This window comes from Leiobunum rupestre, chromosome 5 (genome assembly GCF_980474605.1).
Source record: "Leiobunum rupestre chromosome 5, qqLeiRupe1.1.hap1, whole genome shotgun sequence".
Lineage (NCBI taxonomy): Eukaryota > Metazoa > Arthropoda > Arachnida > Opiliones > Sclerosomatidae > Leiobunum > Leiobunum rupestre.
In genome coordinates this window covers 38,142,161-38,214,249 of record NC_143388.1, presented here as the reverse complement: position 1 = coordinate 38,214,249, position 72,089 = coordinate 38,142,161, and the positions used below count along the sequence as shown (strand labels likewise).

The window sequence follows — 72,089 nt, the reverse complement described above, 5'->3', positions numbered from 1 at the left end:
ATGACACTTTATTATTATTACATCCTCGATCTGGACATTTAACTTTAGTGATTGATTGAGGATCAAATTTATAAATTTGTTGGGGATTATATTATTGCCTTTAAAACATAAAAGGGGCCCCATAATTGACAAAAATTATTAACCTACCCCTAAAAACGTCCTGGCCCCACCACTTATTAAAGTTTTTTTAAACTTTATGTTTCAGATATATATATATATATATTGAATTTACAGACTTAATTTAAAACTTATTAAGACTTCATTGAAACAGAATTTTAACTGGAAAAATTAAACAAATATAAGAGTTCAGTTAGTGTTATTTGAGCCGCAAATTTAGTTATGAAAACTTTGTATTGTCAATACTATTTTAAAACTATTTTATATTTAAAATGATAATATTATACCCAGTATTTATTTTCTTTTTTAGTTTTTAATTGAAGAGTCTTCATGTTTTTAATTTTAAAGCTGTATTTATCCTTAAAATTACGTTTATTGTAGTCTTAAATCAACCATTTTTTTTCAATTTCCTCTGAACGAAATTGATGCTGTCAAATAAGTCTTATTTGAGTGTGAAATTTACTCCCATAAACATTAAATTTATAAGGTTAACATAAGTCTTGATTAAGTTATATTTAAATGTAACAAATAAAATTTGGTTACGATATTTTTTGCCGACTTATTTATTTGTTAAATAAGACGTAATCCAAATGCATCCTTGTTTCATTCTTAAACAAGACTCCTATTTTAGTATGGGTACAGCTGATGTTTTATCTTTATTAACATAACGTACACGATAATTGAATGGATGACAATTCTATCAATGCCAATGTAATAAGATTCCTCAATTTTCACTTATCATTTTTAACAGAGACGCACCTGGAGGATTTATTCGTAATGCGCGGGCACTAGTGCAGGACGCCATCTGTAAAATGTTTAGCACTGTTTAGTAAGATTAGGAATTTATACAACAAGGCACTTGCAGCATCGGAATTAGGTTTCTTATGTTCCTGGAACGTTTCCTTTCAGCCTCTAGCTTTTGAAAATTTTCGTTAGAAATTTCACTTAACCACAGCTTTTTTGTTATTTCATATGTATGGCTTTAGTTAAAATTCTATACTTAAGGTTTGTTTCACAGTGATATTGTCAAAACTGCACATCGTGATGATCTAAGCCATATGATATCATAGCGGACTCTTTAAAACGTACCAGTTTTATCGTTTTGAAAAATAAACGAAACTGGCGTGGTTTCGTTTAGCTTTAAAATGAAAGGTGATGTAGACGTTGTTGTTTCGGAATCAATAATTAATGAAACTTTCGGAGATTCTGACAAGAAAATTTCAATAAAAATCTATATTTGTGAAGCAGCTTTTACTTACGGCAACAGTTTTTTAGTAACTAGACTCTCTGGTTCAAATTTACTTAAGGCTAAGCGTAACTCTTCCAGGCTTGGTATGGGTTATAATAGGGATGCTGTAATTACCATCTGAAATGTTTTAGATTTATATTTTTCGATAAACCTAAGTGTTGGACTACGGTCCTCGGTTCAGTAATTTTCTTATGTATTCATTATCAGATTCTTATCATTCTTTAAAGCGCTTTATTTAATAGACAGTGAACTGACTACAATTGGGACTTTCTATCATTGTGTTCAGAAATACGAGTGGATGCGTTTCCAATCATTAAAGATGGTTGAACTGAATACAATAACCACTCACGGTTAACCGATTCCCCGTTTCGTTATCACCGGTTTTGTTATAAACTCGTACAGACTTGCTATAGTCACAGTCCTTATTTTGACAAGTTGCAGCCCATTTGGCAATCCAGTAAGAGCGCAACCTATTAGTAATGGGTTCCCAAAAAGCAAGATCCGTTGAAAAACATTTGGCATTGGCATTCGTTGTTGATAACGTTTGTGTATTTTAAATTTCGGTTGGTATATTTTCTTAACATCCAAACGCAACTTATTGAGCTGTGTTAAATTCTTCTTCGTTTGTGACTTTGGTCTAAGAGTTCTTTGAGAAGCTTGAGAATTCTCACCTTTCTTTATTGGTAGTGGGCCCGGATTGCACAGTACAAAAAGACGACGCTTTTGGTAACTTTTTTTACTGCCTTTCATGCGCCGCTTTCTGTCTCTTATCATTTTAGTTAGTTCAAAATAGTATTGCCAGGTTGACGTGTTTGTTGTTTTAAACAACCGCTTCTCCGATCGTCTGAAATTGTTTCATTTTGTGGTAAAGCGGGAAACCAGATTAAAACTATGTTCGTTTAATACTACTCTTGTACAGAGAAGTATTATCCGAACATAATTGTTTTCGTGTTTCCGGCTTAACTACAAAATACAGAGAATTCAGACGATTGAAAATGCGGTTGTTAAAATAAACGTAGACCGCTTCTCCGATCTATTAGTCCGTGGGTCAACCAAAATATCGGTACCAAAAGAGTCACAAAGCTTTGACTATATATTCAAATAGACCTACCCCCGAGGATCATTGGAAATACTGGTGGACATTCCAGTCGCACAGCCCCCCCCCCCCCCCAAAAAAAAGCGGGGTGGAAGTCTGAAAATAATCTAAAAAGGGGGTTTATATCGGCCGTATCTCTGGACGTACTTTCCGTTGAGTAATAACTAATACATCAATGGATTGGTATTTATTCGCACTATAAACAATATACAGAATCAAATTGTCGTATTGTAACATGATTAGAAGTTATTTGGGTTGGAGTACCGCATCGTATAAATACGTTTCCTATATTTTCAGTAAACGCTATGCTCAGTATTAGTACACTGGTAGCTTCAGATACAATGATTATTGAGTTATAATGAGGGGATGCCTCTTTTGAATGAAGGAGTAAACGGGTGTCCGCTTCTTCATGGTTTGAACTTAATTTATCAAACGTTGCACTTAAATTTTTGGTCAATTTTAAACATTGCTCTACGCAACTTACACACATTTCTTTGTTTCCAAGTTTAGCGAGATAAATAGGTCGTCTCCACTGATCAGTGAGTAATTTGATAAGAGCTGTTTCACTTCCGGAACATGCTAGAAGTCGTTTCTAGTTTTTAATTTTGTGACCAGGAAGTATATTTTTGTATAAGACACCGCTATCGGTGCTCCTTTTTCATCTGCTTTTGCGTAAATTGCTTGATCAAATTCAATAACGACATCCTTCAAATTGAGACTGTGACAAGTTTTCAACGACTGATGTAGAATTTCGTTAACTGTTGACAAATCTATAGCCGGAGCGTTTATCGTTGGAAGGTAGCCAATGTTTTTTGGATATACGAGAATTTGATTCCGACATAAGATATTAAACCCAGTCCTCGAGCTTACGACTTGAGTATTGGTCTCCAATTGCCTTGTCATTATTCACAAAATGTTTTTATTGCGAGCAGTTTCCTTTATACTTAAACATAATCAAGTTCTATTAGTTCCATTTCGGGGGGTCCTACTCTGCTTCTTGCATTCTATGGAGGAAGACTCGTTAATGAAGCGCTTACGCTATGTTTTTATCATTCTTCCTGTTCAAAACCAAGGGTGGTAGTTCAGACGTTGCAGTTTTTGGCTGTAAGATAACTCCATTTACACTATGAGACGTACCTGCAAAAATTTAGTAAATACCATTATTTTCAGTTTGTTTTAAAAAATTATATTACATAAGTAATATTAAAAATAATGAACTTAGTCGGGATTTTCTTTGTGGGAAAAAAATCCAAATTTTGGTCGTTTTTTTAAAATTTCCAACCCATATAACTTCTAATCATTTTACAATACGATCATTTGATACATTTGGTTGCTTATAGTGCTAATAAATACCAATCCATTGATGTATTAATTATTACCCTACGGAAAGTACGTCCAGAGATACGCCCGATATAAAACCGCCTATTTAGATTAGTTTTAGACTTCCACCCCTTTTTTTTGGGGGGGGGGGGAGGGGGGAGCTGTGTGACCGGAATGTCCACAAATTTTACCATGACCCTCAGGCGTAGGTCTATTCAAAAATAAGGTCAAAGCTTTGTGCCCTCGTATGGTACCGACAATCCCATTTTTGGCTCTTGGCTCACGGACTATACGTCGTTGACCCTTTTTTATAGAAGGAGACGTACACCAGGGACTTTGAAAGTAACATTATTTCGCAAAACGTACCCCTGGTAACGCCACAACGTTATCTTAAGGCATGATATATTTCTGTACGTGATGCAAACTTTTGATATAGCGTTGGAAAAACATTTAATTTATTCCTATTAAAGTAATAGCTTTGGGGGCCCTCTTTTGGTTGGGGGCCTGGGGACTGGGCCCTGTAGGACCATGCCTAAAGACGGCACTGCAAATCGACATGTTTTTTCAATTAAATTGCGTACGGTGGAAACCGTGGAAGTGGTCTTTTATGAGGCCGCACATCGCTAAGTCCGAGGATCTAAGAGGCCAAATAACGGGTCCATTCCTTCCCATTCATCTATTTGGGAATTCATTGTTTAGGTACTCCACGACATCAAGGTGCTGATGAGCTGTCGCTCTGTCGTGCCGAAAACAAAAGACTCCTTAAATCGTGCAGGAAAAGATCATACAATGTGTCCGCTACTTCGTTATGAAGAAATGCCAAGAAATTCTGTCCATTAAAACGAGCCGGTAGAAACAATTGGCCAATAAGCTTATCTTCTACCATACCAGCCCACTAAATGACGCGAAACGGCGGCTGATGGTGAGGATTCTCTTCGCCCCAAATTGATTAATCCGATGGTTTAATGGGACATTCTTCGAGTAAGCGTACTCATCGCACATTAGCAAAAGACGCTGCAAATCCCTGTTTTCGTCAGCCAGTGGCAGAATTCTTGTCGACGCTGTCTGGCTCCATGGTGTAGTGCCTGATGGAGTGTCCCTCGGTAAGGATGATAATGATGGTGAATGTTAACTACGCTAGAGCCGTAGATATTTGCTGGTAACTCTGACGCTTAATCAAAGGTATGCAACGAACCTCGGATTGATTTTGCCGAAATTGTTGAAGTCCGTTTTGACTCTGAGAACAGTTGTGTAACTAGGGCTTAAACTGGGAAAACGATTTCTAAATAATTGGCTTACTATACGGGCGCTCCGATTACTTACACCGAGAAATAGCTTAAGCATTATGGTGCACTGCTCCAAATTATAACGAGGCATACTTACATCCGGATAATTATTGTATTTTTTAGTGGTTCCACTTTAAATACGAAATGGGAATTTTTAAGAGAGTTAACGCAAGTTAACCAACTGACTTTCGGTCAACGCTTCTTCTTTATTTTATTTAAAAATATCATGTGTGTCTTATTCCAATATAAAAACATGTTGCCAATTTTTGATTAAAATAAATGGAATACAAAGCTATTTCCTCCTATGATTTTCATGACCTCATATTTCCGTGAAAAATAGGCGAATTTTAACCGAATCAAGTTTGTTCTTACCATAAGAGTCTGCTCTTTCACTTTCTCATTGAAATTATTTTTTCCAAAAGCATTCAAAATGCCCCAACTACTCGTCGAATAATGCCTGAAAATTTCGTGTTTCTAAAATACAAACGCTTGTGTCGATCAATTTCTAAATCCCTGTAAACTCCACTCAAATAGGTATTTATCAAAATAAAAGTCATTAATTCGATCTTGGTAAGGAAAATAATCTATTTAAATTTATTTAAAAGCTTGAAACAAACTAGCTTATGTGGGTATTTCGTATCCAGTACTTTGCCTGTTGAATATTGAAGGCTTCTGGTCTGCGCGTAATATGGCCCTTGGGCATAGTATCGTATACACTACAAATAAAAATTTCAACTGTAGATCACTATCATTTACAATTGGAGCATAAAAAATGCTACATGTATGCTATGTTAGTGAACTTCCAGTGAGCTTTTGCGTAATATATGTGTTCTCTCTATTATTACACAAGCTCATTAAATGATCTCTTAAACTTTCACTTCCTAAAATAACATGGATATATCACGGTTTTGCCTTTTTAAGAAAATAAAAAAATTGAAATTTAGGCAAAACTATATTGTTTAAAATTGATTAAATTTGGATAAAAATGGGTAAAACCAATAAAATTTCGGTACAATCGTAATGGTTTACAAGTCGTGATTTTCCTATGCTATTTTACACAGAGAAAGTTTAAATTTGAGTTGTGAAAAACATTTTTGGTTGCCATGGCAAAACAAATGGCCGTTGAAACTTTTCCCTTAGGAGCTTTCAAGATACATGAAGGTCTTTCTAACCACCGAGTTTGAAAAATATCGGTGAGAAACACCTTAGGAGGTCTCCTTGTTAGTGGTTCTTATTAATAGATGGAATAATGTTGATTGGTGGAGTGATAATCACTTTCATCTCGCAGATCCTACCTTTCGGCACTGGGTGATAATTCGAAACCACTCCATCCGTGTTGAGTTTGCAATTTCTCTCACCACTGGTTAAAGGGATTTTCCCACGAGTTCTTCAAATTCCATTTCCAGAATAACATGATTAGGTTAACGGTACGCATTAACCCAGTCTCCGGATTTAAGGGCATAGGAAGTCGCTATCGGACTTGGGCCTGAAGTGGTGCATTGGGTATAGGCCTAGCTCATTATTATATCTGCACCTGAAACACTACATTAATTAAAATGTTTTCCAATAAAGAGAATATACATATTAATGACCAAAATACATTTTTTGAAGATCTAAAAAATTATAATTTCTAATCAGAAAATTATAAATTTAAATTTAAACCAGAATTGTATTCAACGATGTATTGAAGAGAACTACATGAAACTTTGCAACTGCCTGATATATTTGTTGGTGATCCCCGAATGGAAATTTGATTCAAAATGCGTCTTCTACAATAACGTCCAATATAATTCCGGTATTATTGAGTTAATTATAACAAACTATTGTATGCATATTGAAAAACATGTTGATTTTTCTAGATTGCCGTATTTACGCTATTGAGAAATCTCAATTTATTGAAGGTTGCGTCAATTCTTGTCCTTTAAATTGCAGGTATGCCTTTTCTGGTCCTGATATTTATTTAGTTCACAAATTTTTAAAAAGCGTCAGTTACGACAGACTAATCTAGGCCAAAATTTAACATGTTTTATTTTCTCGTTTAAGTATTAGAATTAAATTTTTTTACTACAATTCCTGCATTAAATCACGGAAAGTAAAAATAGTAAAAGATACGTAAATCGGTAAGCATTAGTATGCCACAGTTATTGCGTCATCCGTACCCTACGACGCCATCGAATCTCAAATGCCGATTATAGTTTTACACAATTAGCTCTACGTCTGATAAACCGACGGCCATTATTTTGCTAAAAAAACTAGTTTGAAAAACAAAAGCTTAGGAGCTGAAATGAAGTACAATATACTGTCAAGTGCTGTAAATGCAATTAATATGCAAAAACATGAAGTTTTCGGAGACAAAGTTTCTAAAATGAATTGCATTGTCAAATAAAAGAAGCAGGTTGGAACTTGGATTAATAATAGTCCTATTATTAATCAAGGTTGCAGATTATTTTGAGCCTAGGCCTAAAACTTGGTATGGGTTTTAATAACGCTGGTGGAATACATCACTTCGACGACTGGCTCTATTTTCGGAAAGCTATCACTGAACCAAACCATATTTGTCATTTTCCCCAACCTTTTATTTTTCTAAATTACTTATTATTTAACTTCATCCACACAAACCGAGCGATTTTATAAATATCCGTAAAACTTCATTGGGATGACTAAAATTCCGACACAAAAAATGCCTCCTCAATTTAGAGGTTTTCCATTGGGTTAAATACATATGTCAGTAGCCAATAGTGTGACTCCCAAAATTACTAAGAATAATAAAATGGTTAAAATCTAAGTTAGTCCACCTTTTTACTGGTTCGTGGTGAAACAAAACGTTAGTGAAGATTTTTTTTAAAGGAATAAAGGAACAGTGGCATTCTTAAGAGATATTTTGTTATATATGAAAATAGAATTAATAGAGTTTGTAGCTGTTATATTTTTGGCAACTGTTTCATTCAACGAATATGATGTTTATCTAGCTTTTTACTGTTTATAATTTAAGTTAAATAATTCTATGCGCCAAATATGATCGATCGGCATTATCATTTGATCTATAGTTGGGTTTATGGAATAGGGTCTCTGGGAGAGGTTATTGTATCTGTAGTTTACGAAATGAACCTTTTGGTCAATACCTTTAAATCGTATCGATACAACGGTGTAAGTTGTCAAAGCAATGGGCTCCCTGTTAATTAGTCGTTGACTTAAATTCTGCATGAGCAAGTATACTAAATTGAAATTTATGGTTTAGAGCTAAAATGTGGAATTTGGTGCTCTCTCTAACGTATCGTTTTGTCACCCGTTTAAGATTAAGGTGGTACATTGTTCCACACTGTTGTAACAGCTCTGATTTAGTGAGCGCTTTTAAGACTAATTAAGACTAGTTCAACAGATTCCCTATTTCATTTGATGAACACAATGGGATCTGGTCAATACAAGGGATTTGAAATCTAATACAATGAGCTGCCAGTTCATTACCACTTTATCTTTAAATAATGAATTCGGGTCTCTGTGGACAACCAAGATTAGAGTTCAATACATGGGTCTTTCTGGAAAAACCAGGGTTTTTTCGCAAATACAAAGAAACCCATGTGCGTGAAGCCCTTCATGACGCAGCCTATAGCGATTTGAAAACGCATACTCTTCCTGAAGTAAATAAAATTTTCTGATCCGTACACTAGTTTTTACCGACAAGGTCATTTGTTTAAATATACTCTTAGCCGTGCCATGTCTTATAACGATTCCTTCATTGGTCACTTAACGTTAAATGAAATTATTCCATCTTAATAAACCTTTTAATCGTCAACGCTCGTAATAGCGGCAGTTTTTCTAAAGTCTAAATCCTTAATCTCAACGGATTTTTTTTGTCGACGTTTGGCGATTTTGCATTTGGAATAATTTAAATTTGCCTTAAAGGGTCACATAAATGTTAAAAAATTTGGTAAGAACATGTTTTCGGTAATTGGAAATCTCATTCATAAACGGTATTCCCAGCGCAACTGACCGATAGAGTTATAATTTTTGAAAAGAGAGAATCACCTTAAAATAGAGTGAAAAGACTGCAGCGAAAATTTTGAGCAGAAAAGCGAGAAGAGAGAATCTAAAATTGCCCCGCTCAAAAATGAGGGAAAAAAGAGGAGAACATATTTTACCGGGAAAAAAATCAAAAAGAGAGGAGTGAAAATATCGTGAGCTGAGCAGTTCTTAAGCGAAAATGCCCATCACTGCCGTAAAATATTGAACCAAAGTTATTAAAACCAGGATAACCAAGACAACTTAAACCTTGGTCCATCGGTTAGAATTCATTCCGCGAAAGTCGTTTGATAGTCCAAACGTCAGTTGAAATACTTATCTTAGGTAATACTGCCGTTATTCGTAACCGATTTCCAAGAGCCGCCATGACTACTGACAGTCGTTGCGGTTCACACGAGTCATCGTGTCAAAAAGGTCGCGTAGATGAGCTGCAGTTTTAGATTCACTAATTGTCAGATAGACTAAACACCGATACCTCGTGTTCAACACTTTTAAAGGTACAGACTTAAAAGAGAACGCGTACTCTCAGTAGTACAGTCAATGGCACAAGTGTGTCCACTGATTAAGTGGAGTGACTAGCCCCTTGCATAAACAAATACGCTGATTAGGCTTAAGGGTTGGGGTCAGAGGCTCGCCAAAAGGTAAGGGGCCCCTGAAACGAGGTAAGAGGGAGTAAGGTCGTAGGGTCTCTTTTAGTCCTTCGCTGAGTAGTTGAATTTGGCAGAAATATTGGATTGCGTTCATTAAACTGTTACAATATTGAAATATAAACAACTTTTTATAAAAATACAATGACTATTGAATTTGTGAAACGTAAATATTATAAATAATACGGCACAGACTGGAAAATTAATCCACTATAAAATTTGGGCAAATCTTATTTAACTTTCATTTAATATTTAAACAGGTTTCAATGATCAACAATTAGTCGTGTCTATAATCTTTAAACGTGTCTAACAAGTATTTTTTTGAGCCGCCATAAGTAGATTTTGTTAAAAATTGAAACGAATACGAATTTTGCATACTGGAATCGATTCAAACTATAATAAATATGCGCATCAGAATCGTTGAAAAAACTAAAGGGCACATATGAGTTAATGTTTATCAAATTTCAGAGAAGACACATTTCCTTTTACTGTCATCAAGAAGAAATTGGTCAGGTGGCTAAAGTTGAACGGAACCAAAGTGTAAGAATCCACGTTTGGTAACTCTGTCAACGCATGGAAATGTTTTATATCGATATTTTCGATCGTTATTTCCACTAAATAAAGTTAATTAAATTTAAAAAAGAACGTAGCTATAACTTAGCAATAATATAGCCACACGACATTTTATGATTAAAAATATATTAAAAACAATACGTAAAATCTGTATTTTATTACAGTTTTTTTTAAAAACACAGAAATCCTTACCATCTTATTATGTATGGTAGGAAATTTATTGCCCCAAACCATGGACGGATAATAAGAGGACTCTTCTCGGGCAGCCTTCTACAACGCTATCTCTAAAGTTTTATTCCTGTACCGAGGTAATTTTCAAACGCGCGCCGGAGAAGGGGGGGGGGGGGGGCAAGATCTACCTAACATTTCAGGGGCAACACGTGATCTTATACGTCACTCACAAATCGGTGCTGCGCTCTATCGCCGATAAGTAACAAAGCAAAAAATCCCGTGTTCCCGCCACAGCGCCGATATCACCAATTATTCATGAAATTATAATTGGTATGTTGACATTTTTAACTGTACTTATACTTAAATAGAACGTTAGCGTGAAGTGAAAAGCGGCCTGAGAAGAGTCCTCTTATAATTCGTCCATGCCCAAACTATCATCCTTAAATTTTAAAATTAACACTGTAGTATGTAAACCAAACTAACCATTTCATTAAAGTATATTCCACTTCATAAAGTTATTTAAAAATAAACGAGATAACATTTTTTAAATTCCGCCTTTTCTGACATTTGTTTTATAGTCAATTATATACAGGTATTATGCATGAACCTACGAAAAAAGATACGAGTTAGGTTGTATCAGATGTTAAATCACGCCCCCTTTTCAGATTTTAATGTATTAAAAGCCAGGTTTTATTTACCGGAATAACGATATATTTCCTTCTAAATATATTCTTAGGATTTTATATTTTTGATTTGAAATATTTTTTTCAATCTTCCGAAAAGGTTTCCAGAACAGCTTCATCGCAGCCATGTCTCATTTTCGTTTGCGAAAAATGAACACACAACTTACGAACACCAACCCAAAATATCAGTAAATTCATAGATTTCACTAAAAATAATATCGGTTTATGTTTAATTATAGTTAAATGTAAAAAAACCTTTTTATCAAATTTTGAATCAATTCAGGATATCGAAATATTTAGTTACATTGGTGGCTACGTTGGAGTGTGGCTGGGCATTTCTCTGTTTTCGGTGTTTTTGCAACTGAAAGGCCTGATGATCAACTGCCTGACTCGCTTCACGAAACGAAAGAGTTCTTTTTGGAAAGAAAAGTCGTCACCCGTCATCTCGTTACAAACTTCGAAGGAAACTGCGCAATATTAAACTCTTTTATGAGAAGTAAAAAGAACTCGAGTATAACATTTTTTTTAACAATTATTGGTCGACTGAGCAAGGCTTTCTGTACCGGCCGAAAACGTTTAACATCTGCGTACCGCGCTTCGTGATGAAGTTTTCAAAATAATTTTAGAACAAGACGTAGACGAGACGTTTTAAATTTCGTATCAATTCGAAGTTTCTCCAGGGAAATTTTTCTGTCATTGCTGGTCGTAATAACCCGAGTAGTTTTCAACTAAATACCTCCCACTGACTTCGCTCGGCCATTTAGTTTCAATGTCGAATCAATTACATCCTAGTAAATAGGTATTTCATATTTTCAGTACAATTATCATAATATGAAGAGTCTGCCGTCAAATCATTTATTAATATTATTAATTCTTATTTCAAATGCATACTTTTGGAAAACATTTTAAACCTGTTAGTTGGTTTCAATATATTTGTATACTTACTTTTTGTCTAACTAATTAAAAATGTAATTGTTTATGCTTTTTGCCAATTTCATATTTGTATTATATTTTTATTTTTATCTTACTTTAAGACAAATTGTTTTAAGTGAGCCCTAATCTTTTTTGATTCTTCCACAAATAAAAATGGTTAAATTTTCCTGATTTTATTGTACATTATCTTTTAAAGTAAACTCCCATACATTTCTTACCTCTGTCAATCATAAAGCATGTTGGTTGAATATCTGGTTGGTATTGTTGTCAAATTTCTTGATAATTTCATGCTTCTCTATCAGATCTGAAAGGCCGATTCGAAATATAATCATAGTCTGAAAATAATTTATCGGAAATTATAAGAAAATTATTGACTTAATTTGTCCTAAACCTGTTTTGAAATTAACTGGTTCATTGGAGATTTTACCTCTACAAGTGAAATTGTTCGCGGAGGAGTAAGTTAATAAGAACCGCTTTCGGACAGCATTACAAAGAGGGGAAAAAAACAAAACCCTAAAAAAATAGATCTGTTGAATCCGAGATTCCCGTTATTTGGAAGTTTTTTCAATTTTAATTTCTTAATATTTTGCTTTTCTGTCCTTTTTCATTAAGGAATATTCTACTTTTTCACAAATTTTATCACAAAAATAAATTAAAATTTTCTAGATTATACTCAATTTCAGTTCAATTTCAATTTGTTTTTATTTTATTTATATCGAGGTAAATAGAGGTAAGAGGGCCAAGTCTTCAAGCAACTTATAGCCCTCCGTTACAAATATTTAATTACAATTTAAAATGACAGAATTTGGAAATTAAAACCTTATTAACCTTCAACAATGCGAGGTTAAATAACAAAGATTTACGTATTTGAGTTTATCTTAACTAATACTCAAATAAGGTTTTTTAAATTATCTCTGGCCGGTAGGCCCGAGTTATTTATGTGCCGAATAGGCTTTCCTATGGGAATCGACAGTACACTGGAAGGCAGGAAAAACTTTTTGTTCACTTTTAGAAAAAAGACAATTATTTTCAAGGTTTTTCATGCCAAGATTCAGCATTAGGGAGGCTAGCGGCATTATTCTTACTCTCAACAATGATTGTGTAACACCTTAAAATTGCAATACTATCCAAGATTTACTCGACAGTAAATATGAGGATACTAATGGCTTTCCTTCATAGACACATTTTTGACATGTCTAATTTCATTGGCTGGGAAGTTCGTGAGCTGGCAGCCGTGTTACAAAAATCAAATATAATATTTAGTAAAGCATCGCCTCAAACTAGTTTTTAATCTTTTCAGTGTAAATAAATGTTTTTTTTTAAATAAAGTTGGTTGAGATGCATTTATTTATACGTAAATAATTATTCAAAAAATAAAATAACCAACATCTTGTTTAGGTAAATTGTAATCAATAGAAGTAAAAGACGGTTACTTACGTATACGGTAATTAAAATGTTTTTTAATTTTTAATAAACATTTAAAAACTCTTTGCACCCCTGTATGTACACGGTAATAACTTTCATTAATCTTATGGATCGATTAGTTTTTACATATTTAATGTAAGCTACATGTATCACATAGTACTAACTATTATTACTAAACATTTCAATAACAATAAATTCTATTAGGCTTTTCTAGAAAGAAACACGGCCTTTCTAGAAAGAAACACGGCTGTTTTAATGTAACTCTTGAGTCACTTTTTTACTACCAGCCCTTACTCGACTTCTGTGGAGCTTTAGATATTCATTAGGCATGCCAAAACTGTATAAAGCTCCATGTTGTTATGTGTAAATCTACCATGGATTAATGAGGTTAATTAATTAATGATTCTACTTTAAACGAAAAGTTTAAAAATGCAGACTATGATAGATAGAATTAAGTATATGACTTATACACATCAATTAAATTCATCAAGATAATTAGCTTACATAGAATGTTACCAACTCATTTAACCGTTTAATTTCATACAACATTTTTAATTTAACATATTAAAATAGCAAATTAATTAGGTTATAACTCATTACGAATACTTCTTTGCAAAATAAATCTACACGAGCTAGTTACAACAACGTAGCAGACGTCTATCGGATTGAAAATCAACGCCAGAAGCCCAGAAATGTAGCCTACCGCGTATTTTTGTGTTTTTCTTTGTAGATTTTGATCATCCAGCCCTTTCAATTTATCCATGGCTAAATGCGCATGGTTTTAATAATTTGTTAAAATATTTCGATTAGAATAGAAAAAAATCCGAACTAAACACGCGTACTCCTTTAGAATTTAAAATTTTCTCAGTTTACTGTTACAGATTCAAGGCTCAAATTTAAGGGAATTGTTTTAAAATATATAAAAGGTAAGGAAAATCGATGGAAATTATTTTAGAAATATATTTCGCTTTTGAAAATTCCAAAAACAAAACTTTTTAAACCTAAAACATTTTCAATATCTGCGCCTTCATAGCTCTCAACTACTCCCCCTTAAATTAACCTTCCAACTGCTTTTATAAAAGCATTTTTTATTTAATATATGTTAAAGGATTTAAGAAAAGCTTTATCATTATACAATTCTTTATATAGCGAGTTTCGTTTTTTTGGAGGTCAAAAACTGGTGGCAATGTGTATGGGCCGATAATCGAACCACGGTATATAGCTTGATAGGCTAGTGTCTTACAAACGAGCCACGGCCACCTCGTACGCTGCTAAGAATCGTATAGGCATAGAAAACAATTGATTATAATCAAAAAATAAACTTGATCTTGAGTGGAAAAGAACACATTTGTTCCGGACAAGAATCGAACGCAATTTTATTGCAGGGTCGGCACCTGTTTAAGTACGGAGCCACCGACGTTTCTTTAACTCATTTCTGGTATTGCGTGTACTTTCTCATCTTGAATTTAATTAATAATAATGGATGAAGGTGTTGGATGGGTCTTACACTGTGATCTCAAATTATACACGTTTGTTTTCGCTTTATTTGAATAATATTATTTATGTCCCTATTAGATGTTTCTAAAATATTCAAAGTAACAAATAATAATTTATTTTGTAGTCGTGGTTTTTACTTATTTAAAAAAACTGTGTCTACACACGTTTTTTTTAAATCTCGGCCTTTGGTGGAACATATTTTTATTTAAAAGTGGCAACACTAACTTATAGTCCCCGGCATTAAACTACTAAAGGGGATTGACTATTTTGCTGAATTTCTGAACTGTCTGGACTGCTGAATTTAGAAGAAACCTTCTATAAATGATATTATCTGAACTTTTCGTCAATTTTGCTGAATGCTAAATTTCTAAACTCGAAATTTCAAATCGCTTCTGTACGGTTTCTGAACGATTTCTTTCGGTTCTTTCTGAACTTTTTAACTATTTTGCTGAATGCTGAATTTCTGGACTGTCTTAACTTTTTGACTATTTTGTTGAATGCTGAATTTCTGAACTCAAAATTTCAACAACGCATTTACAGCCGTCAGAACGGTTCTGTCTGAACTTTTTGACCATTTTGCTGAATGCTGAATTTCTGGACTGTCCGAACTTTTTGACTATTTTGCTGAATGCTGAATTTTTGAACTTAAACTTTCAACAACGCATTTATAGCCGTCAGAACGATTCTGTCAGAACTTTTTCACTATTTTGCTGAATGCTGAATTTCTGGACAGTCTTAACTTTTTGACTATTTTGCTGAATGCTGAATTTCTGAACTCAAAATTTCAACAACGCATTTACAGCCGTCAGAACGGTTCTGTCTGAACTTTTTGACCATTTTGCTGAATGCTGAATTTCTGGACTGTCTGAACTTTTGGACTATTTTGCTGAATGCTGAATTTCTGAACTGTCTGAACTTTTTGACTATTTTGCTGAATGCTGAATTTCTGAACTCAAAATTTCAACAACGTATTTATAGCCGTCAGAACGGATCTGTCAGAACATTTGGACTATTTTGCTGAATGCTGAATTTCTGAACTGTCTGAAATTTTTTACTATTTGGCTGAATGCTGAATTTCTGAACTCAAAATTTCAACAACGCATTTATAGCCGTCAGAACGGTTCTGTCTGAACATTTGGACTATTTTGCTGAATGCTGAATTTCTGAACTCAAAATTTCACCAACGCATTTTCTGAAATGTTTAATGAACTAAAACATTATAAAAAAATATATCACAAGACGATTAAATTAAAGCCTTGAATAACCAAGGAGCTAATCACAACTATACGCAAGAAAGATGCTTTGGCCGAAAAAATTAAAAATTAACCATTCAATATTGATTTAAAAAAATACCGTATATAAAGAAATAAAATAAATACACTCATCAAAACAGTGAAATACAATTATTTTAATAATAAATTAAAGATAGCAAAAATGCTTCGAAACTTTTCTGGCAAACGATTAACAATGCCACATCGAACATTAAAGAATTTTTTAAAGATTATATAAATAACTGTTATAATTTCATCTCTAAAGAGGTTGCAAATATATTCAACAAGTATTTTTCTTCTTGAGAAGTTTCTAGACAAAAGTTGTAATAATAATGCTTATTTGAACTACAATTCTGCAATATAAAACATGCCTAGTGTTTTTATAGTGCCTTGTATTCCTAATAATGTTGCATCCATTAAAATTAATTTAAAAAACACTAACTCTAATGGTGTAGACGACATAAGTATAAAAAGTTTAAAAGTATTATAAGAAAACAATTTCGAATTCAATTTCTTATCTTATTAATATGTCGAATTCTACGGGATTTTTTCCTGATTTCCTTAAAACAGGGATAATCATTCCAATCCGTAAGACTGGAATAAAATACATTCTGGAAAATTACAGACTAATTTCGTAAATTTAGTTATATTGGAATTTTATTTCAAAAATTAATTAAAAAACAATTAACTACATTTCTTGAGACACATAAAATTTTATCTTAAAATCAGTTCGATTTTTCCAAAGGATTTATGCACAAATGATGCAATACAAGAAGTTACCAAAGATTTATATAATGCATTAGATAATAATTAAAAAATAATTGGTATGTTTTTAGGCCTCAAAAAAGCTTTTATTTCGGTGTCCCATGTAATTTTGTTAAAGAAACTACAATAAATTGGAATAAGAGGTCTTGCTTTAAAATAAATAGTACTTATAGCGACCCGTGCACATTGACTTTTGTTACCCCTTAGGGGACCATATTATTTTATTTTAGGATCAGTGTTAATGAATTATGCAATCCTAACATTGAAGGCCACCTTGTTCCGTTTGCTAATGACACCATTAATTTATGTTGTGCTGGAACGTGGGAGGAGGCCTTTCATTTAGCTCTAAAATCAAGCAAGAAAATACAAAATGTTTTAGATAATTGACTGGTGACGCTTAATGTTGATAAAAACAAGTATATGATTTTCAATTAGGATTTTTGATAGCCAGAATAACTTTAAATTAAAATACATAATAACTTAAAGGATGAAATTATTTGTAATGATAAGTGTATGGAAATAGAGAGAGATGATAAGATAAAATACCTTGTGGTGGTTATCATTGATACAATAGAGTTATCATATTGCGTATATGTTACAAAAATTACGTTCATGTAAATATAAATTCTAAACGATTCGCAATTTTATCTCTTTGCATTGGCTAAGAATTATTTACTATGCGTTAGTCCAGTCTACCCTTCATTATGCAATAGCGCCTGGGGCGGAACAAATAAGGTATAGATTGAAACTCTATGAATCTGGTTTTCACCCAGATGGCCCAGGCTTGATTCCCAGTATCGGATATTTTCGTTTTGTTCCCCTTCTGTTATATTTGCCTTATCCCAATTTTTTGAGCTCTCCGACGGTTGCGATTTAGCAGTCTTTTTTTGAAATTTTTTTATTGTAATGATGATGTGTATTGTAATGGTTATGTGTATTGTGAGTTTGTGTCGTGTGTGATGTTGAATTTGTGATTTGTACGTACGGGTTCTTTACTCTCCAACCTATATTTGTTGACTTTAGGGACGGACCGAGTGCTGAGAGTTACGGTTAGTGTCTCAACGTCTAAATGTCAGCGTTTCCACCAACTGTTGACGGTAAACGTGTTTTAGCCACTCTCGAACTTCTACTGGTTATAGACTGGTTTATGGAAATTATAAAGGTCAAATCTAGTATTAGCGCGGTCGGCGGAGATATTGAGATATTTACTTTTCAAGTGTAATGGGTCAGTTATGAAAACAGTTTCAAGTTGTATACATCGCGCTCTTATGCCTTTCGTTTTGCGTACCTTACTCATAACTTCGTTATTTATCGGCTTAAAATGTGTGATATATTTTGGTAAATGTGGTTGCGTTGGTTTTATTTATATTGAGATACGTGCTGTTGTTAAGCCTTCACTATTCAGTTACGGGTTTTTGTGTGAGTTATAAGCTGGGACGTGTTAACGGTAAGGTGTTTTTGGTTTTGTCTATTATAATTTTCATTACCGTGGGTATATGGATTGACTTTTTCTGGATTTCTAAGTATATGAATTACCTTGATTGGGTTATTAATATATATATATTTTTTATTGCGTATTTCTGCTTTTTCCGTTTTTATTACTGTGGGTATTTGGAATGACTTTTTCTTGATTCCTAAGTATTTGAATTAACTTGTTGTTTGGTTGGGTTATTATTATATATTTAATTTGTTTATTTTTCTTGTTTATAATTCTGTTTCTCGAAAGTGTTGATAATGTGAGGGATAATTCATGTATACGGTTTTTAATTTCCATTGAATATTACCGGCTTCGTTGGGTGGTCGTGGTGAGCCCACGCAGTTTCAATTAGTGCTTTCACTGATAGTTTTTGTTTTCGCTTTAACTTTTGTTTTCCGTATATATTTGATTGTTTAAGAGCTTTAATACAAAGAGTTGGTTTTTGTCTTTAAAATGAGTTTCTCGCACGTATATATTTTACGTTTCTTGAGCGTTCTAATAATTGTTAATTTTGTATTTTATATTATTTATTTTTGTTGCTCAATTAATTTAATAACGTTTAAGGTCTTAAGTTGGTTTTTTGTTCTATTGATATTTAAATTTGTTTAAGGCAATAACATTAGTAATATTTATTTAAATTATAATAAGAATATTCTACCGGTCGGGAGAAGACCGGGATTACGTTTTAAGGTGGACGCGCTGAATATGGCGATTTATCGTTGATTGCCACGTTCAATAATTAATACGCCCAAGGAGAGGTATATTTTGGCTTGCCAACTTGTTTTTATCTGCTAGGTCTATAGACACAACGCTTCAAAAGTCAAACAGTATTAAAACTGAGCAGGATATACTTTAATCCAAGAAATTGGTTAAAAATCTAATACTTTAAAATATTAGTATGCTCATATTTTATATTTAACATATACTTATGACATTTATACTACAATAGTTTCATTTCAGTAACTATTTAGGCAAAATTAGGATATGTTTTAAATTTTTGAGGTAGTGCGCTACGTTATTTTAATTCAGGGTTTGTCGGTGTGCGTGAGAACAGATCTTTTCAGCATTCGAGATTGACTTTGTCTATAAAACCTTACAGGGAAATTACACTCTACCTTTATGTTAGTTTCTTTATGAAGGTCTTTTTAATAAAAACGCGTGAGAGCCTTGATGAGTGGTGATTTCCCCTTTTGTAATTAAAAATATGTCTACTGCATTCCTAATCATAAAAACAGCTGGAACTGTCGCAAGAATGGATTAACCTTGCAAAAGACGAAGTTAAAAAGAAATGCAATGAAGCCGTGGCAAGGTAAGCGAATTCAAAAGGTCAGGAGAGGATTAAACATTTTTAAATAGTTTGTTAAATTCAGTTAATCGGTGATTGTTTTAAACCAAAGATAAATAAATCTTCCAAATACGAGAACAAAGTTGAAAGTTAACGCTAAGCAAACACAACATCTTATTACAGATTTGGATAAAGAAGTTGTTCGGTCGGTTTTAACCCAAACAGAAAATAGCTATTTATCTGCTAAATTTTCTCAAATTGAGATTTGCTGTAAGCGGACGTACAAAATTAAGTTGATGAAAATAAAATACAATCTGAAATAAAGGAATTGAATGACCTTATTTTATCTAGAATTTCACGGGATCATTCATCCGCTGCTGCTCTTGCACATTATTCTATTTCCGCTGACCAGATCCCAAAAAAGTTCTACAAATGACATAGTCACTGACCTGAGCCTGAAGACTCCTTCGTATAGTGTTCAATTGGGACGGACGACAAATACTCCTACAAATATGTTTCATTCTACTCCTGTTCAGACCAAAGAGAAAAGGTTCACAAAATAAAGGCACAGGATCCCTTTATGAACCAGCTTAAGCACTATTGAAGATATGTGCAGCTCGCCAGATACTACAAATGACAATTTTTCGGAAGGAGATAATATTGTGCAGGAAAGGAAATTTATTGTGGTTCTAAATTATTATGTCGTGCGTTGTGTCACAGTTTGGAATGTACTGATGTAGTTGATTTATGTACTATTTCAAAATCGGAGACTGAAGGGGTACGATTACGCTAAAGTACAATTGTATAAATAACCACGAAAATATATGGAATAGTCAACAACTCTTGGGTAGATTGCCTGCTGATTGCTTCATGCGTCTTACTAACGGGTAGTACATTTCACCAAATACAATCATTCCTGGAGTTTTTTGAAATAAAGGGAATTTGTAATACAACATACTAAAAGATGGAACGCACTTCATTGTTACCCGAGATTAAGGCAAGTTGGCAAGATGAATAGGCTCGTATGTTTTTAGAAGCAAGGAGATTGAAAGTATTAAAAATGTCAGCGCGTGGAAGATGAGATTCGAGAGGTCACTCCGCTCGTTTTTGCACTTATAACTTGATAAATCAATCAGGATTCTTGCAAATGCATTCATTTAGAAATTGTACAAAAAACGGAAGTTGACTACAAGTACTTTAATATATAAATGGAGGCTTTGAAAAGGTGTATGAATAAAATGAAGGATGAAGACATAAAAATTACACGGTTGACAACTGATAGACACCCTCAAGTTAGGGCAATTATGAAGAAAAGCAATCCAGATATAAATCATCGTTTTGATGTTTGGCATCTCGGCAAATTTATGAGGAAAAAGTTAACGGCTGCGTGAAACAAAAGAAAACTTCGGAATTACAGGGGATTCTGATATTTAGATTGAAAGTTGGAAGTCTATAGTATACCACGCGATATGTTTTTATATTTACCGAATTTACCAATTATACGCTGGTTAGCATGAACACATAAGTGAGGAATCGGCCGAGAGGAAAAAATGGCTAACAACCAATAGTTATGCGCATGAAGCTTTAAAGGCAATTTAAAATTAGAAGTTAATTTTTAAAGACCTTAGAAAAATCCACTTATTTTCTCATGCATCATCTTTTGAAAACTACCACAGTTTTATGAATATGTATTGTTCAAAAGACAGAGATTTAAAAAAAAGGTTTTGAATTGCAGAAAAATTCTGACAATTTTAGATTATAATAATGGCAGACAAAAAAATTAAGAAATGGAAACTGGAAAGGAGAAGGAAGACTTTGGTTTGTTCTATTCAAAACCTACTGGCGAGGGGAATGCTAGTTCTATCAAGGAACCCAAGAGCTACGAGTATATTTTTTAAATTATAGAAAAGGTTTCCCAAAGACAGCTCTGTAGAGAAAACCCACTAGTAACAAGAAGAAATGGAGGTTATGATTCCACTTAACAACCGTCTGTTAGTAGGTCAATAAAAAGAGTTACCAGAGCTGTTATTGAAACAATTCCTAACAAATGCGTGTTTCCTGTATTAGCTGAGACGGTTGAAGAAATTAAGGTATGTTTTTATAATTATACTATGATCGTCACACAATAACAAAGTTTCATAATTTCAGAGGTCATTCTTGCATAAGTGTTGCAGTTGTTTCTACGCATGTGAATATAAAGGCATCAAGCGAAAATGCCGTAGAGTATCTGAACCGACATTGAAACCACTCAATCAATGTCCAAATAGTCTGTGACAATAACCTCAGGATTCTAAATGTCGTTGCCTTTTGGCCTGGCTGCATACGTGATTCTTCCATTTTGCGTAACTGTGGGTTATACCAAAGTTTTGTTAATGGTAGAATGCCTGTAGGTTATTTACTTGAAGATAATGGTTACGGATTGCAACCTTGGCTGCTAACTCCCATCTTGGATGCTGTTACACCAAATGAGCTAGAATTTAATAACCAACATAAACGAGGTTAAGTGTAATTATTATTGTAAGTTTCCAAATAATCAAAAGATGATGATATAATAGGAAGAACGTTATTGAACGTCTAAATGGCGTATTAAAATCAAGATTAAGATGTCTTGACGAAAGTGGAGGGCATTTGTGCTATGAGCCAACAAAAGTTTGTGAAATTATCACAGCTTGTAGTTATTTGTACAATTATTGCATTTACAACAACGTTCCTCACCCTGTAGCACCTGGTCAATATTTTTTTTTAAATATTAGGACATTGAACTTTAATAAGCTGCAGACGTACACTCTGTTTAAAAAGTCTTCGACAGGTGAAATTTTTGCCCTCTTTTTAATTCTGCTAGAAAACTATAATAGATAGATCGATGAAACCAATTGCAACTATTATTTATTTTTTAATATATTTCGTTATTTATCGGTTTCGTCCGCCAAAAATTAATAGTTTTGGCGGGTACCGTCAAAACTAATTTTTGACCACTTTTTAAATATTGGTTCTACGGCACGGACTCGCGCGTTTTTTGAATTCACAATGGTCGATTCATATTTAGAAAGTGGAAAAAATTTCCCTCTACAACCAACGGTTGAGAAGTTATCGCGCTTACAAACTTTCGTCGAAATTGGGAAACACCTAAAATGCATCAAGCGATTATTAATAACGCAACTTCGACAGCGATCCAACAACATATTTAATTAAAGGCTGGTTTAAAATTGTGGTAACCATTATTATAAACAATTTCTAACGCAAATAGCTTTTTAAAAGCTTTAGCGTATAAAAAAGGATATTCCTAAAACCACTTTTTTCCTCAGATGCAAAACCGTCGAGAGCATCACAAATTCTCTTCTAAAACGGGAGATAACGTTTCCTTGAAGACGGAACTATAAGAAGGATAGGGTTTAGCTTCAAGTGGAAGTTTCCTTGCCTACGACTGATGACGACCAAGCAGCCAGAAAATGAGTTGAGGAAAGCGTTCTCAAATCAGTCTCGTAGTCGATATTATAAAACATCTCCCCGCCAGGTATTGCCCTTTTTTGAAAATATTATTCATAATCATGTTATAAAATTAACCAGCCGATGTTTTTGATACCACTTCTAACGGAGCACTCGGAACAGGTACAATTCGGGAGGTAGTGGCTTCGTCCTGCTCTTGGAAGCTATGTGCAGAGCATTGAACGCTTTCACCCTGTTGACCGTAATCGAAACCTATAACAGCAATCGTATTACTATGAACAACAAGTCAAAATTGAAAACAATCTTACTGGAAATTCCATTTGTGATGTCAAGTGCCACAGCATCAAATAGCCTCTGAAACGGATTGCTATCGCCGCCAGTTTCTTTAGATGATTGGCCATAGCTAGAAATGCATAATAGCTAATGTTAATACGAATAATTCAATTTATTGTGAATTATTTATCAATAACAGGGCTATTTCATCCACAAACTGGAAGGTCTCAGGAGCATTCCTTAAAAAAACATTTAAATTTGTAATTATTAGTGCTTAACACATATTCGCATTTTTTGCCTGTATTTAAATATTTCGGCTTTGCTTATTTTTGCATGATTTTCTTCTACCTGCCCTCCTTTAAGTTTACTTCCCGCCATGCAAATATCCTGATGGTAGTCCAACGTCTTTTGCGGTTGGCCTACCACCAGGATATATGCTGGGCGGGTTAATTATATACGAGTTAGTGCAGCTAGCCGAATTCTTACAGTTAATCATTTTTGAAATAAAATTATTTTAGGTTGTTACTGTTTGCGTGGATAATGCTAGCAATATGACAAAAGCATTTAATCTTCAAGAGCTATATTCCGAGCCCTGGGAAGTTTAAGATTTTGATAACGACACCGATTATCCCTTAGATTATGGTAATTTTAAGGGGGCTGATTTGCACCAATGGGGTTTTTGAAATATTGTTAGATATAAGGGGGTTCTGCACAACATTAGGCGACTTAACAGAATAAGATTAAATACGCCGCGCGAGGCAGCTTGAGCAAAAAGAAATAAAAAACAGAGCACGCCAAAAAAGAAACGAGCGCTGTCTCGTGCAGCGTATTAAATAAAAAGCTTTTAAGTCGCCTAAGGATGTGCATCACCCCTTTTATAAAATAAAACATTTAAAGAACCTTATTGTATTACGTTTATTTTAATAGGGATGGGTATCTTTTTTTTTTAAATACTCGCCAAAAACCGTGTGGTTGGAGATTTAGCAATGTTATCATTACTTTTCGAAGTGATTTTGGGATTTCCGTGTTAATTTACCAGAGAGAGAGTTAAAAGATTTTACGATTGTAGGCAAGAGGAAGTTTGGGGATTGGACACTGAGCTGATTTAAAACACTTTGCAGTTGCGATAACTAAAGAGCGTTCCCCAAAGGTTGATAAACTGTTGCTTTTCATAAAGACAATTAATCTCTTTGCTTCAAATATGCTATCGCAGACTCTCAGTTTGCCTGTAGTAAAATTGTATATGTTTTGTTTTGTTTAACTTGAGCCTGTGTCACTCATTTACTCAGCCTGGAACGATGAAAGTTGGATGATCGTTGAAAACACTGTCAAAGGAGCGAAATGGAACCGCTTAGGCTGTGTGGCTCATACGTTGCAGCTCGTTGTCGTCAACAATTTACACCATGACTCGTCACCAAAGTCAGTGTGTGACTACCTCAATGGTATCATAATGTTTTTTAGGAAGTCAACTCTATGAAGAGAAAAACTAAAAGCCAAAACGAGGACTTGACTTAATTTGCCCAGTCAAAACTCGTTGGAACTCGTTTTGCTTTGCAATGGAGCGAATGCTTATGGTGGTGCCTCCGAAATTAATAGGGGCCGGTGCGCGCTTATTCACGGGTGGGGAAAATTTCCAACCTCTAATACCGATATTTCGAGAGAGATGGCGCTACTTCTCGTAAAGTTTTCAAATTTTTGGTTTTGTTCCCACAAGCAAGAAATTCGGCCAAGCCCAGCAATCTTTATACGTAACATATATTTTTACAGTTTTTTTCGAAACAAATTTCGGTATTTTTTACAATAGAGATGTATTTTTACAATACAGATGTATTTTTTACAATACAGATGTATTTTTTACAATGCAAATGAATTTTTTACAATCCAGATGTATTTTTTACAATAATACCGATAACAATGTTTCTTAAAACTATTATCTAGTTTTTACATATGCATATAGAAACAATGATCAATATGATCCAGCTCAAAATATCTCCAGGACAATATTAAAAATCATTTTGTTATAAATTTAGGATATTTAAACTTTTAATACTTTACGGAATAAGGGTTTTTTATTAATTTTTTTGACTAATTCTTTGAGATCTTTAGCGTGGTTATTTAACATCGGTCTCAAAAACCCTTCTAATAATATTTTAGGAAGATTATTGTCGCCGCAATTACATTTTAAAGGAACATTAAAATGTGGAAGTATTACTTCCATATACGATTAAAGAACCTTAATCCTTGGAATTATTTTTAGTGAATATTGCACAAAATCAGTCACTAAAACAAGTAGTGAAATTAACAATCTTGAGGGATATTATAAACTAACATGTTCAGTTTGATCAGGAATAGTGGTATTCTTTTTTCAGTTTGGAAGCAATCAGGCACTACGCAAATTACCATCTTGCTGTCTGTATGTATTAACGATGAATCAAAATTAATACATTATAAATTAATTCGGTTCATAATTATGGCAAAATAGAACCAAGGCTTAAAGTTTGCCTACAAGTTCTTCCTAAACTCCAATTTATGTCTAATTTTTAAGTTCAGGTTTTTGAAAGATTGTTAATAAAGGAGTATATATAATATACAAAGGTAACTTAGCAATATAACTTTAAAAATAAATAATAAAACTTACCATAATAGTAAAAAGTTTCATTACGAATCGCGACTCGCCAGCACCGGCCAAACAGCAACGAAAATAAAGTAGTAACAGCGAAAGCCGGAAACCAAATTTAAAAAAGTGACGTCACAGATATCAGTTTCCGTTTTGGGAAACAGCGCGCCAGCGGTGAAACGTCGCGCATTAAAATGCCAGTAATAAAATATTTTTTTAAGCGTGCACCGGCCTCTATTAATTTTGGAGGCTTATGGTATAATTATACTCCGCGGCAGCGGAGTATATTTAGAGCTCACTTTTCCCTCCGCCTTAAAAACCCTCTGAATTGTATAGGATGTTTTTTTAAGGTAGCCCAAAACGGGGGAATCCGCGTAATGGTTAAGGACGCGCACTTTGGAGCGAACGAGTGAAAGATCGAATCTCGCTACCGTTATATTTTTTTCATTTTAATTTTACTTTCAGTTTAAACATTTTCTTTTCTATTTATATCAAATAATATAAACAGTCTTCGCGGGATTTTAGTTCTAGCTGGGGCCCGGCCGAAACAGTCTTCACGGGATTTTAGTTCTAGCTGGGGCCCGGCCGAAACAGTCTTCACGGGATTTTAGTTCTAGCTGGGGCCCGACCGAAACAGTCTTCACGGGTTTTAGTTCTAGCTGGGGCCCGGCCGAAACAGTCTTCACGGGATTTTAGTTCTAGCTGGGGCCTGGCCGAAACAGTCTTCACGGGATTTTAGTTCTAGCTGGGGCCCGGCCGAAACAGTCTTCACGGGATTTTAGTTGTAGCTGGGGCCCGGCCGAAACAGTCTTCACGGGTTTTAGTTCTAGCTGGGGCCCGGCCGAAACAGTCTTCACGGATTTTAGTTCTAGCTGGGGCCTGGCCGAAACAGTCTTCACGGGATTTTAGTTCTAGCTGGGGCCCGGCCGAAACAGTCTTCACGTGATTTTAGTTCTAGCTGGGGCCCGGCCGAAACAGTCTTCACGTGATTTTAGTTCTAGCTGGGGCCCGGTCGAAACAGTCTACACGGGATTTTAGTTCTAGCTGGGGCCCGGCCGAAACAGTCTTCACGGGATTTTAGTTCTAGCTGGGGCCCGGCCGAAACAGTCTTCACGGGATTTTAGTTCTAGCTGGGGCCCGGTCAAAACAGTCTACACGGGATTTTAGTTCTAGCTGGGGCCCGGTCAAAACAGTCTACACGGGATTTTAGTTCTAGCTGGGACCCGGCCGAAACAGTCTTCACGGGATTTTAGTTCTAGCTGGGGCCCGGCCGAAACAGTCTTTACGGGATTTTAGTTCTAGCTGGGGCCCGGTCGAAACAGTCTACACGGGATTTTAGTTCTAGCTGGGGCCCGGCCGAAACAGTCTTCACGGGATTTTAGTTCTAGCTGGGGCCCGGCCGAAACAGTCTTCACGGGATTTTAGTTCTAGCTGGGGCCCGGTCAAAACAGTCTTCACGGGATTTTAGTTCTAGCTGGGGCCCGGTCGAAACAGTCTACACGGGATTTTAGTTCTAGCTGGGGCCCGGCCGAAACAGTCTACACGGGATTTTAATTCTATCTGGGGCCCGGCCGAAACAGTTTTCACGGGATTTTAGTTCTAGCTGGGGCCCGGCCGAAACAGTCTACACGGAATTTTAGTTCTAGCTGGGGCCAGGCCGAAACAGTCTTCACGGGATTTTAGTTCTAGCTGGGGCCCGGCAGAAACAGTCTTCACGGGATTTTAGTTCTAGCTGGAGCCCGGCCTAAACAGTCTACACGGGATTTTAGTTCTAGATGGGGCCTGGCCGAAGGGCGGGCTACCCAGCTAGTTACTTATATTCATAGAATTCTTTCTCTTGTCATTTTCATTCATTTTAGGCTCCCATCTCGTATAAAAAATAACTAAGAATTTCGGAATTGTTGTATTTTTCACTCAATATAACTAAGAATTTCGGAATTGCTTTATTTTTCACTTAATATAAATTGATTATTCATAATGGTGTTTAAATTTATTAGTATTTAAAATTTTAGTTTGAACATTTAATCCAATTTTTATACCGCCATCTAGTAACAAAAAATTTACTAAGAATTTTGTAATTGCTATATTTTTCATTTATAATTATTTATAATAATATTTAATTTCAGTGGTATTTCCAAAACATTGTTAAAACTATTAAATTACACTCTTTAAATCTGAGCAAACCAGCACCTACACACGGGTACACGATTCATATTACAAAAATTTATTTTTGTTTCAGATTACTGCAATAAATAACTAATAAACTAATAATAATAAATTTTAAAATTTTAATGTTAAATGAGTAGTGAAGAAAATAAATATAAATATGGATACCTTTGTGGACAAAATTTGACCAAAGATTTTGTGTTAAAAATTGGAGGAGCAGTGGACTGTGATTTGAAAGGCGGAATGACGTCATTCTGTTGTTCACAGGAATATTTTTTAATACTTTAAATGAATTTGACATACTAATCAACAATTAAAATAATATATGTCCCTTTAAGGCTGCACATTTAGCGAGCTCTAAACTGTTTTTTTTTGCAAACGCTTTGGATAGTTTTATAAGAAAAATATTAATAAAAATATAAATCGCCGGCATATTTTTGGCTTAGTATACCTATCAAACTCGATACAGCAAGATCGTGTAAGGCTATTATTTGGGTCACGTGAGGGAACCGCTGATTAAGTTCTTCTTTCGTCACGAAAAACTAAGAAATTGAGCTATAAACAGTCTCCCAAGGCATGTTTCCAGGCCTTCAATTTGTGTAACATCGTAAAGTCCCTCGTACATTATGACGCGACCGAGGGGCAGGTCACTTCCATTTTGGGTGCGTCTTAATCATAGTAAAATGATTTAATCAGGATAATCGTGATTAAATCAGGGTGATCAAGATTAAAAAAAAATAATCGAGATTATAAAATCTTATCACGATTTAATCAATCTAATCACCGTTTAAACGTGATTTAATTATTCTCATTATGATCTAATCTTTTTATTCAGGATTTTATCATTTTAATCAGATTTTATCATTTCAATCATATTTAATCATTCAATCATGATTAAATCAGATGTAAACATCCGAACCATGATTAAACGTGATTTAAGCATTCTAATCATGATCTAATCTTTTTAATCATTTAAATCCGATTTAATCATTTAAACATTATTAAATCAGATTTAAACATTCTAAACATGATTTAAAGTGATGTAATCAACATAATCGTGATTAAATCGAATTTAAGCAAAATAATCACGGTTAAATTGGATTTAATCTTTGTAGGGGTGCGTCGTTAAGCAAGGAAGTGACCTGCCCCTAGGACGCGACAAACCTGCGGCTTGGAAATAGTGGTATATTTAACGGAGGTTCTAAGGTAACGGCCCTCTACCTCCCAATATGTGTTTTTCTGAGAAGCACGAACCCATAGGGGAAGAAAACAGTTTCGGATATTTTGGAAATTTCAACCAAATTGAATAATTTATTGTATAGGTCCCACTATCCAAGTAATTTTTTTAAGGATCAATAACTCCAGGGCACCCAATATTTCGAATTTGTTGCCTATCGTTATTCACCAGAATGACGACGAGCGATACGTTTTTTTATTACTCTAGTGTATATTTTTTATGTTTTGATAAACGTTTATTCAACACATTGAAAAATTATCAGAAAAAATATCCCTTAGTTAAAAAACGATATTTTTCAAGCTACGATATAGAACGTTAGCAAAAAAGATATTGATAATTTCAATTCTATTTACCTCAGTTATTATAGTTGGAAAAAATATACTATTTTCGCAAGGATTTTGCAAACCTTTCACGATTATTGGGGTTTTCAATTATATATGTCAGAGATCATAGTTTGCAAAAATATACTATTTTGCGCAAGATTTTGGAAATTGTTTCATCGATATTGATATTTTCAACGAAATTATCAATAATAATACATAACAATGATATAGAAAATATACATCGTCATCCTAAAGGAATAAATAACTCTACTAGGCCAAGGTCAATCGTAGTTAAATTCAGAGACGAATCAATTAAAACTAAATTAATAGGGAATTTAAAAAAAATAAAGAACAAAGGGCTCATGGCATCAGATATTCATAATTCCTTAGAACATAAAAAAATATTTATAAATGATCACCTAACCCCCGTAAATAAAAAGCTACTTTACGAAACTAAACAATTTGCTGTAAAACATTCATATATATTTTTCTGGGTTGCCGACGGAAAAGTTTATCTACGTAAACAAGAGGGTGAAAAAACTATTAGAATAAAGTCACTGTCATACCTTGAAGAACTTGGAAACTGAACATAATTAAAAATTATAAATGAACCTAAATTTAAATAATTTTTCTATTAACTTAACAATTGAAGAATTTTCAAACCTAACAAACAAAAATAAAATTTTTAAACTAATACACCTGAATATTTGTAGCATTAAAAAAAATTGATGAATTTACTATTATATTAAACGAACTGAAACTAAATCCCGATATTATAATTCTTTCCGAATGTTGGTTGGAAAAGTGTGATATTTCATACATAACCTTAACTGGTTATAAAACTATCAATACCTCTGTTTTTAAGAACCAGAACGATGGTTTAGTTTTACTTATCAATGATAATGTTAGTTATAATTATTTTGAATGTACTCTGCATGACTGTTTAAAAATTGACTTTGAAATCGAAAAACACGTTTTTCGTCTATTAGCTATATATAGATCACCGAGTTCTGAATTAGATAAGTTTTTATTTGACTTTGAAAGGGAATTGGAATCGTATAACTCTCTCGCCAATGTTATAATAGCGATAACTCCAAATATCGACATACTCCAAGTTGATGAAATTTTTTAGTTTCAGAGTATTTCAATATTCTAAACACAAGAAAATATATGTCCTTAATAAATAAACCCACTAGACAAGGTATAAAAAAAGATACTTGTATTGACCACTTTTTTGGAAAAACAAACCTAAATTATGATATATTTCAAAATTCTTATATTTTGACAACATCAATAACAGACCATTTTCCTATAATACTAGAAATTAATTTACAAAACGAACTGTGTGAAAAAAGGGGAAAAAAAACTAATAATAGGGACAGGATTGACTATGGTAAATTAAACACACTGTTGTCTTTTGAAACTTGGGACAAAATCTATAGAGAAGATGGCGTAGATAAGGCAAAATGAAAATTTACAGAAAGTTTACAATTTTACATCAATCATGAAAAAAAAACCCTACTCCCCATATAAAAAACCGAAAAAAATTACTAAAACCCTGGATTACTACAGGCCTTATAAAAAGTATTAAAACAAGAGGCCTTATAAAAAGTATTAAAACAAGAGGCCTTATAAAAAGTATTAAAACAAGAGGCCTTATAAAAAGTATTAAAACAAGAGATAAATTAAAAAATTGTTTAAAAAAGGATCCTTTTAACATGGATTTAAAATCTTCTTATATCACCTACCGTAATAAATTAAACACTTTAATTAAATACACTAAATCGAATTATTATACTAAAAAAATAGGAAATTGTGGTGGTGATAATGCTAAACTATGGTCAGTTATAAATGAAGTGATAAAACCTAATTCTAAAAAACTTAAAATTAAAATCATAAAAGTTGACGAAAATATTTACAATGTGGAAGATAACCCTAAAGAAATAGCAGATGAATTCAATGTGTTTTTTTCTGGAAAAGGTCAAAAACTAGCAAATAAGATAATAAACTCACGCGATATATCACTTATAGAACAATTTTATCAAAATTTAAACTCCAACCGAAATAGAGGTAATTCGTTTTTTCTAAATCCAGTCAACCCTGATGTTATTCATAAGTGTATCAATTCGTTAAAAAACTCCAACGCACTGGGTATTGACAATATTAGTTCCACTACCATTTAAAAAATAAAAAAGTATGTGGTAAATCCTATATCCTTCATTGTAAATCTAAGTCTGAGTACAAGTACTTTCCCAGCTTTATGTACTTTATGGAGCTTTAATAACTCCAATATTTAAAACTGGCAATACCACCACAATCCCAAATTACCGACCTATATCAGTTCTCAACTGTTTATCAAAAATTATAGAAAAATGTGTTAAGCTACAATTAGACAAATATTTGCTAAAATTCGAACTACTATCAAAAAATCAATTTGGATTTCGGAAAGGACTTAGCACGAATGACGCTCTTTTTTCCTTTAATAACTTTATAATAAATTCACTAGACAGAAACTCTAAAGTTCTCGCCATATTCCTTGACCTTGCAAAGGCCTTTGATACTGTGTGCCACCAACGATTATTTGAAAAATTAAATAACCTTGGTATAAATGGTCACACGCTACAGTGGCTTAAGAGCTATCTGAATAATAGAAATGCGAGAGTTAAAATAAATAACCAACTAAGTAGTAATAAAGAAGTTTATAAATTTGGGGTGCCTCAGGGCACGGTATTAGGACCTATCCTATTTTCTATTTACATCAATGATTTACTCGTTGGAGCCATATCTGACCACACGGTAGCGTATGCGGATGACACGGTTCAAGTATTTATTGGTGACACCTGGTTAAACGTTTTTAAAAAAGCTAACCTAGGACTAATAAGTACTAAAATCTGGCTAGATGTTAATCTTTTAAGTTTAAACGCTGATAAATCTAAATATATTACTTTTTCTTTAACAAAAGCTGATGAGACGTTAATCGATAATATAAAACTACACGAGAATATAAATTGATTGTCACCTATTAATTATGACCTTTGTATATGCCCCAAAATTATGAAAGCTGAATCAGTAAAATATCTTGGTATAATTGTTGACTAACATCTAAAATACAAAATGAGCATATTTAACAAATATCTAAACGATTACGATCAGCCCTATTTGGTTTAAGTCTGGTACGAGATTTTTTAACGACTTCAATTATGCGAACTATGTACTTCACTTTAGTTCAATCTATTATTAACTACGGGTTAATATGCTGGGGTGGAGCGTACGATTCTCACTTAAAAAATTTAAAAGTACTTCAAAACCGATGTATAAAACTATGTTTAAAAAAACCCTGGCATTATCTAACTACTCTTATTTACAAATAATTAGATGCATTGCCTTTAAAGCACTTGTTTTATAAAAATGTATTGTTAAATTACTTTAAAACTAAATCACCATCAAATAATAATAATGTAATAAGTCCTATTATACGCTCCACAAGATCCAAAACTGAACAGAAGGTAAAACTACCCCTATTTAAAAAAACTAATACCCAAAGAAACGCGCAATACCTTGGTCCAAAATTATATAATATTTTAAATACGAGAAAAATAATATCTTTTGACAAATTTCATAAAGAAATTAACTCATTATTTAAATCCTCTGAATTCATAACCACTGTTGAAAATTCACTGTAATATAAACTCACCCGATCACAATCTACTATGTTGTCTCTAATACTGTTATTTTTATAAGATACATAATCCCCCTCCTAAATACAAGCTATTCTTAGATAGGAGGGGTCACATGCTATATAATTACTTTTATAAGTGTAAATAATGTATGTGAAAAAATTATTCAATAAAAAAAACCCTCAGATATCGTAGTTTGCAAAAACCTTGCGCAAAATAGTATATTTTTGCAAACTTTGATATCTGAAATTATCAATATCGGATAAAATTTTGCAAAAATCTTGGGCAATTCATTATTTGATTTGCAAACTATTGGCTATTTCTGAAAATATCAAAACTGGCGCAAAGATTGCAAATATAGTTTGCTGGCGAAAATTAGTATGTCCCCCTAGTAACTATGTACCATACGAGCCGTATATGCAAAGGTTTTTACTCTGATCTGGGTCTACATGCCAAACAGGTCTTACCCAAGAATGAATGACTGACTAAAGAGGCAAGAGTTGAAATTGGAGTTAAAGTAGCAATTAAAAACGTGGCATAGTATTTAATACTAATAACACATTTAAAATTAAAATACATTTTCCGGTAATTTTAATGTTTGTGGGAACTAGATAAGTAATATTTAAAATAATATTTAATGCGAAAATTGAAACCAGATCAAGTTAAATTTTAATTTGGTTGGGACTAATTAAATTGTCAAACTGTTCATTAATTTAAAGAAAATGACATGCAGCTTGAAACCCGCCATACTTAATCCGGTTTGCTTGAGGAAAATACTTTTTTATTTGGAGTAAAGCAAACAACGTGCCTCTTTCTTCTTACCAAAGGATTGTGAATCATATGGCTGTAATTCCTGTACGCAGTAAACCGATATGTCATAAAACATTGGAAATTTTTAAGAAATGATAAAAACAACAAGTATTTTTACATATTGCTATTAAAAAAAAGTTAAATATCTGTTATTCTCGGATGTGCCCCACGTCGCGTAGTTGGTTCACAATACTCCCGTATTCAAACAAACAGTTGCGAAATCTACATGGTTCGTAATGCAGTTAATATTGCTACCAAACTCCTCATTAATCTATCTTAAAGCTTTTTTGCATTTCTAATTGTTTAACCACATATAAGGCCAGATTTCAGATCATATTCAGCCAAACAAAATCTCTCAATTTTGTGCTTAAGAGTCCAGGGTTAACCACTCCGGCATACAGTTATCGCATTCACAGTTCTTTTTTAGTTCTTCCACATCCAAATTTATTTCCCGTCGATCATTTTGCTCAAATTGTTAATCATTTATTTCGTCCAGAGTATATTCTGGTTCAAATTGGTACGGTACTACACGAGCACCGTTCATTTTTAAATACCACTTCACCTTTTCGCTAGTCTATTCCCCGTTGGAAAGTTATACGTTCACTTGTAAGCGGTTACGAAGGTTGAGCTGCCCACGATCCTATAAGCCCTACGTGTCACATAAACCGATTCGTAGTATAAAAAGTTTCGCTGGCTCCCGGAAATCACTCGCAGTCAATCAGATAGCCTTGTCATTCCCCTAGTCAGCGCGGGAAAAGCTTGAATAATGTCGGCTTTCCAATTATCGGTTTTCGATTCGGAAGTAATTAATTATGAAATCAGTTATGTTTTAAACTTTCATTGTAAAATCTAAAGAACTTTAAATATAGGTAGGGTGTTATTTTCCTTTAAAATCCTTTAAAAAAACTTCCCGCGAAACCTATGAAATGTGAGTCACATTTGATTATGCTGTTACTTAAAAATGTAATTGCAACACGTTCCAGTAATTGGTTTCGGGTATAAAGATTATTACCACGACTACGTTTATAAAACCGAATTAAAATGAATTTTCGTGGAATGAATAGTGTGGTGGTTCTGGCTATTATCTTTTAATTCTATATTTCTGACCCATATATATATATAATGTAAGAAATTCGTTTTCTGTTTTAGAAATAATATTAAGTTAAATAAAATAGCCAGAAATTCCAACGGTAGACCGGTTTCGTCCTATTTGGGACTCGTCAGTACCGTGCGGGAAAGCTGGCTTGCGACTATAACACCGAAAAGAGAAACTAAGCCTAAACATGGAAAATTTCAAAACGAGTTGCATACCAATGGGAGTCGAATAGGGGGAAAGTGGTGGAGATTAGTACATACGCAATGTTAAGTTAAAAGGAACCACCTATGGACTGCATTGCAAAGGATGATAAAATTAGCGAATAAGTAGATTAGTCCATTATGAAAAGGGCTAATATAGCTAAACCCTAAACAAATTTGAAGAAATTTTCAAACTTACTAATAGCTCGATAGGTCTTCGAGCGAACAAAAAGACGCGAAACTCGGACCAAATAGATCCTCGAGTGAAAAACTAAATTAAATAAAATAGCCAGAAATTCCAACGGTAGACCGGTTTCATCCTATTTGGGACTAGTCAGTCCGAGTTTGGCGTCTTTTTGTTTGTTCAAAGACCTATTGGAACGAACTATTAGTAATTTTTTTAATTTCTTTAAATTTGTTTAGGGTTTAGCTTTATTATCCCTTTTCATAATGGACTAATCTACTAATTCGCTAATTTTATCATCCTTAGAAATTATGTAATTTACCATCTACGGTTTCAATGCGAGACTAAGACTACCGAAGGAACCGGGTAAATGCAAACACAGAGTATAGATGACCGTACGAAAATGACCTGAATCGCTTACGCTTCACTATTTTTTTTAAATAAACTTGTCGGGAAAAAAAAACATCAAAACCGAATCTCATACGTTATCTTACAAATAATGATCGCGACTGAAAATAAAGACAAACTTTATGAGCTGGTGCTACTTAATTCCTTCTCTGTCTGAATTCTACCCAAAGTGAGCTTCTAAGAACTCCGAATGACTATGAATGTTTTATGCTGCTGCTAGCATCGGTAACTATACTTAGGTTCTGAATGCAAAAATTCACTCGTTCTCTTGTCATACATACTGTCCATGCTAATAAAGTTTTATACATTCCAAAATTTACGCCAGCGTGCCTTCATTTCTAATGGACAATCATGTAACTTGAGTGGTCATCCCTTCATTATCACTCCTTAAGTCAATAAAAATTTTACCTTATATTTCTAAGGTTTTAAACGTATCGCTTTGGGTTGTATAATAAAATTAAAAAATCTGCTATAGACCTTATCTTAAAATAATAATTTTTGTTCTACATTTTTACTATTAACATTCGTAAAGTAATAACTTAAGTTTGCTTCTATGTAATTATTAACGAAACGTTATATAAATAGTCTGTTTCGTCAATGAGCTTAGAAAAAAATACTTGTCGAGGTTAACGGTAATAGTGAGGGTAGAGAGATTTTGGCTCGCTTGGCTTGCAGGGCTTGACACCACCCTCCTACGCATTGTAACCCGGCCACCTGAAATAATGACTTCAAAAGTCGCTTGATGGCTTAGGCCTAAGGGCAAGTGGTGCTTTGGTTTAGCCTAGCTTATTATTTATTTATTTATCCTTACGTGGTTAAAAATTGAGACCACTCCTTGAGCTGTTACTCACAATTGTTAGTATAAACATCCCATCGGTTTCTGGAGTTATTTATTTTCAATTTTGAGACCTTATAGCGTGTTCAATAGTTTAGTTCATTTCCTATTGATTTCATGTGGAAAATCCTTCAAAGAAAATCCCGGATTTTTAACCAATCCAAAATCCCGTTTATACACCAAAAACCCAAATGTCCGAACCCTCGGTTAAAAGCGATGAATTTATTCTTCCGAAACTTTCGATTTAACAATCACCCCGCGGCAGACAATCATAAACGAAATAGTTCGGTTTTATAAAAATGGTTTTTATATTACTTACGCTTAACAAAGGTACTTCAATGACTTATGATTAGTAGACTGTTTCATGTTTGAAAGTGGCAACCATTAAAATCATTTCTAAGGAATTTTTGGAAATACGAGTGAAATTAACCTTTACAATGTTTAGTTTTTGCAAGTGCTAGGTTCGTATCGGATAAATTGGGTTGAGAGCATTTTGTTGAAATAAATAAATGTTGTATTTAAAAAAAGGTTTTGAAATTTTTAAGATAATTTGATACATAGGTATTTTGTATAATACCCTTTTTTCATTTTAAAATAACAATAACACGCGTATAAATGCACTATATTTATAAATAAATAACCGTTAGCCGGAAATATTTCAACATACGCTTCTTAGGTTAACTTGTTAATAGTTTTTATTGGATTATTACATAGCTCTGATTTCAAGTGTTTTCACTAGCTTTGACAAATCATTTAAAGTGGACTACTATATCAAAATATGAATTTGTCCTCTTCAATATAAAAACGGCTTACCAACGTCGTTGAACTTTGCATACTAGAAGTCTACATTCTACAAGTAAGTACAATATTTAAAGAGGTCGTGATTCAGTATTTTTTCTTATCTCAGAAACTGCTTGCTCTTTATTGATTGTCCATCCCTCGAAACGAAGATTTTTCAATCGCTCTTATCTCAGTAACGCTATCGAACTTTTTTTTTATAAATTATCTTTCAATTGTGTTCATTTTTATGAAAAATACGAAATCCGTCGTATTAAGTCGACAACTCCATCAAGGTAAATCAGATTAAAATAAATTTTTCCGCTGGATTGAAAATTTCATTTAAAATTTGAAATATTATACCAAAATGCGAGTTATCGCTGGCCTCGCGTGCGCCTTTTTGTTCGTTTCTCTGGTCTACTCCGCTCCCGCTGAAGACGAAATTAAACATTTGCCTGGGTTGTCGGACCAGATTCATTTCAAGCAATATTCCGGATACTTAAACGCATCCGAAGGCAAATATCTTCACTACTGGTAAATATATTTTCACCCCTTATTAGCTTGATTGTAACTCCGTTTTAAAGTTACTATATTGGAGTTTATATATATTTGAGATTATTAAGTATATCTGACTTCGATTGTTTGGACCTTGGTGTAGACGGTATCCGTTACGTCACTAATAACGTTTTCACCCGATTCTGGGCTTAAAATCATATAAATAAACTCTTAATTTAGAATTTTATCTTCGAAAAATGTCTTTCGCATATACTGTAGGGTATAGTTTCTTTATAAGTGTTTGAAAATTGGATTTTTATGTAGATATTAGGCACATAATCGCCTCGAGTTATGAAATTATATCTCCTTATCTAATAATCAGCCAAAAAATTTAATTTACTAAAGGAATGTTTGATCTGTACATTTATTTAAATATTGGAGGTGAAATAATTACATTACAATTTATGTGTTGTTAACTTAACCTCGTAAGAAATTAATTAATTATCAACATGGCTGATATTAACTTCATTTCAGGTTTGTTCAAAGTGAACGCTCAAAAAAGGACCCACTGCTTCTTTGGTTAAACGGTGGACCAGGTAGGTCACATAAAGCTGTTACAAAACGATAGGCATATTAAACTCGAGACTCGACCGTTAGAAGCCAGGAATATTAGAACTTCAGAAATTAAGTGTGCCTTTTAAGGGTTGAATACTTTGTTAGGAGGCTTCGTTTCCACCGAGTAGACTCTGTACTAGTGTACTTCCTTTATTTGGGTTGAATACTTACTTGTTAGTTAGGAGGCTTCGTTTCCACCGAGTAGACTCTGTACTAGTGTACTTCCTTTATTTGGGTTGAATACTTACTTGTTAGTTAGGAGGCTTCGTTTCCTAGGGGTATATACTCTGCACTTCCTTTATCATAAACTCTGTTATCCGAACTCCTCCTAAATATGGCAATTATAACAAAACTGGGTTGTTTGCTGAAATAAATTGTTCAATTGTCAGGGTGCAGTTCACTGTTTGGACATTTGGGAGAACATGGTCCAATTCACGTTAACAAAGATGGAAAAACACTCTATATAAATCCGTACCGATGGAATAAGGTACATGTACATAAATATATTATTTTTACGACATCTTAATAATTGGGTAATTTTTCATTCAGATAGCTAACGTACTTTATCTGGAAGCTCCAGCCGGCGTTGGCTTCTCGTATTCTATCAGCAGAAATTACACCATCGATGACGACCAAGTAGCCGACGATAACTACCTCGCTCTGAAGAGTTTTTTCGCCAAATTTCCCGAATACCAGTCTAATGATTTCTACGTAACGGGCGAAAGTTACGGAGGCGTGTACGTTCCGACACTCTCATATCGAGTTTTGACTGGATCTTTGCCTCTCAGATTTAAGGTATGCCGCCTTTTTAAGTAAGCAAATTACGGTCTCTTTAAAGGGAGTATAACCCCTCTTGTTTGGTAGGGTGCGGTTAGACTATACCGCCTAGCTTCTACAAGCCTTCCTATTACTTCCTTGCCCCCCGCTAGGAAGGCTTGTGGAAGCTGGTCGGTATAGTCTAAGTGCACCCTACCAGACAACAGGGGTAATACTCGCTAAAAGTCCCTAAAGTGATTCAGCACGATGATACTTACGGTAGAAAAACAACAAGTAATTGTTTTAATTGCACGAGGCTGTGTTTGCGGAAAGGATAGGTAGCAAATGGTGGATTCCCGTGATAATTAAACCTTTCCACCTTTTATTAGTGTGATTTTTAACGATGGCAAATACCCGTCGACTCCAGAAGCTACATCGCGACGCCCATAGCGAATAAAAACGCTTCTTTATATCTTCATTTTGAACAGTTAAATGTGGTTGTCTTATGCAACCTATCAAGGGAATACGAACAATTAAAATGTTCTCAAAAATTGTTTGTACAGTTATTATTTTAGCGATATAGGTAAATTTATTCACGTTTTATTAACAAATTTTCGCTGTTAATCTATCAAACTTCCAATTTCGATAGGAGACTGGTTTCGCCCTTATAGGTCTTATCACTACCGTGTATGTAACGGAATTGATAAACACGCGATCTTAAAACATGCTTGATGAATATCGAATAGTCATGCAATATTGTGAAGACTGTTACTATAAATGTCTTTGGACAAATCGAATATAGGGCAGCTGAGTTGTGTATTATGTTTGAGAAGTGAAATTCTAGTTGTCTCCGTAATAGGGCTTCGCTGTTGGTAATGGAATATCTGACTGGTCAATGAACGGCAATTCTCTTATATTCTTCGGATACTATCATGGCTTATTTGGAGAACCGTTCGTTTTATTTTTAAATCATTTTATACAATGCATGATTAATTGAAATCGTTCTAATGCGCAGGACCTGGGACAGTCTGGTTAAGTACTGCTGCAGTGGATCTCCGACGAGAAACTCCTGCGATTTTTCAAATTCCAAAAATCCTCTCTGTCAAAAAGCGGTAGGTAAGATTAATGAATTAACCCAAGCAAGTAGGTCAAGCTTCCGTCAATATCTGTTGCGAGGTATTCGCTTACCACAGATTTTTGTACTATATTCTATATAGCCACCTATGATGTTAAACTCCCTTTAAGTATAATAGTGAACAAAATTATTGGTAAATATTGATGTAGTTTGGTGTAATACAAGGACCGTTGTCGAAAACACTTTATTTTATTGATGTCAATAGAACCTTTGTAAGCGAAATCTATAAAGAAGGCTTTTATGAGTTTCCAATTTTCCTGATTATGGAAGCAATCTACGGTATTCTGATTGATACCATTAAAATTAATGATTTAAACCACATTGTACCAATTGCTAACAATGTAAACTACTTCTTGTAACTTTATTATTTGGAATAGTTATAAGTAATCCGATATTAATTCGAATCTTCCAAAAAGGCTACATATGTTCATTTGTTTTGTAACTGAAACATCTGATACATTATATTGCTAAACAGCTACACTAAAAAATGAAATTGCATTTCTTATGAAATTTATTTTCCCTGATAGTTAACTGGACGTTCTACCCGTAGGTTTCGGATGCATCAAGTCTGGTATCAAGCCCCGAGTTGGATATGTACAATTTGTACGCTGACTGCGCTCAGGCACCATCGGCGAACAAAACAGCGCTGCGCAACACTCGACGTTCGTTTGATTCTCGAATCATACCTTACAGTCTGGGACTCACCAATACGGTATATAACTCACATTTGGTATCACTTCAAATAAAATGTTATCTTTCGAGACGGAGAGTGTAAATGGTCAACAGGCGAAGTAGTTTGTTTCATATGTAACATAACCACCCATAAGTATACCATAACTTTATTTCCTTTCATATTTTTATTGCTGAAGATGGCGCTACACAACATTGGGGACTTTTCATCTTTTATTGAACAACGACGCACTATGCACTCTCGGTGGCATGTTCTAATTAACATTAAACAGTCCTCTAATGAAGCGCCATCTTCACTTGTTTAAATAAAAATATTTATCATTAATAGCTTGTTCACTTCCAGCTTTTTGCCGAAAACCGCGCATCATTAACTTTGTAGATGGAATACGAGAGTCAGTGTAAAGTATTTTGAAGACGTGCAGAATTCCTCGCGTGTTTTTGGCTTTGAAAATCTATAGTTCAGCTGGTGCTTTTCGATGACAAATTGTTCTTGAAAAACGTAGAAGAAAACATTTGGAAATTGAAATATTCAAGCTTTGTGTCATAAATTTCGTTTCTACGCTCAGTGATGGGCACCGCTCCTCTCATTGTGTATTTATGTTCTTATGAGCGAAAATGGGCGGCCAATTTTTATTTCAAAAGAGCGTGAAACGAAAATGAGAGGAGTGTCAATTTCAGCGCTCAAAAAAGAGCGTAGAGAGAGGAGTGCCGATTTTACCGCTGTAAAATGAGTGTGCGCGAGTGGATATTAGGCTAGATAGTGCGAGATACTCTTTGAAGAAAATGCCCCACACTGTCTACCCTATACGCTAAGCTCTTAGCTAGTGAAGGAGAAGGGAGGGCTGGTCAAAAGTTTAAGCTGTGCCTATTGGATGAAGGTGGAAACGAAATCGATTTCGGCTATTCACGACGTGTTAAAGCTATAACTACAGTATACCTCAATATAATTGGTGTAAGAATAATAATTGGAAATAATTTTATGGCAACGCTGTTCCCTTTAATACCGACTAACAGATTTATTTTAATACTAAAATATTTCTATAGTAAAAATTGTTAATGTATTAGGTAATGTCAAATCACGAAGAAAATACTGATTATCTTCGTTTTTTAATAGCTCAATCCATTGAAAGAAGACGTTCCGTGTGTAGATGATAGCAATGTTGCCAATTGGCTTAATCAGGCTGAGGTTAGAAAGGCCCTTCACATCCCAGATGACGTTCAAGCCTGGGAAGAATGCAGGTAAAATCGAATAAATATTATTGTAAAATTCTAATTTGTGCAATAACATGGATAATAAATTTTTAAATATGAAATTCAACTTTCAGCTCTGCAGTCGGCGGAAGCTATATAATCACTTACAAAACTCTTAAACCGGTTTACCAAAAGCTGCTCGCTTCGAATAAACTTAGAGCATTAATATACAATGGAGATGTAGACATGGCTTGCAATTTTTTGGGAGACCAGTGGTTCGTCGAAGATTTGAATTTACCAGTAGGTTCTTCAGTAATTTCTTAAACTTTCATTGTTATCGCCACGATATAAAGCTAGAGCTCTTATTATTAGCAAAAGTTTTTGTTTAATTGGTAATTCTTTACTATGAGTGGATAACTCATTAATCACCTTCTTTTTTTGGGCTAAAGGGAATAATTTTTTTAATTATATTAAACACTTTAGTTATACCTAGTGGTTTGTGAAACATGAAGAGGGAATTTTAAACACTGTAAATTCCATTAACATTTTGAATTAATTATCTTTATAGGTTTTGTCAAGTTATCAAGAATGGCATTATAATAAACAAGTTGCTGGGTATTTGAAGAAGTTCAAAAAATTATCTTTAATAACAATAAAGGTAAAGTTTAAATCGGTATAGTTTATAAATAAGTTTCTTCATTAAATTGCATTCGGTACTGGCTTCATTCTTGATAAATAACTATATTAACCATTTGATAAAATTTTAGGCTTACAATTTAGAAAGTCAGTTCTTTCGAAAACCGTTTTGAACTATGTTTTACGTAAATAAGCCTTAATATAATTTGAAGAAGGTTGGACTCTACCGCGTTCTCGTTTCATTTGTCAGATAACGGGGAAGCTTACCCAATTTTAGGGCGACCTATATTGTTTTTCAACACTCAAACCTTAATTCGGGCACATTTGTCTTTGTTTTTGTTAGATTCATAAACTGATACTTTTGACTTTCAGGGATCTGGTCACATGGTTCCTCAAGATAAACCTGGACAAGCTTACAAAATGATCGACGAGTTTTTAAAAGGAAATATATAATCAAGTATCAATATTTTTTTAGATTTATGCAATATCTCTTTATTTTTTAATTATTATAACGCGTAATATATCGTTGTATTAAAAAAAAATTGAAAGCTTATTTTCCACTATCGCGCTTTTCGTTTTGTTATGCACCTAAATTCCATGAACCAACCAAATTGTGAAACAAATTATTTTTAGTACTAGTGGAAAATAAACCTTGAACATACCAACTTAATGTAAACCTAATAAATTGTGAATAAATATTTCAAATTTGTAAAAGCTATCTTTGAATTTGTTGGACAACACGGGTCGTAAATCGAATAACTCAGTTTGATTGATGAAAACATTCCACAACGTGTTGTTTCACATGACCAATATTCAAATCACATTTTATTAGAACCCTTTTGATTGAATGAAAGTTTTAAACTACAACTTTTTGAATTTATGTCAGTAAAGGTACTTTTCTAACGCATACGAGATATGTTCACCGCTGTTTAATGTTACAATTCAGGTGTTCTTAATGTTCCAGCGTCATCACGAATAAAAAGGGATAAAAATTAGGGCTCCTATGAATAGATCTCAAGGCAAAAATTTATATTTTGTTCTTTAAAATTTGATTTACGTGTCTTTAAATATTTTTTTTGCCATGGTAACACTGGGCAATTAACTTTTTGGACTTGAAACAGTACAGGTATTTGTCAGTCTCATTTAATTTCGGTTTAAGTTTTCCGAATCACGTTTTAAAGATAAGCGCAATAATAAAAGTATCAAAACCGTGAAATAAATTAAATGAATAGGATAAAGTGATGATAATTATGCGTAATTTTATACTGATGCGATTAAATTTTTTGGAAATTTGATAATTTCTGAAAGCAAGGTTCAGTAAGGTCGAAAATTTTATTTATTAAAAATATCTTATTACTTTCATTGTATTTGTAATTACATAGCAGCTTTATTTTACGACAAATTTGCCCATGGTAAGACTAGGCGGAACATTGTGAGTCGGTTTTGACTTATTGCTCTTCGCTTTAGAATATGCCCCGTTGTCCAACAAAATTTCACCAGGCCAGAAAACGAGTTATTTTGGAAGTTCATTCCTAGTACACGTAATTAATTATCGATTTTTTGTTGATTAATGTCAGAACACAACTCGTTGATGTTTTGTTAGTTTGGGAAAATTAGTTCACACGGTCATTTCCCCCCAACTTACAATTCACCTGCGTGTTGGTACCGGGTTCCCGGGGCAACGTGGCACCCTGTACTGAAATTAAGTTTTAAGCATGAATTCACATTTAATTCGGTGATCCACTATAAATATAAATAAACAAGTGTTTACTTCCTTTAATAGAGATACTTCGCTTAATTAATTTTAATAATAACTATACCCCTTTTAGATGAATAATAAATGTATCGCCTTCATGATTGTCTCTATCATTTCATTTTTATTTCACGGAAAGAGCGTGGTTTCGCGATTTGGTCGTCCACGATTTAAAACATTACAAGATTACGCATACTGTTTTCCCGAATCCCATGAAATGGGCTTACTCGATCACGACGGTGTTATATGCGCCACAAATATTTTCCATTCCGAATTTGCATCCACTATTACTCTCATGGAAGTTGGATGTCCTCAATGCACGCCGTAAGTTCACATTTTATTATTTATATTCATTGGCGTTACAAAATCATTGTAGTCAGCGCTGGCCATTGCAATCTACCCTTAACAACGGCCCTAAAACTTATTTGCACTGCCCTTTATCATTCAAGATGTAAAAATAAATTTTTTAATAGAACGTCTTTGATTTGACATTTACAACTAAACATTTTATTTCTGCTTTTAACATTGTTTTGATTATTTTAATTGCTTAATTCGTTAACGAGATATAAGCTCATACCTTATGGCTAGGTATTAGGAAATACATTTCTTTGACCCTTTATTAAGTCAAATTAATTATATTTTAAGGAAAAATAGACAAAACATTTTAAACACTGAAGGAAAGTTTACTCTATATATCCACGAAAATAAGTATAACGAGTGTTAATAGAAAAATCAACAAGTTGGCAAGCCAAAATATACCTCTCCTCGGAAGAGTTTTTAATTTTTAGTGAAGCGTAACTGTATCCGTGGTTTTGCGGTAGAACGCTCACCTGTCGTTCAAGAGGGCTCGGGTTCGAATCCCGGCCGATTAAAAAGTTATACTGCACCCAATGACAAAAAAGGGCACTTTAGGAAAAACCTTTTCCCGGATTCTAAAAAACTGCGTACGCGGTGATTACCCTTTGTCTCGAAAATGCGAACGCGTTCGCAGGCTTGACAGACAGACCCACAGACAGACCCACCCACCCACAGACAGACAGACAGACAGACAAACACGGTGATTGTATAACCCCTACTAGGGTAGAAAGTCCCCTCGGAGAGGTAAAAATGAAGATTTATAGACTAAAGTATGTCACTGTCTCTGGTGTTAGGTTCGGTTAACTGTTGATGGGTTTACTGTAAAGCGTTGTTCTGCAGATTTATAAAGTAGGGTTCGGCGTTAAGATTTCCAATTGTTAACAAATTGAATAGTTCAAATATTGTATTTTTCTTCCAGATTTTTATGATAACGTTAAATAAGTTCAAATAGTATATTAAGTAATAATTTAAACTATTTTAAATTTCCTTCAATATCTTAGATTATTTTACTGCAAAGTCAATTTAAAGGCTCTACGAAGATGCGGTCACGATACTGTCGTTCAGAATGCTTTAGAAATTTTAACCTCGTGTCACGCATCCTTTCACGTCAGTGACATTGTTAGAAAGAACGAGGCTAAGGCGTCTGGCTACTACGGCCGAGTCACAGGACAGTGCGATCCATACAAATGATACCAGTACCGCGTACCAAATAATTATGTTACATTTACATAAATAAACATGTAGTGAAAATGACGTAATTTCCTCCCACTTACGAACTGTAAAAGTGGTAGAAATGAAGGAGTGCGAGGAGACCATCCAACACTTTACAACCGATCAATACCGTCTGATCTTCAAAGATTAATTTAATTTTGTTGTTTACGTTAAAGACTAAATTTAATATTTAAAGCTACAAATGTGTCTTCAAAAATAAGTAAGTTAATTCTACTACAGCAGACGATATTTTGTAGCTCTTACAGTCATCTCAATATTCGTTGCTAAAACCACTATTTAGCAGACAACGGTTTGGGAAATATTGAAAGCGTTTTCAACCTAATTAACAGTGATTGTTGGAAAAATATTTAGCAGACGACAAAATATCAGGCATATTTTAGAGTGAGTCAAACTTATTGTTTCTCTGGTGTCGTTAGCCATTTGTTGACTATAAGCAATATTTATGAAGAAAAAATGAATACATTTCACACCCGAATATATTTTTAAGGGCATCAACATCATTTTGGGAAACGGAAACATTTCAGAGGGGTTCGAGAAGTGGATGGAAATTTTGCACATTCAAAGCTACAGCAAAAGGGAGGATGATACAGAAACCCCTTTTTCTAAGCCAATGTTCCAGATTTTCCCAATTATAAATTATTGTCCATGAACTATATTGCTTTCTGGAAATCATTGTCAATGAACTAGGTTTCCTAGGTTTTTGGCTTAAAATTAGCTTTTGATTATAGTACCTTATCGTTTCTTGGCTTGATCTGTTATGTATATAACCATATGTAACATAATTACTCATAAGTATGCCACTGTACCTTTGTTCATTCAAAAATTTTCATTAACGGTTTGTTTCACCACTAACCAGTAAAAAAGTGGACTACGTTAGATTTTAACCTTTTTATTCATCCTAGTAATTTTTGGAGTCACACTATTGTCTACTAAAATATGTATTTAAGCCAAGGGAAAACCTCTAAATTGAGAAGGAATTTTATGGGTTGGAATGTTGGTCAGCCCAATTTAGCTTTATTGGAATTTATAAACTCGCTCGGTTTGTGCGGATGAAGTTAAATAATGAGTAGTTGGGGAAAATTACAAGTAAGTGATCACTTTCCGAAAATGGAACAAGTCGTAGAAGTGGGATATTCCACCAGCGTTATTAAAACCCATATCAAGCCTAGAAGAGTTAAGCCTAGGCTCAAAACAATCTGCAAAAACTCCAACCTGTTAGATACGCCAGAAAAGCTCAACCGGAATTTCAACTACTTTTTCCAATAAACCTGCTTTTTTTATTTGACATTGCAAATTTATTTTAAAACTAGAGTCTCCGGGAACTTCATTAATTTGCAAATTAATTACATTAACAGACCTTGACACTATATTGAAGTTCATTTTAGCCTCTAAGCCGTGGTTGTTCAAACCGGTTTGTTTACCAAAATAATGGCCGCCGGTTTAGCCGAAGTAGAGTTAATTATACGGTGGCATTATCGGCATTCGAGATTTGATGACGTCCAATATTACATCAAATTTGACGTGAAATATTACGTAGGGTACGGATGATGCAATATCTGTGAAACAAACCGTTAGTGAAGAAATAGAGCTAGTGGCATATTTATGAGTAATTATGTTACATATGATATAACTATAAAGGCAGCATCTAGCCAACGCAACTAACATTCCAGTGGTCCCCATATTGGCGCCGTGGACTCGGTTCTTTCTAGCGCTGGTACAACAGACTAAACAAAATAAATGGCTCTTCGTAAGAGAACAGACGACAATATTTCCCAATACACTAGATTTACGAGCGGAAAACGGCCTAGAACGAGAGACCCTGCAAGTTCTTTATAACTTTACGGAGACTGTTACCCTTGTAACGCCATATGGCCAAGGAGGCAAATAAGCCTAAGGAATTTGCTATTGGTATTTAAAATTCAAATATATTGACGTCACTGGATCCCTAACAACCAGACGACGTTTTAAAATGCCTTGCAAATAGTATCCGGTTTAAATTTAGGATGATGATTTTTAACTTTGAAAATTTAATTAAGTTATTTTTTCTAGATAAACTAATATTTTATTACATTTCGGTTTATTTTCAACATTGGCAGTCAAAGGTAAAACGTTTTTAACTGAATTAATTTAATTAAGAACGTTAAATTACAGTTTGAACCCTTGGCTGTTGTCAGTGGTGTGTTTTTATTATAGAACACGTACGTTTATGGTTTTGTAATTAGTTAAACAAACATTAAACTTTAATATCTTTAATTATGAATTTTTTTAATATAATATACTTCACCCACAATTTTATAACCGCTATGTATTAGGGACTATTTAATCCTTCAGTGAATATAAATTAGGTACTTTATATAGTTTTAGCATGCCTATTGAAAATCGAAGGCTCCTCAGAAGTCGATTAAGGGCTGGTAGTAAAAAAAGTGACTTAAGAGTTACATTAAAACAGCCATGTTTCTTTCTAGAAAGGTCTATTAGAATTTATGTTACTGGAAGAAAAACATCTTTTCTAAGCCAAAGGGCAAGACACACGGCTCTATTTGCACTTGCAGACTCTCTCTATAGGAAGAGAATGACATCTGTTTATCGTGAAAATATAAGCTATATAGTTACATGCAAAGAGTCTTTATTTAAATAGCTTACAATAGTATTTATTTGTTATTTGCATACTTTGAAAAAGCCTTTTCAATTTAAATTAATTTTCACTGTACTTTCAATTTTGCACGGAATATTGTCTAGTGGAACCCAGCATTGATCCTTAATTACAGGCCAGGAATAATAATCCGAATGACCAGAGGGACACACACATGATACCTTAGTAAAGGGAGCTGTTGATTCGTGTAGCATGAAGGGCTTGCCACCACCCTCCTATGCATTGTAACCGGCCTTCTGAGTTAAACGCTTTAAAAGTCGCTTGATGACATAGGCTTAAGTTTCTGCCTTGGGTATTAGCCTAGCTGATTATTATTAACCTTTAAATTGCCAAATACATGTGAAAGTTCCTGAACTGCTGCTATGTAACAATTGTTTTCAAAAACTCGTTACAAAATCACCAATTGATATTTCACCAAAGACATTCGGTAATTCGAGACACTCATTTCCCCCTAGAGACCACGAAGGTTTTAATATCTTTCAATGCCAAAAGATTTGCTTCATTTTGTTAAACATATCACCAAAAGTATCTTATCGCGGAGTGAACCCGAGCTATGTAGATAAGGCATGCAAACATTCTTGCCATTTTGATCCGTTGAGCTGCAAATAAAAGCGTGTACTCTTGGATAACTTCCTCTTATTATTATTATTATTATTATTATTATTATTATTATTATTATTATTATTATTATTATTATTATTATTATTATTATTATTATTATTATTATTATTATTATTATTATTATTATTATTGAGTGGGGTGGCAAGCCAAGCACTCCGACCCGAGGTCCATTGTGCATTCCCAATCTAGATGACTTAAATAAGTCCTATTTCTGACACAAAGCTTAATTTCTGCCTGGCCGTGAAGTTAGAGACGTCATGCATCTCCAACCGCTGCATACCCAAATTTACAAACCTCTGGGCCGGATAGTAATCGCGGCTACAGAGTTCATGTGAGGCAGTTTCCTCCTCAGCAGACAAGCTCTGCAAATCGGGTCATGGCTGACCCGAATAAGAGTTAAAGGTCTGTTGGGATGGCAATGGCCTGTAAGTAGACCAATAACCACCCTAATACTATAGCTCTAGCGAGAGAGAGAGCGCGTAATTCTCTGGCTCTTTCCCCAGAAGGGCCAAGAGTAAACTCTTTTACCTGCCTTTGACCCTCCATCTCAAACCATTGTCTGAGTTGACGATCGAACATAAAGTTGGAGATCAAGCCGCGTACAAGTCCCCGGGGGATGGGGAGGGCAGATTCTGACCCAATGAACCCAGCCCTCGCACCTTCTTTGGCCAAGGCATCGGCCCTTTCTTTCCCAAGATGCCCCTTATGCCCAGGTACCCATTAAACTTGAACTTTATTGTGCATCCCAAGAACACAGAGGAGATCTAAGCAGCTAGAAACCAGGTTAGAAAAAATACTATACTGGCTGAGAGCTCTAAGAGAGGCTTTGCTGTCCGAATAAATCTGGATAAACGTCCCCTGATACCCAATAGCAGATAGCAAATATTTCTGCTTGGAATACACTAGTGTGTATCCCTAGGCTTTCATAAAAGCCAAAATTATAAGTAAGGCAATACGGAAAGGAAATACCCTCAAACATGCCATTTATACCAGCTCTCAACTGATGCTAGAGCCCTCCTCATTGCATCCCTTACCGTTACCAGGAATTTCCCTGTAATGATGATAGCAATATCATCAACGTAACCGAAACAGTGGCATCCTCCCCTTTTCAACCTCCGAACGAGTTCATCCACCACCAGGCACCAAAGAAGGGGAGAGATAATCCCCCCTGTTGGCAGCCATGACTGGTGGAGACCATAAGGGAGTCACGCAGCATGGAGGATGTCCCTTTCAGGTTTGTCAACATTACTTCTTCTTAGTTTATTGTTGAGTGTTTTTAAAAGTTAGATGGAAGAAAAACTTTGAGATTCATTTTTCTTAAAAATACTCTTTAATCGAGTGTCAAAAAAGAGTAAACATTAAAGACCATAAAATAATTCCACGTCATACTTGAACATTTAATGTTTTAACAGTTAGACAAACAGTTAAGCTTAAGTGACATCTTACTGCATAGTTTACTTCAAAATCTTATTTGAAATTAATTATGCTAACCAGTAACAGATTAAGTAATAGGCTAAGTAAGATTTAGGCTAAAGACTAGTAAAAGAAGAGCAGACGGGAGGGTTCCTAATAAAGCTTAACAAACACGGTTTTTAATTCGTCTAAGATTTTTCAGTAATACATGAACGACATACTAATTGCTAAATGTTCGTTCAGGAGTGTGATGTGATTTTAAATCTAAATTATATAACACCTGATATTCTTAAACACGTTGAATTATCGGTTCCAATTTGAGCTCTAGAGTTTAAAACTCTTTTTAATAAAGCGATTTGCATGGACAAAAATTAATTAGCATTTTTTTAAATATTATCAATAAACGTTAAGTATTTTGGTTTAAACTTTAAACGCGTATTAACATAAAACTTCATGAAATTGTATACAGTTGATCAGATTTGAATTTTAATCCTTTTGTCATACGTTCTTGTTGCTTAAATGTTGTTAACCACGAAATAACCTTTAACAAGTGATCAGTATTGGAACTCCTATGTCTTAATTGCAATCAAGGTATTTGGAATGGTTTGCCATAGAGATATATAGGGAACGTTTGTATTTTATGATTTGATATTTGCTTAAACTTTTGAAGATACATCTACTTAAAAAATTGGCTCAAATCGAAACTGTAATGTCTTCACTAGCACCAAGATAAGTCACTTTATTTCGATAATATAGCTTTAAATTAAGTTTCATTTTTAACCTTAAGAATAATAAGTATAAGATTTGATTGGTCCCGGCGCTGGGGCGGTGGGTGATTCTCTTCTCAAATCCCTAACACACCTCTGCAACCTCATGCTCGCGGGCCGTGTTCCTGCGGATATCTGCCCCATCCTATATGGTGCCTCTTTATGCGCCCTTAAAAAGAAAGACGGAGGCGTTCGTCCAATAGCGGTTGGCAATACCATACGTCGGCTGGTCGCCAAGTTGGCCTGCTCCCATATTATGCCAACTCTTGGCCCTTTGCTTCGTCCAGTGCAGTTGGGTTTTGGTTCTCGCGGAGGGGCTGAAGCCGCAGCCCACGCGGCCCGCATTTATGTCAACTACCATCACCAGGAGACCAAGGTCTTGCTGAAAGTTGATTTCTGCAACGCTTTCAACGTGGTTCGTAGGGATCGTTTCCTCCACAGCGTGTATGAGGAGCTCCCCGATCTCTTTCCGTTTTTACGTCAGTGCTACAAGGGGTCCTCTCATCTCACCTATGACAAATCGCACATTCCCTCTGACAGAGGTATTCAACAAGGGGATCCATTGGGCCCAGCCTTATTTTGTCTCATCGTGCAGCGTGTAGCTTCCCGCATGAAGTCAGAGCTGAATATCTGGTATTTAGACGATTCTTCACTCGGCGACAGCCCCGAAGTGGTCCTCGAAGACTTAAACCTCCTGCAAGAACTTTCATCGGACATCGGTCTGGCACTAAACCCTTCGAAGTGCGAGCTTCTTATCCTGAATCCGTGTTTATTTGATCAAGCTTACTTTCAGTCCCTTTTCGAATCGGCAGCCCCTGGTATCTCAACAGTCGCTCGCTCCGATTACGTCCTTCTCGGTGCGCCCCTTTCGGACGAAGCTATTTCCTCGTGCATCACGAGTAAGATTGCGGCGCTAAAAACAATGGTCGTGAACCTCAAAGCAATATCGGCTCATCACGGCTTCTTCCTCTTAAAGAACTCGTTGGCTATTCCTAAGCTCTCGTATCTTCTACGTAGCTCCCCTTTCTGGGATTCGAGGGCGGGCTTCAGTCGTTCGACGATACCCTACGTGTTGCGCTGCAAGACGTCACAAATATTTTGATGGACGACGCTCCTTGGATACAATCCTCGCTTCCGGTGGCAGCGGGCGGTCTTGGAGATCGACAAGCGGCTACTTTATCCCTGCCAGCATTCCTGGCTTCGGCCTCCAGCGTAGTCGGCCTGGTGCGCGACATTCTACCCGCGTAAATTTCCGTCTCTTCAGATCCCGCGTTTCATGATGCCTTAACACAGTGGAAGCTCAGGACAGACGCAAATTTACCGCTCTCTGACCACTGGCCCCATCAAAAAGTATGGGAGAGCCCATTTATCGAAAAGTCGTCCGCTTTCCTGTGGGACTGCGCTGTCACTGATAGGGACAAGGCAAGACTGCACTCGGTAAAATCTAAGGAGTCGGGATGCTGGTTAAACGCGCTCCCCTCGCCCTCTCTTGGCACCCTCTTAAACGACGATTCATTTCGAATCGCCGTCGGCCTTCGCCTGGGCGCCCGCATCTGTGTAATTGTGGAAGTGCTGTTGACTCTTTCGGCACCCATGGTCTTAGCTGTAAGCGTAGCGCGGGTCGACTTTCCCGTCACGGTGCTGTGAACGACCTTTTAAAACGTGCCCTGGTCTCCGCTGGAGTTCCGTGCATCCTGGAGCCGCCGGGTCTTTCGCGTGATGACGGAAAACGCCCAGACGGAATAATCCTGGTCCCTTGGTCGGGCGGGAAATCCCTTGTCTGGGACTTCACCTGTACCGACCCTCTAGCGTCCTCGTATTTGGCCTCTTCTTCCTCAGCCCCTCTCTGGGCGGCTACCCAGGCTGAACAAAAGAAGAAAGTCAAATACGAGGGCCTCGAGAGTCGATATAAGTTTAAGGCCGTCGCCATCGAAACCCTCGGCTCCTTCGGTCGGGACGGTTTGGCGTTCATACATGCCATCGGGCGTCGAATTCGTCAGGTTACCGGCGAGCCACGATCGGTGGAATTTCTCACCCAAAGAATTGCTATTGCGGTTCAAAGAGGGAACGCAGCATCAGTTCTTAACTCGTTCCCCCCGGGTGCTTCGCTTGCCGATTACCTGGCAACCTTGTGCTAATTTCTTTTATTTCTATGTAACTTTGTTTAAGTGCTTATAGTGAATAAAAACTTTTATTTATTAGTATAAGATAAGAAGGTTTAAATGCGCACCATCGAAAAGTTTAGTAAAATTAAGATATTAAAATCTTTCGATACAGTCTGTATTTGCAATGTCGAATAAAAATAATATTACTAAAATATGTCATATGGATGGCATTTAGTAGATATTTTAAAATCTTTATTATTTTAATTTATTCTAACCTTGGTAGACTAAAGGTTAACTGTTCCATCCTCGTTTTTACCCTCAAGGTCATTAGTTTTAATTCTTGCTCTATTTCTCCAGAGTAGACGAGATTAATCTTATACGCTATAACTAATAAAAAGGCCCATTTGGGCTAGGTGTGTCACTACCATTGCTAATTGTAACATTTGAAACTTACATTTATTTGTATTATCAGAAGTTAAAAATAATAAGGAAGTTTATATTACTACGATATAAGTATTTATCTAGGACATAAGATTCATACATGTACCTTCGTTTGCGGGAGACAGTGTTAATTTTTTATTACCTGCAAAAAAACAGTGGATATAAATTGTAAAAGGAAAAAATTATAATTTGAATATGTACCAGTTTAAAAAATATATTTTCCCTATCTATTTATTTTAAAAGTAACTATGACGACTTATTGAGCCCCGCATTATTGTTCCGCTGCAAACGTGACTTAGAAACTTGTGGGAGCCTGCACAGATAATGTATCAAGCATTCAAGCTAATAGAGTTGGACCATTGTGACTTTTCTCGTAGACGTATCTTATAAAATTCTGATATTATTAACATCGACTTATGTTGAAGCTACCGCATAATTTAATTATATACTCTTCTTTATGAGCTAGTCGAGGAATGAGACGGAAGACGACAATTTTCCGCCACGGTTAGGGTCTCCGGTCTCCGGTCTAAGAAGCGACTAAGGGGCCTCTGGTCTCCAGGCCTCCGTAGGAATATTGAGACTGGAGGTTGGAGCAGGTTATGTATGGCGCTGGTAATTAAAATTGGAAAATTTCAAAGTATATTGGTACACGGTCAAGCATTTCAGATAGTTAAACATGAACTGTCAAAAGAAGACGATTTATTTTTAAAAGATCACAGACTATACGTTCCGAAAATCCTGCAATTACTTGTAATTTCTTTTGCTAATGCTTGGCATTTGGTAATTTGTAAAAATAAAGCAAGTAATTCGCACGAAGATCTGGTGTATAAACGATCAAGTCCTGAATTTCATTTTTATCAATCTTTCTACACACTGAAGAACCTTTGCGAATGACAACACATTCTAAAAAAACCTTGGGCTCGAGTTCCAGCCGATCATTAAGGACCATTGAAAAAAGGGACAAAACCTCCTTTATTCTTATAGGTGATCGCTAACGATTCCCTCTCGCAGAAATCGACGAATCGATATCTGCTAAGGTGAAAGTTAAAATTGTCTATCCAAAGCGCATATGGGTTTCGAGTAAAGATTTCCCTCGACAATGGTAAATTGAAAGAGGACTTATGGACAGCGAATCATATATCGTCTTCTATTTGGTTGGTATATTGAATGTTCGTTAAACTAGAAAGCCTTAAAACTTAAAAGACGGTAGCAAATTGCTATCGCACTTACATGTATTAATCGTAGAAAATGAAGTTTCGGAAATAATTTCGTATTTTAACGAGGCACGTCCCGTTTCTCGTAAATAAAGGATATCTTTTCATCTCTGTAATGGAATCGAAGTTAGCCCTAAAATATGCATGCCGTTAATCGAACTCAAAACGATAATTGTCAGTCAGCCCAGACCATTCACCAACTCACGAATTTGTCTATGGTGAAAATCGTTGTAAACGAATTTGGCTATGGTGAAAATCGTTGTAAACGAATTTGGCTATGGTGAAAATCGTTGTAAACGAATTTGGCTATGGTGAAAATCGTTGTAAACGAATTTGGCTCTGGTGAAAATCGTTGTAAACGAATTTGGCTGTGGTGAAAATCGTTGTAAACGAATTTGGCTGTGGTGAAAATCGTTGTAAACGAATTTGGCTATGGTGAAAATCGTTGTAAACGAATTTGGCTATGGTGAAAATCGTTGTAAACGAATTTGGCTATGGTGAAAATCGTTGTAAACGAATTTGGCTATGGTGAAAATCGTTGTAAACGAATTTGGCTATGGTGAAAATCGTTGTAAACGAATTTGGCTATGGTGAAAATCGTTGTAAACGAATTTGGCTATGGTGAAAATCGTTGTAAACGAATTTGGCTGTGGTGAAAATCGTTGTAAACGAATTTGGCTATGGTGAAAATCGTTGTAAACGAATTTGGCTATGGTGAAAATCGTTGTAAACGAATTTGGCTATGGTGAAAATCGTTCTAAACGAATTTGGCTATGGTGAAAATCGTTGTAAACGAATTTGGCTGTGGTGAAAATCGTTGTAAACGAATTTGGCTATGGTGAAAATCGTTGTAAACGAATTTGGCTATGGTGAAAATCGTTGTAAACGAATTTGGCTATGGTGAAAATCGTTCTAAACGAATTTGGCTATGGTGAAAATCGTTGTAAACGAATTTGGCTGTGGTGAAAATCGTTGTAAACGAATTTGGCTATGGTGAAAATCGTTGTAAACGAATTTGGCTATGGTGAAAATCGTTGTAAACGAATTTGGCTATGGTGAAAATCGTTCTAAACGAATTTGGCTATGGTGAAAATCGTTGTAAACGAATTTGGCTGTGGTGAAAATCGTTGTAAACGAATTTGGCTATGGTGAAAATCGTTGTAAACGAATTTGGCTATGGTGAAAATCGTAGTAAACGTATTTGGCTATGGTGAAAATCTCCAATGCTCGTAGGACCTGGATTTTATCGGCCAGAGTTAATTAAAGCCCAAAATCGCTGGCATTTGGCGACTTTTTTTTTAACCCAAATTGGCTTATTTTTAGCGAAACCTTTATTTTACCCAATTTGGCTCAATTTTAGCGAAATCTCTTTATTTTACTAATTTTATTATTTTTTTTATTTTTCTCCCAATTTGGTTCAAATTTAGCGAATTTTCATAAGTATTTTTTCCCAATTTGGGTCAATTTTATTGTAATTTCTTTATTTCACCCAATTAACTGTATTTAACCCAATTTGATTTGATATAATTAATTTTTAATGAATTTCACCCAATTTTATTGCAAATAACTTATTTTCAAAGGTTTACCCAATTTAATCCAAATACCTAATTTTTAAAAGGTTTTTACTCAATTTTATTTGATATAAATAATTTTTAATGAATTTCATTTATTTTTTATTTATTATTTATCAAGTAAATAATATTTTAGAACTTTTAAAACCAAAACAACTACGGATATAGATTGGGAATTAATGCGGTTTATGATCGAAACTACTGATTTGTTTTAATTTTTTATACTTTTGTTTTCAAAATTTAAAGATTTTGCTGATTTTTATCTATTATTTTCCATCAATTCCTTTCAATTTTGATCGTTTTGGATCGAAACTATCGATTTTGATAATTTTTTTCAGTGTTATTAACATTTTTCAATTTTGAAAAAAAAAGTATTTCAAACAATTTTGAGATAGTTGGTCGAATTAAGTTTATTTTTATATAATTTTTACAAAACTTTAAAATTGGGCTAATTTAGATCTATTATTTGGCAATTTTGGTATTTTAAAATACTTTCAGTTTTTTAAACCTTTCGATTAAAATCCCACGTTATTTTCAATGGGAAATTTTCCATTTTATGTAGTCAAAAACATTTTCCGTTGCCATGGCAAAACCGTTGCCCATTGAATAAATTCCCTTTAGGATTTTTCAAGTTACATGAAGGTCTACCAATCCCTTGAGTTTGAACTAAATTGGTGTGTAACACCTCGGGTCGTCTCCTGTAAGTTCCTATTAACGAATTGGCTTTCAATTATTTTGGTAGATATTCATTTCACAAACATTTCGCTGAAAAATTGGTTTTAGAATTCCCACACCTTAAGACCGAACCAGGAGATGGACATGTAAGTTTTTGACAAATACTCAGGGCTGGCAAGTTTAAAATAAGTGTTTAAAACACAGGTTTATGTTTTTTCAATTTGTCTTAAACAAATTTTTTAGACCTGTTTTTCCTTAAGACCAGTTGGTTTTTAATTATTTTGGTTCATGAAATCCATTAATTAAGGCTTTATTAACCATAAAAATATTTTAATTTCACGAAAAACACTAGTTTTAAACAATATAGCAAGTCTTACACCTAAAAAATATAGCATTTTTAAGTTTCTTAATAAAAAATCTCCAGTTTGACAACCCTGTAGGGCCGACAATTTTTTTTAAACATGTTTGAACATTTGTTGTAGAAAAAAAGAATACTTTTGCCAACCATGCAAATAATGGTTTCTATTAGGCTTATAAACTCTGAAAGAAGAGGCTAAGGAAAAGGCTCTATTTTATTTAAAAAAAATTATATTTTAGAATCACTGGTATAGTACACTACTGTGAAAATATCAGAAATTTTTAAAAGATTTAGGAAATGTGAAAATTGTTGCCGAACATAAAAAGAAATACGGAAAAGCATATCATAAAAATACAGAAACAACTATGATGGACCACCATGAAATAAACTCTATCGTAACTGTAATAAGTTGGAGGTTATTGACAATTTTACTTTTATCAAGTGCTTATGGACATTTAATGAATTTACCTTCTCTTTAAGCCTACAGATTCTAATAATGATTTTGAGGACAAAGCCCAGATGATCACTATGATGCAAAGTGCCGAAATTGATTGGGTGGCCATTTATAGCAAAATGGATAAAACCACTAGCGACCGGAGAAATCTAATACAGGATCTCAATATACCAAGGGTTCTTAAAAATCTCAATCAAGTATGATAATATTTTTCTAAATTATATATTTTATTTTATAAATACTTATGATTAAAAATATTTTTGTTAAAAAGATGTTTCCGGATTTCGAGAGACTTACCAAAATAAATATTTAGGGAAAGCTTGGACATTAGCAAAGAAAAACATGACAACGCTTAAGTCTGAAATTTTAGAAGCTCTTAAAATGGAAGTACCAGAAACAGTACAAAATAAACTTCAAATGATATATTCTTACAATTGTAGTTGATATTTTAAATTATGATTTTTCCCGTTTTAGGCGCTAAAGAATGGTTTTCTTTGCTTTCAATACCGTCAATTTTTTGTGAAAACCACGAAAGGTTTTTTTTTCCAAGAAATCTGACATTTCGCAAAAACCGAAATTTCCGGTTATTGCCCATGTGGAATCGACAATATTAGCAGGTGCACAATATTAAATTTATATTGACGAAAGCAAAGTGACAGAGGCGTAGAATTTTAAGGACACAATTTCCGGGTTAATGGCCCCGTAATGGTTATTTAATATCCAATACAATTCCGTTTTATTTACAACATTAAGTTAAATTAAGTCAGGTTTGTTAGGCCTGACTTTAACGAAATGTGGGGCGAAAGTTAAAAAATTACTAAACAGTTACAAATTTAGTCTAGGGTTTTAACTGATTATCCTTTTATTAAATTTTTGTAAAAGGGAAAATGTATTAATGTAAAACTTCAATGTAATTATAAAAGTATTTTTAAAACCTCAAACATTTACTCGGCAACAAAAATAGTTTTCTAAGCCTATACGATTGAATGAATAATATTAAATTACCTGAGGCAACTTTAAATGGTAGAATCATTTATCAAAATCGGTTAGCTAATACATCAGAAAGGGATGGAGTTTGCACTTTTTAGAAATTAATAATGGCTGGTTGATATACCTTTTGGGGTTTAAATATGGTCTTCTAGCATACCCAAAACAGTTTGTTTCGTACCTTTAGCATAATTGCTACGGTTTTCTATTATTCCATTTAGGGTTTAATTTTATACCAGTATTTTACCGGAAACGGTTTATTAATTCATTAATAAGGGAGTGAATTTATGCGATTAGAATACCCAAATAAGTTCATTGATACACCATAAATGGTTTGAATTAATACCTTTAACATATGCAAGCCGGTTTACTAATATACTATTTATTTAAAGGGCGAGTGTCTGCTATAAGAATACGAAAAACAGTTTAATTAAACACCGTTAATGGCTTGAATTTATACATTTAACATACCCAAAACGGTTTAAAGCACGGTTTGGATTTACACCGTCCACCCAACTACGGTTTTAAATTAAAACCTTTATGGTATGAATTTCTAAAAAAAATGAATATACTCTAAAAGGTTTTTTTTACCCTTAATTTTTACTGTGTACGCCACAACTATTTTGAAGGCAACTATGTTTTGAATTATCGAATACATGAACCGAAATTATCAACGACCTCCTTTTTATTGGGGGCAATTTCCCCGCGCGACAGGGGAGGGTTAAATAGCGAGGCCTTGTTAATTTTCTGCCTCCCGCGACTACAGGGAAAATTTCGAATGCACCACGGTTAACTAGACCGCCATCTAGTGAGGCTAAGAATAATTATTTCATCGAAGAAAATCGTGTTTTGTTTTTGATAGAGAAGAGGTCAGTGGAACTGTGGAAGGCGGTAGCTGCAGCAGCTGTTAAATATGGAAAACGTAGATGAATTCCAAACCTTTTTCGCTAATCTCACCATACCATTTATGTATGAAAGAACAGAGAAATACTTAGTTTTATTAGAATCAGAAAATATACCAATTACTTAATGGAGCTACTTAAGATATATGAAACCCAGATAAAAATATTTATTCTTGCAGTAGCAAAAAATATGGGAAGACCAAAGAAACAGAAGGCTATGGAAGAAGAAGAAACCGAAATAAACCACGGGAAAATAACTAGTAGAAATTAGAAATAAAAAAATTATTTCGTTTACGAGTAAGGCTACCTTTACGTTGCTATTTAGTTTTATATTTCAAATAAAACAAGTACAATTATTTTAACAAAATAATACAAATATTTATTGGGTATAATTCTGAACGTAGTCTAGTTTTTATTAGTCGTTAACTGGGCTTCATTAATGAATAGCAACTGATCACGATGATAATTGTTTGAGCTATTCTCTCCTTGAACGTTTCTTCTAATAGTCACAGCTTTTATTTCAATGACACATGATGCACTTCTAATTTTTCCCCAGCATCATATTTTATTTATTTGTTTTTCGAGAAAGGTTCGCTGGGCCGTCACCAGGTAGCGTATTCAAACCTTCGCCGCGGAGGTGGGGAGGTTCTCTTTTCGAGAAGGGGAAGATGACATCCGGCCACTAACGTGGGGGAAAACGGGGAACTTGCCTCCCGTGTTAGAGGAATAGGACGATGATAATTTCGGTTCATGTATTTCTGTTTAAACTGGCATGATATTTTTTTAAATTTAACAGATGTAATTTTATTGCATTTCTAAAAAATAACTTCAGTGAGGTGATCTTCTTTGAAGAATTCAAATTATATTTGAGATATTTAACTCCAAGTAAAACGTTTATTTAAAATTTTCAATAAGTACGTTACAAATTTTATTGAAAACTGTACAGCGATAAAGTAAAACATTTGATTTTCCACTCAACATGAATTTTTTTTTAAACTTATATTATTTTTCTTTGAAACAAATCTAGTGCTTAACTTTAAAAACCATATTTCTTAACCTGTTTCAGGTTTAACAGATTTCTAACTTGTTTAATGGCTTAAGCAAAATGTTCATTTATTTGATCTATTTTGTTAAATTTTTATTTAACTAATAATAGGCATGATCAGAATAATGTTAATCTACATTACCTTCTATTTAGCCCAAAACATTTGCAATTTTATCAGTAGTTAAAATGAGAAAACCTGGGACCACTGGTATCACTTCCCATAGGATTTCGTATGGTTTCACAGATTATACGCTGTATACCAGAACTGGGACCAGTGGCGTTTCGCGGTGAGATTATAAGGTCGACCTATTGATAATCTTGGGGTATTACTTATCGTATGATGCTACTGAAAAAGTAATAAGGTATCAGAGGTATCGATACCTCATGCTTATGTAAGGGCGATCCAATTTTATTTCCCACGTGAAAATATTACGCATTTCTCTCCAGATATATGACTGGGCCACCGTGGCTTGTAAATTGTGAGGTTCCCTATAACCTTGTACAAGATAGCAAAATGAAACGCCCAAAATTCAGAAAATAAGAATGAAAAAAACATTTTGCTTGCAAATAAACCAGTTAAATTTAGCCATCGGCAAACTTTAAAAAACTTTAATAATTGTAAAAAAGTTTTTTTCGCTACCAAGGGTAATAATAAATCTGTTGAACAGTTCCAACGAGGACATTTTTTCAAATCCAAGAAAATATACAATTTAAGAACTGTCGTTTCTTGTTTTGGAATCTGGTGAAGATAATGGTATTTCATTTTAGCACACGTTTCCGTATAGTGAGTTAATTAACAACCACAATGAAATGAGGGAACGTTTATCCATATTTGAAACACAGTCTCAATTGACCGAACATCGTTAACGATACCAATTAGTGAAATGCACATTATCTGAGACAACGTATTTAAATCTTAGTAAGGGATATTTCGCGGCTTCAGGAATAAACTTACTGTCGACATTACTCGCGCACTAGCCTCGCGTTACATCGCTCTGATAAACTAAGCCTTGTTATTGGATTAGCTCTAAAGCTAAATAAGCGTCACGAAGCTAAAGCAACGTCATTGGCGTGAAAGCTATGCTCAAGCAAATACAATTTGTTTTAGCATTTTGAAATTCACCTTTATCAAATTAATTGACGATAGTTTTTTTAATTTCAAAAATAATATGATATTACCCTATTCGTCTACCTCTCATTTTGTATTTTAAACATTGTAATTAATCGAATATAAGTTCAAAACTGCAAAAGTCTAGCTTTTAATTTTCTTCAGAGGATTGTCTGCATTTTATGACGAGCTACAGAGAACTTTTATTGAGAAGTTAGATAAAAATACAAAAAAAATAAAAACATACGTTTTAAAAGTTTTTGTTTTCAAATTGAGTTACGTTAGCAACCCTAGGAGTTGCGTGATAAAGGCATTTTAAATTGACTGCGGTTTGATGAAAGAAAATAAATGTAAAATTTATATTTCCAAGCTTCATGGTTAAGGAAGTGCTCTGATTGAGCTCTAAAATATTTTTATATTTAACAAACCATTGGTGTAAAGAGAGCCAATTAATTTAGAAACAAGGCAATTAAAATCGTGACTTCAAAGCTAGTTAGTGGTTTATTTATACGTGTAGTTTGCAACCATGAATTTTCGGAAAGATTTTTTTTATGTTATCGAAAAACGCACGCTGCGTTGATCAAATGAAGAAGTAGAACGGAAAAGTGGATTCCAATCAAAACAGCGAAAAGTAAAAACAATCGATTTAATTTAACGGGCTCCCATCCTACGCCAGTTTCAGATGCCACGAATTTCTTGCATCCAAACTGCGCATACTCATTTCCATAATAAATATTCATACCGGATTCAGTGAATGCTAATGCCCTGAAACACAGAGAAGCACAGATTATACAACAAAACATAACTGATAGAAAAATATAACGCTATAGTCTAATGCCAAACAAAGACGTGATAAGGCACAAAACCCGAAACTTTTTAAAGTCGTCAAAAGAAATCAGATGAAACATTTAAGTTAAACATATATTTTACAAAAAGCTGTAAGTACCCTTTTTTCCACAAGTATTTTTATTCTAAGATCCATTCTTTGATTTGACACAGTTGTCTTAAGACTTTAGATCAATGTATTATTCCTTCGTGCTTTTATATAGCTTCGTCATCATAACTATCGCGTACAGGAAGGCGCGACAAGATATTACACCGGTGCATGATCAATGAACTTTCAGCTGCGAATTATATTTAAATCAACGTCACTAAATAATAATTAATTTAACTAATTGACGCAATTAATCTCTTACAAAATTTGCTTATAATTAGGTTCTTCCGCGATAGCTCCAACGACGTTCCGGTATATCGACTTTCCCAATGAAAAACAATTATAGAAAATAAGGCGTTTTCATATATAGGGTCTTTTAATTTTGTCGCCCTGGTTATTTTTCTCAAAAACTTTATTAACAAGAAATATGAAACTTACAGGATGTACACTATCGGGGAATGTCGTTGTTATTTGGAAATTTAAAAAACAATCATGACATTTTTCACGGTTTTGGATTTTTATTATACTAGGTGGTAAACGAAAGGTACACGTTGTAGAGCATACTCGAAAACCCTAATTGAAATTGGTTTTGTCAAAATAGATCAAATTGTAACTGAGATATTCGCATATGTAAAATAATTACTCATAAGTATGCCACTAGCTCTATTTCTTCACTAACGGATTGTTTCACAGATATTGCGTCAGCCGTACCCTACGTAATATTTGACGTCATATTTGATTTCATAGAATCTCAAATGCCGATAATGCCGTCGCCCAATTAGCTATACGTCTGATAAGCCGACGGCCATTATTTTATTAAATAAACCGGTTTGAACAACCAAGGCTTAGGAGCTAAAATGAACTACAATATAGTGTCAAGTTCTGTTAATGTAATTAATTTGCAAATTAATGAAGTTCTTGGAGATTCACGTTCTAAAATAAATTTGCATTGTCAAATAAAAGAAGCAGGTTTATTGAAAAAAAAAGTTGAAATTCCGGTTGAGCTTTTCTGGCTCATCTACGAGGTTGGAGTCTTTGCAGATTCTTTTAGCCTAGGCCTAACTCTTCTAGGCTTGATATGGATTTTAATAACGCTGGTGGAATATCCCACTTCGACGACTTGTTCCATTTTCGGAAAGCGATCTTTTATTGGTCATTTTCCCCAACCTTTTATTTTCTAAACTACTCATTATTTAACTTCATCCGCACAAACCGAGCGAGTTTATAAATTTCAATAAAGCTACATTGGGCTGACTAAAATTCCGACACCGAAAATTCCATTCCAATTTAGAGGTTTTCCATTGGCTGAAATACATATATTACTAGCCAAAAGTGTGACTTAGTCCACCTTTTCACGGGTTCGTGGTGAAACAAACCGTAAGTGAAGATTTGTGAATGGAATAAGGTACAGTGGCATCTTATGAGTAATTATGTTACATATGATATTAGGTCATAAAAAATAACAGGTTGGTAGCTTTTCACAAATAATTTTTCTAAATTGTACTGTTTGTTTGACTGCTAAAACTGAATATTTTTAAACAAACTTTTTATTGGTTATTAATTTGAAGAGAAAAACCGAAACTTACTTGGCGCGAAAAATTTCTTCTTTCAATGTCGAAACATTCAAGCTTGCTGAAGGGGCTACAAAGACGACGTGGGGCGAAGTTTTCGCAAAGTACATTCCAAATTTGCCGTCCGTTCTAAGCCATTTGTTTTGGCAAAATCTTCCCAACATTTCTTTGTACCAGATTAGAACAACTTTGTACAAGTGAAAATGTTGAGTGTATTCATATCCTCCACGTTTTCCAGGAATAGGTTTGTATCGCTTCTTATACTCTTTGGCATACCATGGATATTTGCGCTGACAAAAAATACTCATATTAAAACACGATATTTGAAAATTAAACTTTTATAAACGGTGTAAACTCTGGCCATTTTACCACGATTTAAATCATATCATAGAAAGATTCAATGAACAAGGTGATAGTTTTATTTAGAACCCACAAAAAGTGTGCTTTTACGTAAAATTTAATGATGCTTTCCCGTACAACCTTAACGAACAGCTGTGTTTCTCACCAAATCCATTAAACATATTTGCATACTGGTTTCACGTACATGAAGCCACCGTTTCCGCTGACTTCTACATAACTCTATATCGATAAGCGGCAAATGCCATGTTTATCAATAGAAAATTTAACCCCGGGTGACCCTTTATAAATTTGTGGTGATTGGCGACCTACAAGTTGACCAATTGCCGATGTAAGTGATTTTGGCGGTTTTCGACTTGGAATCTTCATAGTTTTCAAAAAATTAAGTCGAAGTCACTGAAAATTATGAATTGTCTTCTTCCGTTGGCTTCTATGTTTTAAGATTTTAATTTTAATATTGATTTGTAGTCAATTTGCTAGAACCCACTAGCCACGTACGCATAATTGTGATATTTAAATTAAGTACCAATTCCAGATTTAGAATACAAGCTCTATCTGCTACAAAATGTTATATTCGGTCTTGGAAACTATGCGAAATTTGACCCATTTTTATTCAGGGCGTTTCATACTTAGGCCGTTTTACTTAGGCCATCACCCGTTTGTTATACAAGGTACTGACTTTGCTGCTTCATGATATCTTGTCTTTTTCCAGATAAGATTTAGGCTATGCTTAGAAATGATACACTGGCTCTGGCTAGGTTTATGCAATGCTATAGGTTTATGCTTTAACTTAACGCAATTCCATTTAATCTTCTGTTCTTTTCCCCAGGACATTTCAAACAAAAATATTTTCCGCGTTAAGTTAGTTTTCATCAGATGATTGAATGCTTTGTGCCTTTCAAACCATCCGTATTATACGCGGTCTAACGTTTACTTTTTTATTGATTTGGAACAGGCTGTAGTGGCTTCTATAAAAAGTCTTATTACGGTTTCTCGTATAAGTGATCCTTTTGCACAAGCAATCTGGCGAAAAGTTCAAGTCCCTGGTCTAGTGGACGTATTCAACATCAATACTGAATTCGAGATGTCTATGAGAAGGATGATAGGATTTGAAATGGTTCCTCAACAGCGCATTGACGATATGCCGCACTACAAAGAAATGGCTGATTGGTTCGTAAATACTTGTCTGGGAGAGGGCACTTCTCGTGACCAGAGGTTGATGTGGTGCCATGGTGTTAAATCAGACTCACCCCCAACTATTAAAAGGTATCACGAACTCGACGTTAAGCCAAAAAATAAGAGAGGAACTGGAGACCAAAATCAAAACGCCTGAAATTATTTCAGAAACAACTAATTAGGGCTTCAACTTAATATGAAAATAACTAATTTTACTTTTTGAAGCATTTCTGGGAGAAGTGATATTTGGGGTTTGGGAATTGAGATTGGGAGAACTATGACTTGGGAGAAATATCAGAAGAAATGGGACTAAATGACGGTATGACAAAATGGGGGTGGCGGTGTGGTTAGCACTTTAAACTCGCAGCAACAGGGGCCTGGTTCGATCGAAGCTTTTGGAACGGGGAGAAAGCTCGGAACCACTTCATCTGTGTGAGTTTGCAAGATCTCTCCCCACTGGTTAAAGGGCTTTTCCCCCAAGTTCTTCGGTTTCATCTTTCCACAAAAACTTGTAAAGGTTAACTGTGATATTTAGTGTATTGAGCTGTTGGCTCGCAGGGCTTGTCACCACCCTCCTACGCATTGTAATCCGGCCACCTGTTTAAGGCATTAAAAGTCGTTAGATGACTTGTGATTAAGGTAGTGCCTAGCGTATTAGCCTAGCTAATTATGAATATATAATGGGTATGCTATGTTAGGTACTCTGGAAGATTATTTTCAATACCTCTTTTTAAAACAGGATGTTTGTTATTATATAAAGAAACTCGATGTTAATTAAGATGTTAATTAAGATGTTAATTAAGATTGGGATCGTCGTTAATGCACTAGGATATTTAGAAAATGATGCTTTTGGTAGAAAATCCTTCTAGGTTGTTATATTGTGCTTATCAAGTTAATGTAATGGGTGGTTGAAATACGGTTCCTAGTGAACAGCGTTTCAATATTGATTGGGGTAATGTTACCCTTCAATTGTTTGGATTAGCTCACTGATTTTGTAAAGGGACATTGTTTTATCAGAAAATAGGACTAAAAAAAGTAGGTTCATTGGACTTTAATAAAAAAATAACCCACTCTATGGCTCTTACATATAAAAATAGTGGACAATTTATCCGGTTGTAAAAATTGTATTTTTTACACCCAAAGCTTTGTGTGTGTTTAATCCCTCTGTTAAGAAAACACATATTCTTAGAGGTGGTTTTCAATATTTTAAATAAGGTTCACGTATTAAATTCGGTACATTTCCATTTATAGTAATACTTTCATCTATATTACGATAATGTTGTTTAAAATTTGGAAATAAAAATAAATTTATATTTTTGTACCATTATAATCAATAGAATAAATTTTATATAAAATATTTTATATACATTTTTTTATTTATTGAAATCGCAATAATTTATAAGTTAGTTAAATAGAAGTTAGAGGAAATTAAGAGACAAAATCATGGTACTGTAACATGCTCAAATGAATAGTTAAATTTTAATTTCAATATTTTTTCTTGTATTTTCCTTCTACGGATATTTAAATCCAATATAATCACATATTATTTAACTAATTTTTAAGGTAATAATATTTAGACATTGTTTTGGGGCCGATTAGGAAAGCCATTATTTTGAGTGTTTTTTCCCTTTATGGTTTGGTATTTTAAATATAACCACAATTATTTAAATTCGCAATGAATATCAGAGTTATGGAAAAAACAGAAGGTATGAAAAACATTGCTTTATATTTAATAATTGACGATACAATCGATTCATTTTATCTAAATGTTAAAAGTAACTCTATCAAAGCTTTGATTATGGGACTTATGCAGGGTTATAATGAATAGGTGACTTTAGAGGCACATTGATCAGATTTATAGTCCGGTGTACTGCAAAACAGAGTGCACACCACCGGAGGTCTTATGCCCTACGCCAGCGTCCACAGCCCAAACAGGTGACAGAACAGCCAAGGAAGCAAGAGAACCCTGCCGCTGACGGTCACACCTTCGACGCAAGCCGCTCAATCAAGCAGAATGTGCAACAATGGGACAACCAACCAATCACTTTGCACACAGCAGTGGGAATAAGAGCGAATGCTCTAGCATTGGAAGCCCGTTAGAAATGGCGCCTAAAGGGGGACGACGGGCCCACTGAAGCCCAGCGAAACCCAGCACAGGTGGCACCGGAGATCCCGTTGGGCCCCACAAGGCCGGGAAACAGGGCCACAGCACCTAAAGCAAAGGCGATGCACACGCTTTGGAAATGCAATACTTTTGGCGCTGGTACAAATAATATATATTCAAACTTAAAACGTTATTTGAAGACAAATATAAAACCAGACCTTAACTTACCGTTAAAACTGTAGAAATGCCACGACCAAAATCGACGTTGATAATTTCGTTGGGTCGTTTTAGAATATCTTCCATTTCGTCGATATTGCAAGTTTCTGACACGGTCAGATCAGAAGAAAAATTGGATTTATATATTTCGACAAAAAATAACACCATTAGAATCCACAAAACTCTAAAATTTCTGATATCCAAGGGAGATGATATTGACTTGGCCTCGATTTCTTAATAGATTGAAAATTATATTATCAAATAAAAATATTCATCAACTATCATCTAGTTAGTTTCTAGTTGCAATCCTACGTCTAAGAATTAGTATTTACTCAGAATATATTTGAATCTCCCTCAAACTATTTGTGTACTTTGTTACATAATTTAATGATATTAATAATTTATCTCGAAAGAAATTAATTTAAGAGATGCATTTAATAAGGTAAATTTTATATTTGGTGTTTAAAATTCGTTTTTAAATGCTTCAAGAAATGTATTATTTGATTTTATCCCATTCTTGGTAGATCCGAACTGATTAACCTCATTTGCTCTTACTCTTAACAATGAATATAAAACCATTTTAAATTAGTTAAACGAGTGAGCCATCGTTGACATATATACGTTTATAAATTTTCTCCTTAAATTTGTAATTTTATTTAAGAAGAAGATAATCTTCTAGCATATGCTCGTCAGATAGTGGTTCAACACTGGAGTGGTGTCAAAAAAACCAATTCAGAGAAATAAATATTATTTTTATAATAAACTCAAATTAACTTTTTGGATTGATTACAATCTTTATGTTATTTCGCTTTTTTTGCATAGAACATATGTTGAAAATTTCCCTTAAAAATAATGACAATTAATTATTAATTCAAAAATAGATTTTAGTTTTAAAACATAAGTGAGAGACGGATCGTTATTTCCAATGATAAATTATATATAGTTTTATTTCAAAAATTTTGCTACTTCAATATCTAGCTTCACGCACAAAGGGATAAAACTCTCACTGCCAAATTTATAAAATAATAAAAATTAATAAAATTTGATGTGCCTAACAAAACACCCCAACAGAAACTTTATTGACAACTTACTTTCCCAAGCGTTCAATCTTAAGCGATTAACCTTGTTTTGGCGAAAGGCTTTGACTGCACGAACCATTAAACATCTGATTTTATCAATGTTGAAGATTGAATATATAAATAGAAAAGTGAGCCACACCTAAAAAAAATATTATTAAATTAAAATTATTTAATCTCGTATTATTTGCGCCCAAAATTCCAATTCACAGGTTTTTTTAAACATTTCGTTTTACTACTTACAAAATTAAAATGAACAAAATATCAGAAACACTTCTCAGATTGGTTATGTCTTAAGACTGTGACCATTTTTAGCTTAAGCTTAGCGATTTTTCTATTAGAAATGACTATCTCAGAAAGATGAACTTTTTACTGAATCTAGTTGACAAAAATGGCCGTCCGTTTTCAGTACAGTTTAAATCCTGGTTACATATTACTAACAAAACTTTCGATTACAGTTCATTTTTTAAGATATTTTAAATATTGCATTAATGTTGTCTCGCAATTAGCAGTTTTAAACGTTACTTTGTTGGAGACCTGTGTTTTTAAAGGTAACTCGATTAATAATGTATTACTTTTAGCTTTTGTTCTTTAATTTACAGAAAGTGGAAAATATAAATGTTAAAATAGTATTTTAAAAAGAAATTCAAAATTTGTATATTTTTAAATTAAGGTTTATATCTGAAGAATCTTAAAATATTTAAACTCGTAGAACATTGTTAGCAGTAGGGTGTAGACAACAATTTTTAAATTAAACGTTAAGCGTATTTAGACATTTCAAATTGAAATAAGTTAATAATACAAACAAAAAACCAGGTATCTCGGAGCGAAAACAATTGAACGTTTACTATGGATGTCTTGTTGATATTGATAAATTTATATTCTGCTTAGGAAACTTAGGGTTTAAAATCATTTATATTTCCAACCCAAATATTGAGTAAAATGAGTTTTGTTTTTCTATGCCGGTATCAGCGTATGAAAGCGTGCAAGGGAGTGGCATCCGGTCATATTGATAGATAAAAGGCGACTTCATTTAATGATAAAACGGATAGAGTCGTCCTGGCTTTTAGTAGACTTCTGGTGGACACGCTCTTTTGTGCGAAATGGGGACTTGAAATAAAGGTACATGTAGCTATTAGCTAGACGTTACCTTGATTCAACGTATTAGTGTTTTGGAGCAAGTTATATTGAAACACAAGACGCCCACGATCAGACAATGAAAATCAAAGTTGTTCTACCCACTAAATCAGCCAAAAAATATTATGCTTAAGCCACTAATTTCATATCTTTCCTTTATTAATTATGTAGTTGACTTTTTCTTGGCTCAGCCAGTTTTAAAAGATACTTAACAAATAAATCGAGGAACGATTGCCAAGTTGTTTGCCTTGCGATTAGAGTTTTATGAAGAGTTTCTTAAACAGGTCGAAAAATCTTCAATAAAAGTAGATAAATCACTGTCAAAACGAAATAAATCATCTCAAATTAAATTATTCTTTTTATTGCGTTTCATATAATTGAGATATTTTTCTTCTCAAAACTTAACAAACTATTTAAAAGGCTTTAAAAAGATTGGCTTTTGAATTGGCAAACTAGTTTAAATACGTAATCAGCGATG

General features: G+C 34.3%; 3 protein-coding genes and 2 long non-coding RNA genes across 5 annotated transcripts; 4 read left to right on the top strand and 1 right to left on the bottom strand.

Moving 5' to 3' along the window:
* Positions 1–22,627: 22,627 nt before the first annotated feature.
* Positions 22,628–26,236, bottom strand: LOC149944410 (uncharacterized). Its single transcript, XR_016480967.1, has 4 exons — positions 26,174–26,236; positions 23,571–23,665; positions 23,399–23,514; positions 22,628–23,337 (listed from the first exon to the last, which is right to left on the bottom strand). It is a non-coding gene; the product is annotated as an uncharacterized LOC149944410 (long non-coding RNA).
* Positions 26,237–38,124: 11,888 nt separating this feature from the next.
* LOC149944409 (lysosomal protective protein-like) lies at positions 38,125–44,101 on the top strand. The gene is made up of 11 exons (XM_090175566.1): positions 38,125–38,399; positions 38,895–38,956; positions 39,365–39,462; positions 39,525–39,770; positions 40,591–40,682; positions 40,747–40,843; positions 41,417–41,578; positions 42,671–42,795; positions 42,882–43,047; positions 43,316–43,405; positions 43,756–44,101. Exons 1-11 carry the CDS (start codon positions 38,233–38,235, stop codon positions 43,834–43,836), a joined length of 1,386 nt encoding a protein of 461 aa, XP_090031692.1. The 5' UTR covers positions 38,125–38,232; the 3' UTR covers positions 43,837–44,101.
* Positions 44,102–44,770: 669 nt separating this feature from the next.
* LOC149944408 (uncharacterized) lies at positions 44,771–46,747 on the top strand. Its single transcript, XM_090175042.1, has 3 exons — positions 44,771–44,795; positions 45,213–45,460; positions 46,495–46,747. The coding sequence occupies exons 1-3, from the start codon at positions 44,793–44,795 to the stop codon at positions 46,682–46,684; spliced, it is 441 nt and encodes a 146-aa protein (XP_090031168.1). The 5' UTR covers positions 44,771–44,792; the 3' UTR covers positions 46,685–46,747.
* Positions 46,748–52,286: 5,539 nt separating this feature from the next.
* LOC149944407 (uncharacterized) lies at positions 52,287–53,428 on the top strand. Its single transcript, XM_090176346.1, has 2 exons — positions 52,287–53,120; positions 53,198–53,428. Exons 1-2 carry the CDS (start codon positions 52,287–52,289, stop codon positions 53,426–53,428), a joined length of 1,065 nt encoding a protein of 354 aa, XP_090032472.1.
* A 4,566-nt stretch (positions 53,429–57,994) lies between these two features.
* LOC149944406 (uncharacterized) lies at positions 57,995–59,875 on the top strand. The gene is made up of 4 exons (XR_016480954.1): positions 57,995–58,332; positions 58,784–58,959; positions 59,025–59,195; positions 59,270–59,875. It is a non-coding gene; the product is annotated as an uncharacterized LOC149944406 (long non-coding RNA).
* Positions 59,876–72,089: the final 12,214 nt, after the last annotated feature.

What these genes read in the sequence shown, in the direction of transcription:
- LOC149944409 (XM_090175566.1), top strand. Translation starts at nt 38,233, where the DNA reads ATGCGAGTTATCGCTGGCCTCGCGTGCGCCTTTTTGTTCGTTTCTCTG. An exon ending in GTCTGGGACTCACCAATACG is followed by an intron (nt 41,579 to 42,670) that starts GTATATAACTCA and finishes GTTTTTTAATAG; the next exon opens with CTCAATCCATTGAAAGAAGA. An exon ending in TCGAAGATTTGAATTTACCA is followed by an intron (nt 43,048 to 43,315) that starts GTAGGTTCTTCA and finishes TTATCTTTATAG; the next exon opens with GTTTTGTCAAGTTATCAAGA.
- LOC149944408 (XM_090175042.1), top strand. An exon ending in GGATGTCCTCAATGCACGCC is followed by an intron (nt 45,461 to 46,494) that starts GTAAGTTCACAT and finishes TCAATATCTTAG; the next exon opens with ATTATTTTACTGCAAAGTCA.
- LOC149944407 (XM_090176346.1), top strand. Translation starts at nt 52,287, where the DNA reads ATGCTCGCGGGCCGTGTTCCTGCGGATATCTGCCCCATCCTATATGGT. An exon ending in CAATGGTCGTGAACCTCAAA is followed by an intron (nt 53,121 to 53,197) that starts GCAATATCGGCT and finishes TCTTCTACGTAG; the next exon opens with CTCCCCTTTCTGGGATTCGA.